Raw genomic sequence first — 68,974 nt, 5'->3', positions numbered from 1 at the left:
TGGTTTGTGAGTTTCAAAGATGTTTAAAGTTGCATCTGGACGTTGGAACATCAAAGTCAACCCCAAACGGAATTTCGCTGGGTGACCTCTCTCCCTGTTCCTGGAAAAGTCAGTGCTGTTCGGTATAAAGGCTAAAACAGGGTGACAGCCTTTCTTGTGTCTGTTTTAAGTAGTTCTGGTTTTGCCAAAAAAAAAAAAAAAAAAAAAAAAAAAAATTGAAAAATGGATCCCTTACAAGAGGAGCAAAGAGTAAGTGATCTATGGGATTCTTTTCCCTTCCTTCAGTATTTTTTTCTGAGTAATTACTTTCAACTAAAATGCACATGTAAGAAAAACCTCTAAATAATGCAACAGGGACACACATGCGTGGGCGTAGCAAAAAAGATGAAAATGTTTCTTGAAATAACATGTCCTTTTGCCTAAAATGCGCCAGAGACCGGCCGACGTCTCCAGATGAGCGGCCCTGTTCTCCACTTGGCTTTGCATGTGTCCGTGACAGTGGAAGAATTTATACCAAGAAGCTGTGGTGATCTGCTTCGATACCCCTCCCCCCCAAAAAAACCAGTTACCTGGCTCCCTGGCAATTCTCCCGGACACTCGTGAGGGAGGCACCCGGCGTCACTCCCTGATCGCAAGTCAGAGGCACCCAGCGCCCACGGCGGCAGCCTCCACAGCGACCGCTGTTCTTTTCATGCTTAGAAATTCGCTGGACCCGCGGCCCGAGCCCCTCGTCTGCGGCTGCCCCACCGTGTGCGGATGCGGGTGCCAAGGGCGCCTCCGGTCGGCACGGGGCGCTCGGGCGAGGGCCAGCCTCGCGCTCACACCGCCGCATCTGCACTGGCTTTGGAGTCTGAGGCAAAGGGAAGTGACCTGGACAGCTGTTTGGACCGTGGCGGAGCGTCTGTTGTTCCTGCCTGACGCCTCCTTCCGGCTGCTCTTCCTCCGTCAGCCTCGGAGGGGCCGGAGCTGCCGCACCGGGTCACTTGGAAGCGCGCACAGGAGCTGGCACACACGCCCTCCTGCCCCTCGCCCTCAGCCCCGCCGTGGCCCGGCGGGCGCGTCGTCTTATGCGTGAGGTTTGCTTCCTTCTGGCACATTCTACAACAGAGGCGCTGTCAAAGCAGGTTTGCCTTTCTCCCTAAGTGGATCTAAATTATGTATTAGTATTGATATTTCACATTAGACCCCTGTGGGTTCCTCTTCCCTCAGCTATCAGTCTGCCTCGTTAGCCATGCAGTGCGCAGCCCCGTCCTCCTTGGCGGCACGTGCTCAGCCACTGTGCACATGTCACTCACGGCACCGCAGCATGCTGCCCCGGGGAGGTGGAGGGGACCCTGCCACGCCGCTGCCCAAAGGGCACGCTTGGCTTTTTAGTCCTAACAGTCCCGACGGGGTGACAGGCACAAGCCATCTGCCTGCCTCCTTGCTGCATCCTTCTTGCGAAGGATGGCAGGTGTTTGCTAGAGAGCAGGTTCGTTTTAGGGCCCTGGAACGGAGAGGGCCACCCGGCCGGCTGACCCCTAGGACTTGGTCTTCCGCCGGGCTGTGTTCCAGGCAGTCGCGCGCCCGACTTACTGGAAGGATGCTTCACGCACGGTTGCCACCACATTTCCTCCTCGCCATTTTCCCTTGTCCCGAGATTATCTAAATAAAGATGGACCCAAATCCGTTGGCCATACCACCCTGGACCGGGGTGCGGTCACTCAGAAGAGGGGCTGGACTAAAACCGACTCGCGTGCCAAGGAAATTGGAATGAACTCATTGGATATTTATTAACTCCCCCACCCACCTTGCAGAGTGATTCATCAGGACAAATTAATTGGTGCAAATAAAACTTGAAACGGAAATGTGTATAAACAGCTTAAACTAATACTCTCTTTTCAAATGTATGCAAGTCTGCCTGGTCCATCTTTTCTCTGCTTCGGGACGATCCCCTGGGGGCCAGCATCGGGCAGTGCTTTAGAAGACCAGTTCTAATGGTTTCATGAACTCGAAAGTACTAAAAAGGAATATCTTTCCTTAAAAGCACCATAATTCAGTCTTGTCACTAATTCAGACAGTGTGTCCCCCAATTAGGAAGGTTAAGCCATCTATCACAGACTGCATACAAACTGCCAGATAACACAGAGCTGTCTTAGTGGTTGGTGGCCAAAGGATGACATTATTTTCTTGAACTTGTTCAACCGAACGAAAGAGAAAATCCAGTCCAATTTAAAAGTAACAGCTGTAGGAAGATGTTTTTTTATTTCGTGACCAATAAAAAATGAAACGTCTTTCTTCTTTAGCCACCTAGCCCTTTGGGGAAGTCATGTTTTCTGAAAAATCTCAAAACCGAAAGGCAGAAAATGCTATTTCAGTAATCCGTGGATTTCCAGGGAGCCAGAGCCCGGTCGGAAATTGCTAATGGAGAGGGGTCCTTTCTGTGACGTCAGTCTGGGTTGAGAGTTTCGCGTCAAAGCCTAATTCCAAATCTCAACTCTCCAGATGCATCAGACGAAAACGTACTTCCATTATGCCAGTTTGCAAGGGAGAAATCCATTTTCTTGTGGGCTCCCGGCGTGGCTCGGGGGTGGGGGGCTGGCGAGCTGGCGGTGGAAGGATCAGCTTAATGTCCCTGTTCCAAGACCACTGGGGGCAGGTCGTGTCCACGCGCCCATGTGACCGCCGCTCACCGCCGTGCGGGCCCCGCGCGGCGTCCTCCCGGGCAGGCAGCCCCGCTCACGGCCGGTCGTCAGGCCTCCCGCGGCTCGCTGCAGGGCCGTTTCCTTCTGCTTTGCTCTGATCTTCTCCACCCTGGCAACCGAAGACAGACAGGGCCATTTTCTCCTCCCCCAGGCAAAATGCCTTTGCCCTAGGCCCGAGGCAGAGGAAGAGACACCCCCACTTCTGCTCCCGTGTTTCTCGTAGTTACGGGGGGCCCATCAGCACCCCATGCCTGGCAGCCAGCGGCTCGGGCACCATGTGGCCAGGGTCTTATTCTAGGCCCTGCACTAGGTCAGCGGTGAGAGGGCAGGGACAGCGACCCGCTCTGCGCCCTGCTGCCTGCTCTGGGAGACAGGGCACGCCTCCCCAGTGGGGCCGCTCAGTCACGTGACAGCAGAGGGGCTCGGGCAGCCTGGGGTCCAGACCTGACCTGGCAACAAGTAGCACTGCACAAACCCCGGTCACGTGCGTGCCACAATCTCACCAATATATTTGATTTTTTTAAAGTTCGTTAAAGTCAATTCACTTTTTAAATTTAGCCTCATCCTAAGCAGTAGCATTCTTGAAGTCATTCACTGGGTGGTCTGGATATTTCCCCCCTGTAAGTGCATTAAGATAAATAATGTCACCTTCAAGTGAAAAATGCAGTCACGTGTGCGCCACCTGACACTTTCCTGGGGACCCCGGGGTCTGTGCGTTCTATCATTGTGCTTCGAAGGATGGCGTACAGTCTTAGCTGACCAGAGCAGCGAGTGGCCCCTCCTAGCAAGGGGCCTTTCGGGGGACAGTGAGCTGAGCCAGAGCAGAGAGTCTGCGCCGTTGAGTCTAAAGCATCACCTCTGCCTGTAAGAATTACATTAGGTGATGGGCCATCCCAGGGGACACTCATGTTCCCGTCACACTCAAGTCACTGCCTTTGTTGTCCGAGTTGGAAGAATCAGCCTGCAGTTTCGGCCACTGATTGCCCCGCATTTGCAGCTCATTAGTGCACCACCAACTCAGACCTGTCCAGCCTCACTCAGGCTCTTCTTGGTGAAATTCAAAAATGAGAGAAACAAAGAAAAAGGGAGAAAGAAGTCTGCATCAAAGAAAAAAAATAAGCAACAAGAAGGCGGCAGATCCTACGCATCCAGGGTGAAAGACAAAAGCCACCAGTTTTGATTGTTCCATGGTGACCAGGTGGGACTTTTCCTCATCATCTTCACAGACTCCAGCAGCTCGCTTAGAGACAGCGCCGACAGCGCAGCACCCCGAGGTGTTCAGAAAATCAGTCTAAGGAGTCATCTTCGCCTAGGTAACATCTCTCTGCCGGCAAAACGTCACTCAGGTTTTGCACCAAAATTCACGATGAATTGTTTCAGTCGTTCATGTGACCAGAGAGCCCAAGCTGGCTGCTCGAAAGGAACCTTTTCCTCTCCCTCCCAAGGGCGTAAACCCCAAGAGCACGCCAACCGAGCTTAGCTCGGCAGGTGGAGGACAGAGCGCTCCACACCGTGTGGCAGTCACGCGGGGGCACGGGCGCTGCGGCGTGCCTGGGGACGCGGGGGGTGGGCGGAGAAGGCGCGCGGGGCGAGCGGCTGCTGGTTTGAGGGCACAGTCTGCCCAGTGGCACATCCGAGTTCTGGAATGTTAGTCTACATGGCCAGAATGGATGGTGCAATCCCCTTGAGACCAAACCCATCCCTTCCTTTTGGCACAGGTTGTTGGTCCCATGAGGAAGGAGCAGCCCCCGGGCTGTGAGGTGGCGGTTCTACCAGGGCGGGATCTGTCACGAGTAGGGGTCGTCAGTGGAGCTGGGCAAGCAGGCGTTTCCACAGGGACGGGGCCAAAGGCCACTGTTGGCGGGTCTGCCCAGAGGGGTCTCGAACCACTGGACTTGGGAGAGCCCAGCCGGCTCGGAGCAGGAGGTAGCCAGCCTCTCGTTCGACTCAGTGCTGAACTTGGCCCCTCACAGCCATGGGGTCACGGGCACAAAGTTGGCTCGCTTCTCTGCCTTCATGTCTCATGTGGAAAACTTAAGTCTCACCAGCCCGAGATGGGGGCAGGGAGGGGCACCAGACGATCTCGTGAGGCCCCGTCCAGCCTCCAGGCCGGATGCATCCACGTGGGACTGGACCGTGAAATACACCAGGCTCCTGGGGCGTGTTTGTCACCATGAGCAGCAAAGCCCAGGCTCACCGGGTCGTCAGCCTGGTCATAAAGCACGCTTTCTACTGTACTTCCTCCCCTTACCTCTCGATCCGCTTTAAGTTCCGAGCCCTCCAACATCACAAGCTGCTCCAGAAAGTCCGGCTGCGTCACGCATGCATGACATGCGGACGATCGTTTTACATTTTCCCACCTTTGGTAAACATGTCTTTGAAAAAGGCCTTTCAGGAACGACTGTTGGTTTTGGCAGTGCCTTTTTTAAGGCATTAAGACATTCAGGCTAGGAAAACAAGGAGCAGCCTTGAAAGGAGGATTGTCCCGTGCCGATAGGAAGGCCTTCACAGCCACCGCCAACACCGGGGGCCGGTCAGGTAGCCCCTGCGCGGAGGACGAGCCTCCTGGGCTCCGGGTGGAGGTGACTTCTGGGTAGCATGAAGTACCTGAGGCTTCCAGGTTCCTGACACCCACGACCTCGATCTGTGTCGCTCCCGCAAGAAACGCCAGGCAGAGCACGAACCAGGAATGACACCGAGAAACGGCTGCAGTGGCCGTGTCCAGATGGAGCCTGGAAGGCCGCGGAGTATGTGAAAAGCAGAGAAGGTGTCGCTGCACAGTCAGACGTAGACACAGCTCCCACGGGGCGTCTTCGAATGGGACCCATCAGGGGAGAGAGGCGCGCGGGGAGCGGCAGCCCCCCCGGGACGCATGGCAGTGCCCGCGGAGCGGGGAGCCGCCGAGGCCAGGGCGTTCGTGACGTCCGCCCCGCCGAGGCACAGCTCGTGCTCGGTACCAGCCCCCTGTCCAGGCACGAAGTCTCCGAGTTCGGGCAGAGGCGTGCAGCCCTGTGGCCACCGCGGTCAGGACCCAGAGCGTCTTCATCCTCCTCCCAGTGGCCCGCGTCCATCGCAGCCGGCCCCCTCGCCCGCCCCCAGGCACCCGATCCCCGTCCCTGGAGCTTCGCCCTTTCCAAAGCGCACGAAGGCGCCGGACAGCCTGTCACCTGTTCCGTCCGACACGATGCTCTGGAGAGGCGCGTACGCTGTCCCCCGCGTCGGCTTTTCACGCCTTTCCCTGCTCACTGACGTTCCACAGAGCGGACGTGCCGCGACTCAGTCACTCGCCTGTCGGCGGACGCGAGGGGTTTCGGTGCAGCGATCGTGAGTAACGCCGACGCACACGTTCGTGCACGGGTGTTCGGTGGGACCAGGTTTCCGTGTCACCCGGGTAATCACCCCGGAGCGGGCCGCTGGTCACGCGGTGAGCGTGCACGTGACATCATCGGACGCTGGCGTCCATCACGCCGTGCCGCGGTGCGTTCCCGCCGGCCGTGAGTGAGAGCTCCTGGGAGCCGCAGGGTCTGGGTGTCGTCGTTGTTGATCGTAGCCATTCTACTAAGTGCGGAATGGCATCTCGTTTTAATTTATGTTTCCCTAATGACTAGTGCTGTTGAGCATCCTTTCACAATGTGCTTATTATCTTTTTTGATTAAGTGTCTGTTTAAATCTTTTGCCCATTTAATTTGCATTGTTTTCTTACTGAGCTGTAAAAGTTTTTTATGTATCCTGGAGACATCTTTCATCAGACACGTGTTTGTAAATCTTTTCTTTCAGTCCGTAGCTTATTTTTTCATGATCTTAACAGTGTCTTCTGAAGAGCAGAAGGTTTCCTATTTTGATGAAGTTCAGCTTATCAACTTTTTCCTTGTGGTTCATGCTTTTTGTGTCCTATTTAAGAGCTCTTCTTCCACACCAAGGGCACAAAGAGTTTCTTCTATTTTTTTAATGGAAATTTCATAGTTTGGGGCTTCACGTTTAGGTCGGCAATCCATTTCAAGTCCCTTTTCATACATGATATAAAGTGTGTACGGATAAAGGTTTTCTTGTGCTTTGGGGTTTCAAGGGTTTTTGTTTTGTTTTGTTTTTGATATGGACATATCCAGAAACATTGCACCGCCAGTCGTAGAAGAGACTTCTTCCTGGACTCCCTGTTCCATCAATCTAGGTGTGTGTCCCTTCACCCAAAGCTCACACAACCCTGATGACTGTCACCTTGAAATTAGGTGACATTAGTCCTTCGACTCTATTTGTCTTTTTTCAAAATTATTTTGGACATTCTAGGCCCTATTCTTGTCTGTTTAAAATTTTCAGTTGAAAAAAACTTTTCAAGAAATTGCCCTCTTGGGATAAGAGCAAGGATCTTGCTTCCTGTTGCATTCCTGGTGCCGCGAACGGTGCCTGGCACAGAACAGGTGCTCAGCAAAGATTTTCTAAGGCACGAACGAGAGGGGAGCGCGGGGCGGGCACCCAGTCAGCATGCGGTGCGTGGCCTGGGAGAGGCATTCAGAAAAAGGCCCAGAAGACGGCATGACTGCTTTGCAAAGCTGTTTGGCAGTGTCTGCAAACACTAGATGTGCACTTACCCCACGACCCAGCAATTCCGTCCCTCGGTATTGATCCAGAGAAATGAAAATGTGTCCACAAAAACCCTGTGCAAAAACATTCATGGAAGCTTTATTGATGTTAGCTCCCAGCTGGAAATGACCCAGATGTTCATCAACACATTAATGGCAATCAGATGCGGAATATTCATTCAGTGGAATACTGCTCAGCAATGAAAAGGAAGGACATACTGAAATACGCTGCAAACTGGACGGATCTCAGAAGCATTTCAGCGAGCAAAGGATGCCAGACAGGCACGTGAAAGTATTTCCCACGTGGTTCCGTTTAGGTGAATTCTGAAGGGGGTGGAACAAACCCGTGGTGCAGAACCCCGGGCAGCGGCTGCCTCGGGGAAGAACTGAGTGCAGAGAGGAACGGGGAACATTTTGGGGAGGACGGAAGTGTCCTGTGTCTTGCTGCGCACTCCCGAAAACTGATTGTCATGATTAAGATCTGAATGTTGCACTGTATATAAATGGTATGTCCATTTAACTTTTTGATTAAAAGGAGAAAGTCATGTAGTTTTTTCTCTGAAGGAAGCAGCTCTTGGGCCCACAATGCCGAGAGGGAGTTAGGACTTCCCACAAGGGTGCCTGGGACCAGAATCTCGGTTCTCACCGGCAGGACACTAAGTTGAGCACAGGGCTGAGCGGGGCAGGGTCTCCGGCCTTAGCGCTCTGCTGACCTCCACGTTACTTGCCCACGCAGGGAGGCCGCAAGGAGAAGCAGGAGTCAACTGTGAAGGCACAAGGAGGGGGTCATGGCTCTTGGCAGTGACTGCCCACCAGGTGTCACGGTAACCCCACGAGCACCCCCAGCATGCGGAGCCAGCGTGTCGGAGGCCGAGTGCCTCCCCTCGCATCACCTGGGAGCCCCCCTTGCTGCCGGCTCCTTGGCAGGGGTGCAGGACAAGAACACGGTGTGGCTTTCTGGGAGTCACCAGGATCCGGTCGCAAAGATGGCCGTGCCTCCTCAAACCGCTCAGAGTGCGAGTCTAGAGGCACAGGTGGCGAGAGGTCGCCGCCCCGTGTGGGCCTGGGTGGGGCTCTGAACTCGAAGCGGGTGAAGGGCACGCAGTTCGGGCTCCGCAGCATCTGACAGGTGGGGGAACCGAACAGACGCGTGGATTTCGCGTGGGACAGAGTTCAGGGGGCGGGGGAGACGCAGACGAAGGTAGCGAGAGCTTCGCCTGTGCCCCCAGTTCACACCGTGTCTTCTCGCGCACGCCTCAGCCTGCTTTCAAGAAGGGGGATGCTTTCTCGTCTCACTGAGAAAGACAAACCCCACGTGGAACCCAGAGAGCCACGTTCGGATGGGTGGGCGCTGACGTAGCGAGTCCCAACCATGGACGCCTTTACGAGACAGCATGCGGAATCGTGGTTGCAAATCCAGTGTCCACTTTCTATTTAGTGTGTAACTGAACCTCAGGATTTTAAATCATCCGTTGAAAGTCCTGCTCCACCCCCACCCCATCAGAATAATGCTTATGAATTAAAATTCTCTGCGAGGCAAGCATTTTTTAATTAGATTGAGACCTTGGAACCTGGTAACTATATTTCTTCACTGAGTACTATCTGGGCGATTACAAGAAGATGAAATGGAGAAATATCGGAAAGGAGGTTGGCAAAGAAGGGAGACCGAGACGGCACTTGGCATGTCCTCAGTTCTGCAATGCCTGCCCAGCCGGGGCTCCCCAGGGGCAGGCGCAGAGCAGCACGTCGGCCTCCGGCCCCGGCAGGGTCTGGGCGGTACAGCTGCCTCCCGAGACGAGCACGTGCATCTGAACTTGCGGTTCTCCGCAGGTGATCTGTAAAGGAAAGAGCGGTCTTCTTTTTTGTCTTCATTATTTTTCCAAAGATCATCAAGTCTGTGTTCTATTAATGCTTCTTTCAGATCATATGGAATGACTAAGACGTTGGATATGGTTTCAGGGTCAAGAGAAGGACTGTTTCCAAGAAAGTTGAGAGGACGCTGGGGACTGCTTCAGAGCCCTGGCACCTGACGTGCCTGGGGAGCCAGGTGTCCGGGGTGCTTGTGACCTCCGCATGCACGGAACGACCGCCCGGCCTGTGCTCGGAACAGGGGCCGGGCAGCCGTCGTGACGTGCAGGTGGCAGGCCCAGGTGGACGCACTGGCGGAGTGGGGCGCACGGGGATGGGGCGTCACGCTGCTGCTCCCCGCTTTTCCCGCTCGCATTTGCTTTGTAGAGCAGAGTTGGACCAGCTGTTCCTCTCGAGGCAGGCCCAGGTTAGCTCAGGGCTCTGACTGCTCTCAGACGGGGTAAGTGGCGCTGGATCGACCCCTAGAACCAGGTGCCCCAGGGGTTGGGCCTCCCAGTCCCTCGATGCAGCACTGCCCCAAGGAACAGGACGCCCAGGGACCCTCGCTCCCCTGCCTGAGGACACGTCCAGGGCCAAGTCAGCTTTTGCCCGAGCCCCGCGTCGCCCCGGCAGAGCCCAGGGCGCGCAGGTGGTTTGGCTGCTTCCCTTCGCAGAGAGCGGGACACACAGGAAATACCGAAAGATCATAAGCTGACGAGAAAACCACGGTCCCTGGGCCAGACCTGAGCAGCGGCTCTTCTCTGCAGAGGATGCAGCAGATAAATCAGCCAGATGGCACAGATGCGGGAGAGAAACTACGCGCCGCCCCGTGACTGAGGGAGGCCCCAAGTGAAGCCGGGATGCGGGGGGAGGGGGGGGCACGGGACAGACGTCCGCAGACACGCGCGAGGGGAAGTCGGGCCGAGACTGGCCACCTCCGCCCCGGGGGCCAGGAGGCCTTGGGCTTCAGGGAGGGTGGGGAGTGGGCTTCGTCCTTTATTTTTGCTTGCGCACTTTCCGAAGGCCCCCCATAGCCCAGAAGCCCACTGCAGCCATTTGCTGTGTTGGCAAATCAGATAAATAACTCGACCCGATTCGTTAAAGACTGTCCAGAGAGACAGCGAAGCAGAACTCGTCCACCACAGGGCGGTGAGTGAGGCGGCTCCCTGGCCTCCCAGTGGGTCGGAAGGGAAGGCAAAGGGCAAGCCTGTTCATGAGGTCCCGGGCAGGGACAGCGCGGTCCCCACTGGCCCACGGTGTGGCCCTCTGAGCACCAACGGGCCACAGCTGCAGTGGCCGGAAACACGAGACCTCACCGGACACCTTGGCAGGGTCCTGCAGAACCCGCCCCCAGTTTTGAAAAATCAAACATTTTTCATGCTTTTCTTTCTATTTCTTTTTTTTAAATAAGGACTGCCTCTCTGGGAAATGGAAAGGTTGATGAGAGAATGTTCCTCTTCGTAGAAACCTCTTAGTTAATAAAGAGGACACAGGAGACTAGACTGTCACCCGTCGGAATAAAGCGGGGCGTGCAGTCAGCAGGACCCAGACAGTGAACACTACGGCGTTCGATCGGATTCCTTCAACCAGTAAATGGCAGGGACGGAGAACGTGTAGATGAAAAGCTCGGAAAACCGATGATAATGTGTGGACTTATTTGGATCCTGAACTAAACATTTTCTTTTAAAGCCAGGCGCTGATCAGGAAAATCTGGACACAGATTGGGTATTTGGAGGAATCGCTCCCTTCTCGGGGGGGTGAAAACGGTTTTATGTCTTTGCGGAGTCCGTATCTCTTAGAGAGACACGCGTAAGCGTCGCGGCGTTTGGCATTGCCTTCAGACTAAGCCGCAGGCGAGGGACGAGTGAGGGCGCAGGTGCAGGCGCGATTGGCCGAGAGCCGAGAACTGCCCGAAATGGCGAAGGAGGCACGGGGTCCATGCTAAGCAGTCTCTCTGCTTTTGATGCATTTGTTATTCTCCTTGTTTTAAAAACAAACAACGAGAAGGGAAGTGGGGCGTATGCAGGGATGTCACCTCAAGCCCAAACTTATAAAAGCCATAATCGATGCAGTGCCGCAGGGCGCTCCGGGGCCAGTTGTCAGGCGTGCCAGCCGGTGTCAGAGGGTCATCCTGACGGGCGGGGGGCTCTGGCAGCCGCTTCCGAAGCCGGTGGGATCTCTGGTGCCGGCTCACTGTCCCCTCCAAAGTCATGAGGGCCAGGACGGCGAAGTGGCTCTGCCAAGCAAAGCAAAGGAAATCAGTGCTGCCCGGACAGAAGCGTTTCTCAGGGCCGCCGGTCAGCAGACACCTGAAATCCTCGCCCGGACTCTCCATCCTCTCTTCTCCAGTGGAACTGTGGCTCAGATGGTCAAAAGCATTCACCATCCCAGCCACCTGCCCTCTCGCAAGAGGTGCCGGTTTCAGCATCGTCAGCCTGTAAGAAGAAGAGGGTCCGCTTCGGGACCCCGGCGGGCAGAAGGACTCGACCACACCCCACGCTTCCCAGACGTTCCACTGGTTCCTATCAGAGATGCTCTCCAAACGCCAAGCCATTGATTTTCCGATTGATCGAAGAGAATGCTTCCTACGGTTATGACTCTTGACAAGCAGGGAATGAAAAGCCGATCATAATGAGTTCATTTACTTTGCTTGATTACATTGCTTTATAACAATGTGTATACCAACACACCCTCCCAAGGACGTCTCCCCTCCTCAGCTGCCGGTTAACGCTAAAATCCATCTTGCCGCATGACGTGTGAATTTAAAAATCATCCTTAGTGGGCTTCTTCTTTTTTTTTCCTAATGCCATACTATGAAATCTTTTCTGCCACCGGGAAGACTTGATTGATGGAGTAAGAACCACTCAGATCCGGGGGTGGGGTTTATAGAGGGTGCTTGTCGATGAGCGATGGGGGAAAATCGCAGTGAAAGCCTAATTGTTGGCTATAAATATACTGCATTTTCCCTATTGATTATCTGACACTGAATGAAAAGGATTACCTTATTAGCTCATGTTTAGCCATAAGTATGCCCTGTGCACTTCAGCCCGGGCGCCTACAAGAGACCGACTCTCCGAGATGAAGAGCGAGGCCTGTTCGGCGCCCCAGACGGCCTGCGTGCCGCCCTTCCTCCCGCACACATGCCGCTGGGCCCTTGGCCGCCTTTCCCGGCCTCATAGAGATGCTCTGTTCTGACCAGCTTCCCGCGCTGCGCAGGGCCCTCCCGAGCATCCCCGCAGCAAACCAGGAGACGGAGGCTCAATGGCACTTCTGTCCGCGGGTTTGCACGGCTGGCTCGTCCTCTTCCGTAAGCTTCCGGGGCAAGGTCTGCAGCTGAGAGAGGTAATCAAGCGAAGCTGACGCTTAAAATAAAATGCCTTACCATGAAACCCTCACTCTTCAGGACTCCCAGGAAATGAATCATGGGGGGCCAGCCCCTGTGACTCAGAGGGGAGCAGAGCATCTGCCCCTGGGGCACCGTGGGGCCGGGCAGCCGTCGTGGCGTACAGGTGGCAGGCCCAGGTGGAAGCGCTGGCGGGCGGCGGGCGCAGAAGAAAAGCCAGACGAGGGGCGAGGTCCCCTCCCCGTGCCCTGCCCGGCCTCCCATTGCCTCCCCGGCAGCAGCCTCCACAGCCCCCCCACCGCCCCCACTTCCAGGGGCTCCGTGTGCTTATGCCTGGCCGTCTGTCTCTTTGGACTCTGCTTTGCGGGGGTCCCCCAGCGCCTGCCCTCGCATGGTGCCTGGCTCGGAGCCGGCCCTGGATCGATGTTTGTCGAATGGATGAATGGACGACCTGTGGATCTTAGACTGGTCCTTCACGCCCCTTCCGCCCAGGCCTCAGTCTTCTCATCCTCATAGTGGCAAAGATTGCACTAGATGGCACTTTCCAGATCCCCTGTGTTTGATGGTTCACTCGGCACCCGTCTTCAGAGGAGGCTCTGTGATGGCGGATGCTGGGGACGTGGGGCAGCGGTGCCAGCCTGTGCCCCGGGGGCTCCTGTCTGGCCGGGAGGAGCCCCAGCTCGCAGCGGAGCTTGCGTCTGCGCCGTCGGCAGCGAAGGTGGGGGTCGCGGCACGCTTGAGTTGGTACGTCTCCGCCGTCACACAGGACCCAGACGGGCCTCGGAGCGGGGCAGGGACACCACCCCGGTGTGCAAATCAGGGAGTTCATCGGAGGGACCCGAACGAGCAGCGTCGGGGTCTGTGGGCGCCTGAGCCTGGCCGCATTCCCCGCCTGATCACGGTGCTCACTTTAGGGGGGATGGGAGCTCAGGGTCCACCCGCAGGGCCTGTGAGACGAGGTCAGCACTGTGCAGGCAAAAGGGAAAGAGCTCTCACAACCTGCCTCTCAGTCTCCAAAACATGACGGTACCTGGGCCCCCGAAAGGCCACTGACCTCCTGCTGCATGGGCCAGGTGACCACAGGAGACACGAGCGTAATGAGGTGTCCACGACGCGCCTCAGAAACACTTGAGTTCCATTAACCATTTCCCGAAGCTTCGGAGAACCAGCGGTCAGCTCGTCCACTGCCGAGTCCCAATCACTCATTTCCTTCTCTGAGGAGAGGAGGGAGGCTTTAACTGGCCGCCCCGGCGAGTCCATGGGGTCTGGTTTCTTGTCAAAAACAACATGTATTTAGCAGGAGGCCAGAACAGAGCAGAGCAAACTAGAAAGCGATTGATTTTTTGTTTTAAAGAGGCCGTTTTCCAATACTACTAAGTACTTACAGCAGGGCCTGTCCGTCCCCATACCGACTCCCCCTCCTCTCTGCCCCAGGGTCGCCCGAATCGCCCGTCATAGCAGTTTTCCCATGTTCCAAATATGTGTGTTGTTATTCTCGTTCCCCGTTCCCCACCCCCCACTCCCCACCCCCGACCAGGGTTTGGCAAACAGTTTCCCTAAAGGACCACGTAGTCAGCGTTCGCAGGCCGTGTGGTCTGCTCCGCGGATCAGCTCTTCACCTGCAGCACAGACGCGCCCACAGCCGGCGCCGTGGGGCCGGCTCTGCCAAAGCAGGGGCCGGGCCGGGCCGGGCCCAGATGCCTCTGTTTGCTGTCCTTGCTCTAGACTGTGACTTCCTTGAGGGGAGGCACCGTCTCTCTCTCTCTTGCTGTCGTCAGTGCTTGGCGCAGCGCCTGCCACGGGAAGGATGCTCAGTAGGTGTTCAGTGACAGGTGCATGAATGGTCAAGACACAAGCTGCCTGCCCGGGACGAGCTTCCGTTTAACCACTGCCCAGGAGGAGTCATCCTGCAGTGCAGTCCGAATGTTTGAGAACGGTGGTTATTTGGTGAAATGAAAGAAACTAGCCTGTACTAAGCACTCGGAATGTGTCAGGGGTGTTCTGAGGGCCTGACATTTCCTAGTTCAATCCCGAGCACAGGCCGAATCAAGCACACGCATGGCCCCGAGTCACTTGGAAGCAGTTGGCTCCCCCAGTAAGCAAAACGGACTCCAGGAACCTCTGTTGCGCTCATTTGCAAACTGAGCTTTAATTGCAAGTGCAATAGCAGCCATCAGCCCCGCCGCTCCCAGAGTCGGCACAGGATGGTGGACCTGGGGTGCAGCCCATGAGGACAGGCTCCCCCCGCGGCACAGGAATGAGGGAGGAGCAGGCCAGTGGCTGGCGTGGGAGCGGTGTCCCGGCCATGCCGCCTCTGGGACAGTCCGCACGTCCCCAACGTAAACGTGAGGGGGGCGTGCTGAGGCCGTGTCGAATCAGGGAATTAAGCCAGCAACCTCGGTGGATTTTTTTTAAATGACTCAACCGTTTGCCTGAAAGCTGGGGTGTCTTGGCAGTACCAGAGAGCAGCCCCGACAGCGTCACGCGGGACTCCTTGGGGAGAGTGGCGTCTCCAGCCTGCCGGTGAGTCCCGCCCCAGCTCTCCGTCCTCCTCCAGGGCCCGCTCGTCCAGCACAGCGCTGCTCGCTCTGCCCACAGAGTCCCAAGTGGTCTCCTTACCCTGCTGGGTCCCGGCTAAACGCACTCCGAGGCGTTTAAACACTGTCCTGGTAAAGCCCGTGGGTAAACGGGTCCACGCCGCTAGGAGATCTGTTACGGCACCGAGCCAGGGGCTTGCAACTAGGAGAAGGTCTGTCCACCCTGGCCTGTCCCATGCCGGTGGGGATCACCGTCACGCTTTCTTCATACATCCGCAGGGCCCAGCTGACCCCAGAAATCAAGCTGGGAGAACGTGTTTTCTTCTATTATTCAGTTCTTACTTGTTTATAAAAGTACCCCTTTTCCATCGGATTTCTTTAAACAGTGAACTCTCTAGATTTTTAGTAGTGATTCATTTGTTGTATTGACTGGACGGTGCGTGCAGAGTTAAAAATAAAAGGTACTAGAGATACATGGCGAAAAGTAACTCTTTGCCTTCGAGGCAGGCACCGTTTCAGGTTTCTTGGGCACAGTCCTGCGCCAGAGCCGTGCCCGGTGTGCGCCCGGTGTGTGCGCGCGCCTTCTCCCTAGACACGAGGTCACAGCCGCGCACACAGCGCTGCGCGCCTCGCTGCTGCCCTCGGCGATCGGTCGTGATGCGTGTGCCCTGTCGGTGGACGTGGGGCCGCCTCGTTCTTTGTGACAGCTGGAGAGCATGGCGCCGTGGAGACATGCCATCATCTGTTTGGCCGGTCCCCTCGTGATGGGCATTCGTTCTCTGCCGCAGTTTTTCAGAGGATGAGGCGAACGCTCAGGAATAGGGCGCCCCAACAAGGCCGCAGGGCTGGTGCCCTCGAGGAAGAACCGCGCGGGAGGAGTTCGAAAGCAACGAGTTCTGACAGGAGACGCGCGTCACGGCTGGGGACGCAGATCGCAGGGCACCGACGCTAGACGTCCCGCAGGGCTGGCGCTCACGTTGTGTTTCCATGGCAACTCGACCCCCAGGCATGGTCAGCTGCCTCTGAGAACCTTCACCCCTCCCGCCATCCCAAGCTGACCCAGTGGGGCCCAGGAGGCCTCCAGAGGGGACGTTTCTGCCCAAGTTCTGTCCTCACTCTGCGCATCCGTGCGGAGCCACACGTAATTTAGATGCGTTCAGAGGACAGAATTCCAGGGGAAATGGCTCACTGCTCACGGGTGTGCCCCCCCCCCCCCAGTTCCCGAGGGACCTGGCGAGCGCCCCAGCACCTTCCCGTTGCCGTTAAGAGTCTCACATCCCACCTGGATGTGAGCGACGCTGGCTAGAAACCAAAACCAAACCGTGCAATATTGACAGAAAAGAGTATTTTACCGCCCCCGGGGAAGAAGGAGTCAAGTCGTGGTGTTTGGTGTAATTTTTCATAAAGCACGTTAGGAGTGTTGCAGTTTGATCTGAAAAACAGGTTGGGGCCTTGCGAAGATAGTCTCCCGCCTGATTCTTCTCAGTGAGAAAATGAATTGCTTTGGAAACATGCCACCTTCTTAAAATAATAATTCTGAGAACTATTCTAATGTATTAACGTATTAGTGACTCAGTTGAAAAATTAGGTAACTTTTAAAAGCCGAGCTTCACAGCTAGCATCTTAACTTGGGGTACAGAATGGTAAAAACTGAAATAAAGCGGACGCTCAGGCATATAGAACGTCGAACAAGGAGCAGCTCTGAGCGTGAGCCGCGCTCGGCTCGCATGCGGGGGTCCCGGCCAAAACAGGGCGCCAGCTCGACCGAGTCATGGCGCCCTTCCACAGCCAGGGGCACCGGGGCAGGACGACAGGCCCCCGTCCGGTCCCCTGACCCACAGAGACACACGCGGGTAACTTTCCCCACCAGTTTCAAAAGAATACCTACAAACAGAGGACGCGGCAGATGGAAAGTAAATCCCGCCTTCGGCCCCTGGGCGGAGCCTACCTTGGGTCTTCAGGATGTCCAGACGCTCCCCTGGGGGGAGTGGTACCTGTCAGAAGGGCACATTGTCGGGCTGGTGGTCGTCTTCGGAAGGCCTTCGCGAAAGTAACGAAGCTGAGGGACACGCGCCAGCCGGAAGGCAGCAGGCAGCAGAACCTTAGCACACAGCTCCGACGGGCGGGTGGCGCCAGGCCTTTGTCATTGTCACCTGGAGCGGTGGCAGGGAGAGCCTCGAAGCTTGCCAGGCAGGCCTTGACAAAGACACCACCCTTGGGGCCCCCGCGGCTCCTTCTGTAGGTAACCAGGGCTCAGCAAACTTACTGCAAAGCACCAGACAGTAAACACCTGCCTTAAACTAGCAGGAAGAACAGCCTATCCCTGTGTTAACCCAGCGGTCCCCAACCTCGGTGGCACCAGGGATGGCGCTCTCATAAGAATCTAACGCCTGGCAATCTGAGGCGGAGCTGAGGCGGTGATGCTGGCGCTGGGGGGCGGCTGCAGACGCAGATGGAGCTTCGCTCCCTAGCACGCTCCGGAGGACATTTTTCTAATGCTGCACAGTGGAGTCCGCACATTCGGCGTGATTTTTTCCTTTCCCGCTGCACCTGTCGGGGGCTTTGAGCGTGCGGCCGCCTCCCTCTCACGGAGCTGGCCACAGGTGTGGGGAAGAGCGGAGGCAGGAACGAAATGGCAAGAGGACCCCAGGGAACCCATCGTGTCTGAGTGAAACCGCTGAAGGAGAAAAGAGCGAGCTGAGTCTGGGGTGCCACGGGCCGCCCTGAGACCAGACTGAAGACGAGGGGAGTCGTGGGGACAGGTGTGCTGAAATGTCATCACGAGGGTCCAGGAGAATCAACCGTCAAGGTTTGACACTTACTGTTTCCAAGTGGTTTTTGGATTTTCCTTTTTTTTTTTTTTTTTTAAGGAAATAATTCTATAGATTCTTCTCTAAGTAGCCTGCCTTTGCAATTAACCATTTCTCTGGCATTTCCTCTGATTGGTATCACGTCCCACCTCAGTCATTCTGAAGTGCTATTGTGCCGGCTTGTTATTCGCTTAGCCACACACAATGTAACTTTGAAATGTGATGGGAAAAAAAATTAGCATTTCCAGCGAACTGGAAAGAATGCATCTGATTTCAAAACGTGTACTTAGAAAAAGCGCACCCAAATTGAGTCTACTAACTATAGGGCTTCTTCCACCAAGCCAAATCTGAAACGCATTTTTGCAAAGGGACAACTTTATTTGTGATTTTTTTAAGGGAAGGAAATATGAAGATCCAGGCACAGCGAAAGAAAAAAGCCTCTTGAGGATTTCGAAGAGCTCGGATTAATCAAAGCAGCTGCTTTTAAGCCATGTGCCCCTACCGAGGAGTGAATTAATGAGCAATTTATGCAATGAATATATTTTTTTCTTTAATTATCTAGGTATTTCTGACGAACGTGCTTCTTCTCACTTGAATTCTCCAGATAGTTCTCTGAAATTTTAGCTTCGCTTTGCGTGTATGATCACAGGCTCAGGTTGTTGGGAGTGCAAGTCCCAAGGTGGCGGGAACCTCACGCGCCCTCATGCGAATCAGACCGGCCGCTGCCCACTCACCCTCAACTCGCGCCTGAATCCTCTTGAATGAAGAATCCGTTCTGGAACTACGCTTAGGCCAGCATCTCTCAGGCTGGTTTGGGGAGGGGGATTTTAAGAACGTGGACCCTGGACCCCACTCTTGGAGACAGAATCAGCAGGTCTGGGGAGGGCCTGGGAACCTGTATTTTTAGCAGTTCCTGTTGCAGAGGAGCCAAGACCCTCCAGGCCCCCCACAGTGAGAAGAAAACACTTGGTGGTAAGCTGGCTAGTCTGCCACCTCGTCAGGGCCACCTGTAGCCCAGAGGCGACCCTGGGGGCTGGCGAGTGTGAGCAGTGAGCAGGTGGGGTTCCCTTTCGCTGCAGTTCAGATCCCAGGGAGGGTGTGGGGTCCTGGGAACAGCCTGAGCCTGCGGTCCGCATCGCTCCGTGGGTCCCTGACCACGCTGGGCCTAGTCCTTGGGCTCCGTTATTGTCCCGGCCTCCAGGAAACGGGGAGGGGTTGGGGCACGAGGTGGTGGAATTCCCAGGCTGGGGCCTAGAGTGTGTCAAGGTCAGTCTTATCTCCCCCTGCAGCTTTGTCAAAATGGACGGCCAGGTTGCAAGAAACAATAGTGGGGCCCGCCAAGGAGGCTGGAGCTATTGAAAGCCCTGGGCAGCAGATGTCGGCTGGTGGAATGTCCCTTCCTCTCTCGAGAACAATCGGGCAAGCTTACCTGGGAGCAGGGAGCAGCAGAAGCCTTCGCCTTGCTGGCCAGAGCCACCACCGCCCAGCCAACAGCCCTCGGGCTGTTTCAGGGGCAGGACCGGGGGCTTTGCAGCCGCCTCCCGCCTATCTCCTGGGCAGCCCCCTGAGCGAGCCCTTTTAAAAAGCCGGAGTAGGGGATGGAGGGGTGCTGGTCATCGTGGTCAGGAACAGCGTGAGCCGCACTCAGTCAGAGGGAACGTCCTCCTCCAGGACCTTCTCCCCGGGCCCAGCCAACTCCTGCCTATGGCGCCGGGGCCCCCTTCTCTCCACTTTGCCCCACTGAGGAGCAAAGGACGGGGCCCTGGTTCTGAGACAGCCTGCGATGGACCCCCCCACAAGACTCATCTCCCCGCCCGAGAGCTTTCGGGAACCGAACTTCACGTCAGGAGGGGGCTGCAGTGGCTGCTTCTTCCAGGCAGTCCCCTTTGCCACGTTCCCATTAGCACCAAGGTCGCCGCCTCCAGAGCCTGGCACTGCCCAGTGGGGACAACTGTCTCATCAGTTCCGTTCACACTTACCTGCGACCTTCATTAGACCTTGGGGTGTAGGATAGTTATCTCTGGGCACACAGGGCCAGCTGGACCCACGCCCCCCACGCCCACTCCCTCCAGCGTGGAGGGTGGGCGCCCAGCTCTGGTCTCTGGAGCGTGTCAGGACAAAGCCGTCCCCATAGGGTCCCGGGGAAGGTGGCCTTACACCCTCCTGGAACCCATCTTCTGTTGCCCGAAGGTCCCCCACCCCCCAGGCATGATCTGGGTGAAGAATCGCCAGCTCCTTGTGCCTGGGGACATGTGGGGGACCACAGGGTTGGGGTACAGCTGCTCCCACCACCCCGCAGGGGGATTCCGTCCAAAAGACATCTATCTATCCCTGATCCAGGCCCCCAGATGCCCACTGTCTCCACTCGACAGCAGGTGCCTGTGGCAGGCACAGCTCTACCTACGGGGTCTCAGCAGAGGTCTGCAGAAAGTCCCATCCCACAGAACTCAGGTGGCGACATGTGACGTTGCCAATGTTTGGCTGGCTGTGACCTACAAGACCAGTTCTGAGCCCGGGGCTGCCTAGCCTGGCTCATCCTCAGGGAGAACGGGGGAGCGCTGCCCTTCTCCGCCGGAACCCCTCCCCTGCGCTCCCGCACTGCAGTTTGGAGCTCACTTGCATTTAAGCGCCCCATAAAGCAGGACCGCCACCCGTCTGTCAACTAGGCTTCAGACTCCAGGTCTGTGGCGCGCTCCCTGGCACTGTGCGTCCTCCATCTCTGAGAGTGGGCTGCAGGCAAGGATTGATCTAGCCGAACCCTGCAGCTCAGTCGGCCTCCCTCATCAACTTGGGGTTTGTGGCACTTAAGGCATGAGGGACGTCAGGAATGGACGATGCGTTCTCAAGTGGCTCGGAAATGCATCCCGACGTGCAATGGGAGGTGAAGGTCACCACGTCTGCACGGAGGTGGACAGACCCAGCAGAGGAGCACGGTGACTTTGGGGAGCCTGCCCCTGCCCCCTAACGACAGGACACCTGCGTTCGCGGCTCGCAGGCATTGAAAGCTCCGTGCAGGTGTCCCCCGCTTTTTCCTCTTTTCTTGGCCGTGCTGAGCCGGGGAGCGGGAGGCCGGGCCCGCGGGGACACCGCGCCGAGCTGCGCGTGCGCCTCAGCGGCCGGCGTGGCAGCTGAGCGGTCCTGCAGGAGGCAGGCTCGCAGCCACGCAGTGGCGTTTTCCTCTTGCGTCGCTTCAGCAGCGATTTGAAGAGGAACTTCCACGCTCCCATAGCGAATGCAGAAATCTGGATCACGGGCCACGAATGGGAAATCTGCAAAAAGATACAAGTCCGTGCTTACCAGCTCACTAACCATCGCCTGTCAACCGAAAGCCTCCCCGTGTCGTTGGGGAGACGGGGGTGGAGGGGCCACGGGCTCTGGAGTGGGCTGTGGCCCCCCACGAGAGGGTACGAGGCGTGTTCTAGTTCGGCAGACACCGAATCGTCCCGGAAGCTCAGTGAAGCAAAGGCTCCTGGGAAAGCCAGTGCACAGTGGACAGTCCTGAGACCCCGGCCGGGCCTGGGTGTCCCCAAGGCCACGCGCTCGGGTTCGTTCCACCGCGGTTCTTCATCCATAGCCTCGGTGCGGTTTTCATAACAAATTAGCACCGTAGTGGGTGTTTTGTAGAGGAAACTTAATTTTATATATTTATTTCAAAGCGCTTATTTCTGGTTCAAAAATCAAAACATAACAAAGGGGATGGGGGGGAGGTGTCCTGCACCCCCCGCACCCCGCCTTTCTCTGGCCTTCCGCTCCCCTCCTGGGAGGCGGCCAGCCCGGGGCCGCGCGGGGTATATACAAGCCAGTGCATACGTGTGTGTTTTTTCCTTTTTTTTTATAAACACAGATGGCAGCATGCTATAAACATTGTTCCCCACCGGCCCCAACAATGCGATGACGCGTCTGCTCTCACAATGAGCCTCCTGCTTCTGTTTTTAGCGCCGCGTGGCAGCTCCACTGCCGGGGAGGCATGGGGTCATCCTCCCAGTTTCCAGCCCGGGGCCGTGCCCAGCCGCTGCCCAGGGAACAGACAGCCCGTCCTCGCGGGTCCGCGAGGGGACCGCACAGGCCGACGCCCTGGCAGTGCGGTTAGCACGCGCTTCGGAACGTTGTCCTGAATGTGTCTGTGGTGTTCTCGTCCCTATGGGAGGGAAATCTGGTCTGAGGAGGTCAAGTTCAGGGCACATGAGCTCCAAGAGTTGCTTTTCGTTTTCTGCATTTCAAGGACATGCCTCTCCCGGCCTCAGTCTTAGAAAAAAGGATAATTCCATTTGAGCTGCGTAGCCCCTGACTGTGTTACCTATGAATTATGGATTTTTTAAAAGATGGGAAGGGATGTGAGATACTGAATTTCCAAGCTGGCTTTATCGTCCTCAGTTTGAAGTTCACCTTCTGCTTCTGATCTGGGTGCTGGTCGCAAAGTGGCTGCAGCAGCCCCGCTCCGGGCCGCCCAGAGAATCGCTGCCCAGCGTGTGTCCCCAGGGAGCGCCGGCTTCCCAGCGGGAGCTCGGCTGATCTGTGGGAGAACCGAGTGGGACCTGTGTAAAGGACACGGGTAGACAGGGCCCCTCGAGGGGCTGCCTCGAATGGGGTAGCCACAGAGGGAAGACGGAGCACGTGCGTGGTGACTCAGAAATGCAGCAACTGGCTTCCCGCTTCAGGAGCCGTGCGTCTCTGTGGGGCCCTCTCGTTAGGAACACCTGGCGTGCCCGGCCGGTGGTTCCGCACCGGCCTTGACCCTGGCACTCTCCCACCAGGGCACGTGGCCTTGACTGCAGACATCTTGGGTTGTCGTGACTTGGGGGAGGAGGGCTGCTGTTGGCATCCTGTGGGCAGAGGCCAGGGGGTGCTGCTCAACATCCTGCAGCGCCGGGGCAGCCGCCCCCCAGCCGCGCCCCCACACCCCCAGTAGCGGAGAAGTGTCTCACCCAAAACGTTGACAGTGCCCTGGTTGACAACGTCAGCCCTAGCCCAGCCTCGAGATGAAATGAAAATGGTCTAGGGACTAAATGCCACCTCTGAAAGGTGGGAGCCCCCGGCCCACCACCCTGAGGGCGGGCGGCCTGCCAGCCCCACCCTGCTCGCCGGGCTCTGGGCACGAAGACCCTCATCGAGTGTGCATCTCCTCGGTTTCTGTGCTGCAGAAACGTGCACGTTACCTCAGAGGGGAAATATGTGAGAGAAGCAATATCTCAGCATCCTCGACAATTTTTCCCCTCTGAGCCGAGAGAGCTTTTCCAGGACAATATGGCTTTATATTCCTATAATATAGTGCAAGAATGATTGTTCTTCTCACTTTCCAAATAGACACAGCTTCCAGAGCATCCTTTCTGACAGCTGGTCGGTGAGGGAGCCGGATCGGAAGCGGTGATCCTGAATCCCTTTTTTACTTTTACAAAATGAAAACAGCTCTTTTTTTCCCTAATGATAAAAATGATACACGCGCATTGTTCTTCCAAAAATTCAAACAGTACAGAAAAACGTAAAGAAGAAAAATAAAAAAAAACGACCCAAATCCTTCCCCTGAAATAAACAAGCGCAGGCGTTTGGGCGCGCCCCTCTGCGGCCCTCCCGCTCCCTGCGGGCCGGCGCGCTCCCGCTGTCTGCGTCCGTCGGGCTCGTCACCCAGCACCGCTGGCTGCGTGCGGCACGTCATTCTCCGCCGTGGGCACCTCCTGGGCACTGCGCGATGTCTGGAAGCATCCTTGGCCTCTGTCCACAAGATGCTCGTAGCATCCCCTCACCCCTAAGTTGTGACAACCAAAAATGTCCCCTGGAAGGCAAAACTGCCCCTGGCCGAGAGCCACTGAGATAGATGCACGACTTACCTAACTGTCCCATATTTACCCGACACCGGAGTGACAGGAAAGAGCAAGGCTTTTGGCTTGTGTATCCTTTGGTTTCTAGTGTCAGGAGTCTGGGGTCAAGGCTCAGCTCTGACATTTACAAGGTGATAGCTTTAGGTAAATTACTTGACTTCATTGAGCCTCAGCGTCCTCGTCTGCAGACTGGGACACCGACTGGACATCTGTGCCAGGAACGGCCCCATGGGCCCACACAGAGGCTGCGCCTGGATGGGCTCGCTACGGGCCTAGCCCTGTGCTTCCTGCAGCGGGGCCCCCGGGGCCAGAGGGAGGCCGGCCCCTGCCAGGGAGGGGAGGCAGCTGCCAGGCACGAGGCCCGGAGCAGCAGGGCAGCTGGTGCAGACAGCTCCTGAAGCTGTTTGTGGGCTTTGTTTTTTAATTCGGTTCTTTTGGAAAACAGATAAGCCCAAGTCTACTTCAATTTGGTGTGCTAGGTTTTTTCTTTGAGTGTAAATTTTGGTTCTTTTGAGCTTCCAAGATCAGTTGGAGGTTTAAGCGAACTGGTTTATTCCATTGCTGAGCAAATTGGGGTGGATGAGTCAACGCTGGGCTCTTCAGAACTTTGCCAAGTAGCGTGTGGTTTTCAATGCTGGTGACAAAGAAGAGGGTCCGAAGCCTCTCATTCCTTGCTGTCCCCACCCCTCTCAGATCCTGCCTCCATTTCTGCGTGGACTCCCTCTCCACCCCCCACTCTGGGCCATGGGTGCATGAGGAAGGGCGTCCCCTTCACCGGACCCCTGTGGTCTCGACTGAGCCCGGGCTCCATAAAATGGTCCCCACACACAGGTCTGACTGTCCCATCCCCCTTCTTCACGCGTGTGCTCGCTGGGAGCGTCAAGATAACAAGCACAATTCCTTCTGTTCCGTCCCCTCATCCCCTGTCCCCTCGGTGGCCTGGCCTTGCTTGGCTCCCTCCTGTAGGGCCCTTGCACGTGACGCCTGCCGCGTGCTGGGTCGTGGCTCCGCCTCCTCAGACGTCAGCCCTGCGGCCTCCTCCGCAAGGGCCCAACACAGGCACGCGCGCGCAGCCCTTGGACGGGCGCTTCTGCGACGGGCACCCAGCTCTGCCTCCTGAGGCTGCAAGCCCCCGAGGGCCGGGTGTGTCTAATTGTGTTCACTGCTGTTTCCCCAGCGCCTCACACGGTGGGGGGACGGAGTGTGTGCGGGGGGGGGGGGGGGACCTCCACTTTGGAAGCGCGATTTCCTTTTACCTTCGGAGCCTGGCTGTTCACATTCGAGGGGCCCCTGGGTCGGGGGCTCCGGCCTCCCCCCTCCCCACCCCCCCTGGGCCGAGGCGAGCACCTCTCATCAGCGGCCCGGACGACGCATCCATCAGGCCACCTCCGCGGGCGTCCGCTGCCAGCCGCGCGTGGGCGAGGCGGTGACTCAGCGCTTCCTCAGCATGGGTGACCAAGTGGCCCGCTCCGGCCTTCCCCGGGAGCTGTGATAGGGGAATTATGTGGGGCGTAATTTATAGTGGAAATCAAATGGACGTTAATCCTGGTGAGTCACCCGTGCGGAGAGCGCGCCGGCAGCCCTGCCCGCGGGCCGCGGGCGCCCAGGGCGCCGTGTTCATCAGGCCGAGGGGGCCCGGCCGTGGTCCCGCAGTTAGCGCTGTGGGGCGGGCGTTGGCGTCAGCGCCTCAGCCCCCCTCGGTGGCTGCAGTCACGTGTCCGCACCGTCTGGGGGCTGCCAAGCTCAGGGGGGACTCGGTCTATTGCCCGCCAAGCTCCCTTGTTTTATAGATGGGGAGACACGGAACTCAACTCAGCGCCTGTCTCGCCCAGCGCAGCCCCTGCCGGGCCCTGTTCACGCCGCCCACGCCCTCCGCGCCCCGGCTCCCGGCCGGCACGCTCCTCCTGCTGCCACCCACTCCCTGGTCCAGTGCTGTCACCTCTCGAGGGGCGACTCCGACAGCCTCTTTGTCTCCCCACTTCCACCCTGGCCACGAGCAAGATTCCAGAAGGAACTTTCCAAAATGCAGTCTGGATTTTCACTTGTCTGTGAAATGCTTCCTGGCTGGCCCCTGCCCCCTTAGGAAAGTGTAAGCAGCTGCAGGGGTGGGGGTCGGCAGGGGCGAGGCCTTCCCCCACGGGCACACTTCCCTTCTGTGCAGTCACCTGGCTGCCTCCTGCCCATCCCATGTGTGTGCCACCTCCCTCGGGAAGCCCTCCCTGCTTCTCCCCTTGTTAGTCGTGTGGCTGGGGTCTCTCTCCGCCATGGACTCTAAGCTCCACAAGGACAGGCGCATGTCCACCTCGTGCTCCCGTGTCCCTGGCCCGCAGCACGTGCACTTAGGTCTCTTCCGACTGTCCACGGGGAGGGATGGGCAGTGACCGGCCCCAGAGGGCTGGCGATGGCGCTGGAGCACCCCTGCTGTTCATCCTCTTCGCTGGCCTTTCCAGGCCTCTTCCCAGAGGGAGCGGGGCCTCAGGAAAGCTCGGGGGGCCCTCACTCCAACCCACCTGCCCTCTGTGGAACCTCTCCAGCCCTCGGCAGCAGGCCGTGTCCTTCAGGCCCAGATCTCGCAGGTAGATGCGAAGGAACAGGCCACAGATGGCTTCCGCTTGCAGGAGGGTGCGAATGCCCGGCCACGGGCCCCTGCGTGACAGGATGGCTTCAGCCCAGCTCCCCTCGGGCGGTGAGAACATCCTGCCTCGTGAGGAAGGGGCGAGCGTCCGGGGTGTGAGGGGGGCTTAGGGCAGGCGGGGGCTCCCCGGATCTCTTCACTGAGGGTGTGCTCTGCGTTCGCTGCTGCTGTGGGAACCAGGGCCAGCGGCCGGGAGAGCCGAGCCCCACGGGGCCTCAGGGCGCGGGGCAGGCTCTGTCAGGCGCAGGCTGGCCACAGAGGCTCTGGGACTAGCGACTCCTGCCTGAGGAGGGCTGCGCCTTCCCCCCGAGATGGCCCTGGTGCACGCGGTCGCTTCCAGGGCGCAGAAGATCCGCCACCCCTTCCTGCGTCCTGACTCAGACCCTCCGCCCACCCCTCTGGCCATCTTCAGTGCCAGCCAAAAGCCCAGGCCCCTCATGGAGACCAACTTCCCCTCATAAGGGACAGCGCTCTCTCACATCTACCGGGATGCTGGCTGGGCACCAGCACACCTGGGCCCTGGGAGAGAGCCCCCGCCATGCAGCCTGCATTCCGCAGAAGGGGACCCCGAGGAGCTGGGATAGGGACAGTGGGATCCGGGGCCGTGTGGGGACGCACCAGGGTGCCGTTCCCGGCCAGCCTGGCTGCTGCAGCGCCGAGCCCTGCCCAGCAAGGCCCGTGCCTTCGTTTCTGTTTCTCTCAAGGCCGGGCCACCACTGGTGACGTGCGCGTGCACCTGTTTCAGACAGAGGTGTTTTGGAGTAGCTTCGGGTTTACAGGGAAGTCGTGTGTACCTGGCCGCCAGGTGGACGCGTTCTCACGCACCGAGCTCCGAGCGCCAGTCAGGTTCACCCCCCTCCCACCCCCCCGTTTCTCCCCAGTGCCCTTTTCCCGTCCCAGGACCCCATCCAGGACGCCACGTGACATTTACTCATTCCGGCTCCTTAGTCTCCTCCTGGCCGTTTCTCGCACTTTCCTTGGTTTTGATGGCCATCCTGAGTGCCGGTAGATACTTTGCCGAACGTCCTGGTAACTGTCGTCACATCCTACCAGAATCCACCCCTGTGGGGCGTGGCTCCCCCTTCCCCACGGTGATGTTCGCCCAAGGCCTGTTCTGACCGGTACCTCACGAGGGGACGGCCCGGGCCTGGCTGGCGTAACTGTGGAGGCAGGCAGCAGAGCAGCTGGTGGCTTCCTGCCCTGCCATCTCTCAGAGCTCAGCTCCCAAGCGTGTCCCAGTGACGGTCCCTCCCAGTGACAATCCCGCCTGCCCCCCGCACAATGCCCGGGGACCTGGTGCCTTTCCTGCAGGACAGGGACCCGGACGCGCCCCCCTCGGCTCTCTTCCCTGTTGAGCTGGGACAGACCCTGGCGGTCTGACTGTGCTCAGAGTGTCCCAGAGCCCCCCGTTCTCAGCTCTGCACGTGGCTGCTGCACTGGAGTGGAGGTGCCCGACCCTTGCTTTGCACCCCCACGCCGCCTGCGCATGCACGGAGCAGCCGGGAGTGTCAGGTGGCTGCTCTGCATGGTGGCACAGGCCTGCGTCGCCTTTGTCCGGTCCTCAGGGTCTGGATCTTTTCGCTCTGTCCATCCGGCAGCAATTAATTACCTAAGTGTCCGCGGTGTCTGACGTGTGTGAGAAAACCGGGCTCAGCCCCCCGGGGTGTCTGCTGGGGAGGCGGGCAGGGAAATGCACATGCCACTCACTCCCCGCCCTGCCGAGTGCGTGGAGAAAGCAGGCTGTGGTGAGAGCAAAGACGGTGGGGACCCGACTCGGCCCAGGGCGACAGTGGGTGTGTCAGACCTTTCAGGGGACCCCGGGGCAACCCCGTGTTAGAAGCCAGCGGAGGACAAGGGAGCACCGCACACACACCAGCTGCTGGGACTCACGCACACGCAGAATGAACAGGCATCTGCTCCTCGTCATACAACTTTATTAGGCACCTGCTGGGGGCCAGGCGCGGAGGCAGAGGCTGGAAAACCCGCGGCTGGCCAGGAGCTCTGGCCCGTGGCCTCGGAGCTCAGTCCAGGTGGGGAGGGCGGCAGACGGGCCACTGAGCACAGACAAACACGACGGGGGCCGGGCCGGGCCCAGGTGCAGGTCTGCAGGCCGCTGGGGGCTGGGACGTCAGGGCCCTCAGGAGCAGCAGGGACTGTCGTCCCGGTGGGTGGGAGCCATGCAAGGCCTGGCACACAGGGTCAGCGTGTCATCTCGCTGCCCAGGCCACGCCGGGGGACAGCCTGGGTGGGAGTGGAGCGGGCCACATGGGCCAGGCTGGGGCCGGCCGTCCTCTCGTCCCACCTGCCGACCGCACAGCCCGTGGGCGCAGCACCCTCAGAGCCTTCAGGAAAGCCTCCGCCCAACCCTCTGAACCAGCACAACAGGGTTGGGGGAGGCCCTCCGGAAGAGTCCGCCGTCAGGTCCCACACGGGCTGTGGCTCCGGTCCCCGCCCCTGCCCCCCCCCAGCCCCGCCCCACATGGGGTCCTCTGGCGGTCCCAGGTGGACACACACGTCACAGGACACTAGCAGTGCCCCTCTGCGCCCCCAGGTTGTGCATGATCATAAACCTTCCTCGGGGACCCCCGTTGGGACGCCACAGTGGAACCGTCCCCAGTCCAAAGGCAGCTCCGTTCTCTGCACAGGGCCCTGGCAGCGGCTCCCGCAGTGGGAGGAGCTGCGTCCAGCTCCGTTGTGGCCTTGGCACTGACTGCGGCCTTGACGTTTCGCCTTCCAGAGGCTTCTCGGGGACGTGGGGTTGTGCCCCACCCTGGTCTGGGGGGCAGGTGCGTGCCGGCGACATGCTGTGTGTGGGGCCCAGGGGAGCGTGTGTGAGCCACTGCCTACCCCGAGTGATGCAGCAGTGGGACCCTCCCGCCTAATTCTGAGGGAGGCCGCCTCACCGCCGGAGGCCCGAGCTCCCCGCACCCACCAGCCCCGACGGCCTCACCGCCGCTGGAGGTTCCTGGCTGACGGGCCTGGCCCATGACGAGTGTCAGCATGAGCTGGGCCAGCCTGCCTGGGAACGGTCACGGTGGCGAGGGAAGGAAAGCATGGGCGCAGCCGCTGCTGGACGGGGCGTCCGGGCCGTGACGGGGCAGCGAGGGGGCAGCGGGCCACGCATCTGAGCGGTGCAGTGCCCCGGACGAGCGGCCACTGCGTGGATGGGCCCAGGGCCGCCTCCCCCGGCTCTGCCTTCAGCGGGCACATTTGTCAGGCAGCAGCAGGTCACAGCAGCTGCTCTGTGGGCGGGGCATCAAATTTTTTCTTTTTCTTTTTTTTTTACAATTGATGGTCTGGTGTTTCCTGCTTATTTATCACCTGATAGGGCGTGGCAGTTACGTGGTACCGTAAACCCTCATTTCAGATGGGTTTGGTGGCACCGTGGTGAGCCCAGATAAAGCATTCTGAGGGGCCACCTTGCTGGGCCTCATTCAAAGCCAGACGTGACTCGGCTGTAACTGGCGTTTGCAGACCACGCAGTGGAGAAGCCCTGGAGACCAGGCCTTACCTCCCAAGACCGCTCCGGGGAGCAGGTCAGGCCGGCGCGGGGAGACTCCAGTGAAGGGGGCCGCACGAATAGGCCCCGGGGTGCCACACACACGAGTACCGAAGCGAAGGCGACGGGGCTGCCGCAGGTGCCAGGGACCCTTGAGAGCAGAAAGGCAAAAGGAGAAGGGGACGGGTTAACAGGACAAACAAAACCAGACAGACAGACACACTCCCAATGACACGCTCTGAGCACCCAAGGTCACTCCCCCGTGGCCCTTCAGCTTGGTGGCCAGCTTCCAACGGCCAGCGCGGCCTTCGCTGCGGCTCCTGCCTGTGTGCAGTGTTGGGCTGCGGGCTGTTGCTCAGAGAGAGGCTGCCATGGTTTTGAAAACGTGGCTCCTCTCCCGATGACGAGTGTTGAGGGGCGCCCTCCACAGCCTCCGAACCTGACCCTGGGCAGCTCACCTGCCCCGTCAGCTCCTTCCAGGCCCTCGGCCGGGGAAGGCGGGGCGAGAAGTCAAGCTTAGGGGACCCGTTTCTGAAGCCCTGCCAGCTGGGCAGAGGAAGGGGACAGAGCTGTGGCCCTCCTGCTCACTCTGTAGAGCAGGGACAGGGAGTGGGGACTAAAGGTGGTCGGGTCTGTGCCTTTGCTCGCGGAGAGCGATACGGCTGGTGGAAACCGAATCTCTACCCAACCAGCGTGACGGACGGAACTCTCACAGGCGACATCGCGGACCTGTGATCACACAGCCAGGTCCAAGAGCAGGTCCAAGAGCAGGTCCAACAGGTGTCTGCGGCTCAGGGGGCCTGGGAACCCCCGGCCACAGGGATTCAGAGAGAGGGGCCCTCGAAGCACCCTCGGCACGGTCACAGCAGCTGCACCACCTAGTGGCGAGGTGCTCGGGCACCGTGCCGCAGCTCACGTCCCCGGGGCATCGGTCACCCAGAGCCGGACCATGGGGCTAGCTCCAGGGGGGCCTGGGGACGTCCGGGACACCCCTTCACAGTGTACCTGCAGTGAGCGCCGCCACCCACTCGCCCACCTGGCTGACCCCACTGGCCTGCTGCTTCTGTCAGAGGCCTGGACGAGTGGCTTCAGGCACTGACCTCTTAAAACCTGAAAGTCCCCAACAGCCTGTCACTAGGATGAAGACAAGCCGCGTCCTTCAGAAGTGGCGGGTGGGCAGGGTGGCTCAGCTGGAGGTTGGGTCGCTGCCTGCCCAAGGCCCCGCGGTCTTCCCAGCTGTGACGGCCCCAAGGCCATGTGTCCTCCAGGCCAAAAGGAACCAGCTCCGATGACAGGCTGAGGTCCAAGGGCTGAGGAAGATTCCAGAGCCACCAGGAGCCCTCCTCTACACTGTCAAGAGGCCTCAGAAGGAAAGCCCCAGGCGGACCGCCTCAGGAAGCAGCCCCCAGGGTCTAGTCGGTCACTGTGAGCACCTCGAGCCGCCCTGGCAAGTGCCGGGGCCTCCACCATGCTGTCCGTGAGTGGGCCGCCTCGGGACGAGCCGGCCTCCCGCCAGGCAGCCCCCCCGCAACACGGGAGCGGGAGGAACACGAGGAAGCGGGGTCTCGGGGCGCTGCCCCGCTCCCCTCAGCCCTGCGGCCAGCCTGGCCCAAGCCCAGGGCCTTTCCGCTGGCTGCGAGGCAGGCTCCGGTTCAGCCCGTCGTCTCGCGGGCAGCATTTGGGGAAGGGACGGAGGTCGGAAGGTGCGTTCTGGAGCCTGGCCAGCCACCTGAGTTCAAATCCAGACGCCACCCCCTTTCAAGTCTGGCCTAGGGCAAGTTATTTGATTCTCTGTGCCTCAGTTTCCCTGTAAGGCTGCTGTGAAGATTAAACGAATTAACATATTCCCCTACGGCCTGGGACATGGCGGGCAGCACAAGACAGGCCAAATAAAGGCCCCTGGAGGAGCGGCTTCCCTGGGCCGCGGCCGCGGCGGGGTCAGCCTGTGAGGGACCCGCCAGCCCTAGCGTTTCTCTCCCGGGCTCCTCAGAAGAGGCGGGATCTCCTAGGCCTTGGAGCAGGGGGCCGGCAGCAGTCGCTGCCGCCATGGTTCCTCGCCAGGGGCCTGGACAACCAAGATGGAAGCCTGAGCTGCAGAGGACAAGGAGGAAGTTCCGCACAGGAACAGAATCAACTCGGGCTGCCTGCCGCCAGCCAAGGGCCCCCACGGCCCCAAGAGCACCCCCCAGGGCCCCCTCCCTTATGCCCGTGCTGAGAAGCCCCCTCGGGGCCTTCCAAACCCCACGCGGCAGTGGCAGGGGAGCCCTGAGATGCTTCTGGACCCCGCCTGTGTTTCTGTTCAGACCACCAGGGGCGAAAGGGAGGAAAAGGGTGGACTGTGCCAGCCGCGTGGGCCTGGCCACTGCCTTGCATGAGCTCAGTGCCCTGCACGGCCTCCTCCCCAGGCTGGGCCAGCCGGTGCTCTTCCACGAGCCCAGGCCTCCCAGACCAGTGTCACGGCGAAGGCAAGGAGGCCCCGGCCAGCAGCTCGCGCACGGCTCGGTGTGGCGGCCCTCCCTCCTTCTGAGATGGTAGCAGCCCCACCTGACTACAGGGGGAGCGAGTGCACAGGCCTGCAGAGGCCGGGCCGCAGAGATGGCTGAGTGACGAGGCCAGGTGGCTGCGGGCACGGTGGCGGGTTTGTGGCTGTCGACAGGGGGCGACCGGCCCTCGGCCACGGCGGCCTGTGGGCAGGATGCCCGCAAGCCCCAGAGAGTGGGAGGCTCCCAAGGGCAGAAGAGGAAACTTCAAAGCTTTTGGTAAAATCTGATAAGCCAATGTTGCGGCAACAGACTTCTAAAAACCCCTGTGCCGCTGATAAACAGCCTGTCTCTGGGTGGGGTCAGGCCGCTGCCCACGAATCGGTGTTTGCTGCCACCGGGCCTCTGTTCTGGGCATCGGGTTCCTTGTCCAGCTTAACGTCCAGGAGCCCTGGCCATTCCCGTGTTTCTCGGCAGGCCAGGGGGTGCCCTGGGGGCACAGCCTGGACTGCGGGGCGTTGCTGAGGGTGGTCCTCGGTGCTGGCTGGCACAGGCTCGGGGATGGGGCACGGTGACCTCTGAACTCTAGACCTGTCCTTGGTATCCACATGCGTCCATCAGCTCCTGCCCTCCTGGCTTGCCCGCAGGCATTCCCCCCGCCCCCCGCCTACTCGGGACCCCGACTCCGTCACAGGACTCTGCGAGCCCGGCCTCTCCCAGGCGCCCTCCGGCCCCCGGGCCCCTCCACCCTGCTGCCAGCTGAGCTTCCATCTGGCCTGTGACATTTAAAACTGTCTGTCCAGCCTTGGCACGCAGAGCCCGGCGCCCCAGCTGTTGACGTTCCGCTGCCTCATTTGGCCCGCACGTGTCCGTGCTGCCAGTAAAGGCGTAAGCTGACCCAGAACGTGGGGCCATCCGAACCCTCCGTTCCGATCACGCCAACCTTAATTTGGCTCCTTCGCCAAGTGTGCTGTCAGCTCGAGCCCGTTCCTGACCCTACAAGGCGAAGGCGGGCCTGGGGGGCTTTGAGCGGCAGGGCAAGGTGCGGGGCCATCTGTGTGCCCGTGATACGGGAGCACATGCCTGGAGCATGGTGTGATGTCTGCCACAGCTGCCCCTGTCCTCCCTGGCTCCCGCTCCCACTGGGCCCCACGGCCCTGCTATTAATACAGCGCAGGGAGGCCCAGCAGCTGGCCACGGCCAGATCTTTCCACACAGGTGGCGACAACTGCCATCATGCTGATTTGGGGTCTGCGCGTTCCAAAAGTGCGTTCTTTTGGACAGCAGCTGCCATGGGCCTGGCCGCTGAAAATATGTCCACTTCACGTTGGGAGATGGAGAGGTCTCCAGTGACCAACCCGGGCGCCGTTAGGAGGCCCGAAAGACGGGTGCTGGCTCTGGGAGACTCCTGGGGTTCAGTGGAGCAAGGGGAGGGTGCCAGGATCTGAGTGGTGACCTGAGGCTTTGTGGGAAGAGAGGGCAGGGTCGCCGACTGTGACATGCTGTCCTTGGGGGCAGAGGGCAGCCTCGACCGACCCCCAGAGGGACCGAGTGGGGCTGTGACGCTGCGATTTCTTTGAAAGACACCCAGAGAGAAGGCGGGGCTGGCAGAGGGCGCGCGAGCGGCGGGGCGGACGCCGTGGCGGCGGCGCAGGCCGGGCCTCGGCTCCACCGCGCTGCGCCTGGGCATGTCCGTGACGGGTTTAAAAATACACATGTGAAAAACATCCCCGACAAGTGTTTGACGAGGGCCTGGCATGTGCGGGGACCGCTTCTAGGCACGTCTCTGCTTCACCCGCAGAGGCCTGGCGGGCTGGTCAGGAACTGCTCGGCCTGGAAACAGCCTCCTCTGGCCACATTGCTCCGACCCGCCACGTACTTCTTAAGTTTAGGATTTGAGAATACTGCGCACCCCGAAACCCTCGCACCAGCCCGAGGAAGGACGCGGCCAGCTACCTCGTCTCTAGAATGCCCCTCCCATTCCCCTCGCCCGCCTCCTGCACCAGAGGTGACGCACACGTCGCCCTGGGTTCATCGCACGCTTGCTGTGCACTTTCGGGGTTCGCCACGTCCACACGTGCTTGGCTTTGCTTTTGAAGTTCGTGGAAAGGGCGCACACCACACGTCTGGACGTGTGTTCTTAGGCACAGGCTCTTTTCTAGCAGAGAACAAGATGGAGGAGAAGAACTCTCCCCTCCCAGCACGAAAGCCCCAAGCGACGGGAGAGGCTGCAGCAGCCAGGGGCGGGGGGCTGCGACATGCGCCGGCGGGACGCGAAGGTGCCTGAGCGATGTGGGACAAGGCCCTGCCGAGGCCAAGGGCACAGGCCCAGGCCTCGCTGATAAGCCCGCCGCTTGGCCGTGCCTGCAGACGAAAACGTCGAGTGACGGCAGATGTCATGGCAAAGTCAGGTCGAGATGACTGCATCTGTCGGTCTATCATTAGGAGGCAGATGTCACGGGAAGAAAACACGCCTGAGCGATTTCGTCCTGTTGAAACTCCGCCGGCTCCAGCTGGTCGGAACCGGAACCCGTCTCACCATCCCTGGCTGGGAGGCGGCTTGCTAGGTACCGTGTCAGAGTCGATAGACGATATCCGCTGGCACCTGCTACACGGTATGGGGGGCCCCTGTCATAACAGGGGGTCCCGAGCAGGGTGCCCCTGACCGTGACCCGGGGATGAGTGCCAGACCGAATGGACACGGTGCCCAAGGTGATTCCCGGGGGGCCAGGGCCAGCACTGTCCGTTTGCGCCCTGTGCCCCGACCGCCGCGTGTGCTTAACACAGTCAGCCAGAACCGGGCGCTGCCGGCGCAAGTTTCCTTTAAAGGTAATTTCGTTTACGTGAAGGAGGCGAGCCGGATCAAAGGAAACTATGAAGTGTAGTTGCGGCGCGGGAATGAGGGAGGTGTGACCAGAAGTGTCTCAGCATCTCTGACGGACCGTGAAGGTTTTCCGCATTTCTGAGACTTTCGCGTCCACAGGTCTCCCTTCTGCTGCTCCTCACACGTCCAGCTCACGCGTCCCACGCGTGCTTCAGCCTCAGAGTCTGCGCACTGCCTGGGAGCCGCGGCCGCCGCGTCACGGGCGTCCCGAGGGAAGTGCACGTCCCTCGCATTCGGGGGCCAGTGTTAAGCAGTAACTGGTGCTTCTGGAGTCGACTGGGTTGTCGAACGACCAGCAGGAGAGGAGTGTGTCCCGGAACCGCCTCAGCCTCAGCCGGGCCTCGCCCGCAGGCCCCCCTCGGAGCCTCGGCCTCCCCGCCCGCACTGTGCAGGGAGCCCAGGCTTGCTCCCCTGAGGCCGCCAGCTCAGGGGTGACTTCCACCCGCGACGCCTTTGGTGGGGAACACTCTGGGGGTCCCTCTCCCATGGTCTCATTACCACGAGGTTCCTTTTCCGCTTCCACAGCCCACCTCCTGAGCTCTAGGTCTCGAACATCTTTGTGCCTTGCTGACGCCCCACATGCCGGCCACAGGCACCTCCAAACCCGAGGCTGAGGCAAGCTCGTGGGTGCCTCCCACCCCACTCCACACGTCAAACTCAAGGTCTCCTGCCGCCCACACCTGGCCCCTTTCCACGCTTCTCCGGCACCCAGTGCCACCCGGGCGTCATCCTTCCCACCGCTGGCCCCCACATCCGCGCTGTCACCAAGCCTTGCTAGCTGACCTTCGGAATGACTAACTTGCAAAGCCGCTCTTTAACCACCACCATTTGTATGTCTTTCTAGAACCAACCACCTGCCTACGTCCAGCCACCATGATCTCTAGCTTCCCCTCAAATTCTGTCCCTGCTCTATGGCCAGAGAGATTTTTAAATAAGACGACTTGATCATGGCTCCTCCCAGCCATCAGGACAAGGCTTCCTATGGGTCCAAGGGTGTTCGAGACGGAAGGCTGCAGTGTGTCCCTCTGGGCCACGAGTCCCGCCATGGCCGCCCGCCCGCCCCTGCGCGGCCTCGCTCTGTGCCCAGATCCCACGGACCCTCCCTTCCAGCAGAGGGCTTGCGGTCACATGGGTCCCACACTGGAACTGCACTCACCACCTGTCGCCCGCAGCTCCCAGCGCAGTAGGCACGTGTCTCTTCCTCAGGGAGGCATTCTGCGGTGAGCCCAGGTCCGGAGCAGCCTCCTCCCCTGTGCGCTGACAAACACACGCCCCTCTGCCAGCATCCTGCCTCGGGCCGGAAGGGGACCCTCCTCAGCGCAGTGACTCGCTGTTTCCAGATGCTGCGCTCAACGCGCCGAGCGGAGAGATGGTCACATTCCTGGTGCCCAGCACGCTGTGATGTTTTGTCAATTAAACGACAACTTCTAAGGTCTTCCATCAAGAAGCCACTAACAGAGCTTGAAATTCTTCTACACCAGACCCAACATGACTGGCCTCCCCAACTTTACGTTAGGTGCTCTCTGCCTCGCTGGGCTCCTCCCTGTCCCCACCGTCACTCTCCTGCCCCCTGACCTTTACCGCTACGGCCGATATCACCTCCTCCACCGCCGACAGTTGCCATCAACTGAGCTGCTGGTGCAGCGGTTGCTTGTTATGACCGTTACTAGGGACTTTCTGTCTCCTTGCATGTTTCATCATCTCCCCAGCCGCGGAAGGCAGGGTGTTTGGGGCCCCAGAGGACCTTATTTTGCAACTGAGGGGACAGAGGCCAGACAGGGAACGCCGGCAGCCGGCTGCGAAGCAGGGGCAGACGAGGTGCGCAGCCGGCCCGTCTGGTCCCAGGTCTGGCTTTGCACTTCTCACCTCCAGCCTTTGGTACCTACCATCTTTTTCTTTTTTCAACCCCCCCTACGTACTGTCTGAGAGAAGACATCAGAAGACATCCCTTTGGGAAAAAGAAACAATGAGGGCGCCCCATTCCACCCCCCAGGCCAGCCTTTTCAGGTAGTACAGGGGTGACGAGGGATCTCTCTCGCACTCTTTCAGAGAACGTGGCGAGACCCAAAGGAAAGGTGAAGAAACTGGAGAAAGATGAAAGACGAAATTAAAACATCAATCTCAACGACGTGACTAACTAGAAGGATACAAAAGAATTAACCAAAAATTAAGAAAAGAAAGAAGTCCAGAGTTACCAACTATCACAAAATTGTATAGTCCAAGAGGAAACAAGTTTTAAGATCCTGATTTGGAGATTTCTGACTGTACCGAAATTTCAAAAGAAATGTGGGGTGCTGACCTGGGGTTGCCAACTGTGTTTTGTTTTGTTTTGTTTTTAATGCTACTAAGTAAAGTTGTTTTAAAAGACTAAAAACAAAGTTTTTAAAAACTCTTTTAAAAAGTCCTCTAAAATCTTAAAACAAAAAATCCCAAATTACTGCCTGTTGTCATTCAAAAATAAGTGACACCGAAATTCTAAAAGGTAGGAGCTTATGTCGCCTCCACGTCAAGCGCGGTCCCTTCCGTGGATAAATGCAGCCGCTGGGAAATACACCGCTGCGCCTTCTTTCTGCTCATCTCACTGCGGACCGGCCTTTGGCCGCCACTGGCGGAGATGTGCTGGAGCGGGCCTCTGGTTGCCTCATAAACCAGCCAAGTCTAAAAGTAGCAGAATATGAGGAAAATGCACACAAATCAACAGCATCCCTACAAACACATAACGAATAGCCTAAAACATAATGAAAATAGAGAACCTGCTCACAACAGCAACAAAAGTACCAAATACGTGGGAAATATGACTGACAATCACACACCGAACTCCGTGTGTGACATATGAGAATGGCAAAAAGAAGACACAAATCTTTAAGAGAGAAATAGAAATGCAAATAAATGGAGAGAGACATCATACTGTGGCTTGAGGCTAAATGCAGAAAAGACAGTATTTCCCAACTGAATTTACAGACTGCAGTTCCAATCAAAATATCGCCAAGGTCATTGCAGAACTTGATCAGAATGATTCTTAAATTCCATAGAAAAACGAATGGGCAAACTCTCAGGATTCTGAGGTGACGTGCAGTGGAGGCCACCGGCGGATCTTCACACACGGTATAAGACAATGACTGTCAGGGCTGTGAACCGGTCGCAGCGAAACGCTGGGGGAGATGTCACGCTCTAACACACGGCCGCACACAAGCCGCGTCAGGCCACGGCGGCGTGAGAACCGACAGATGCGTTTCAAAACCCTCTCTCAATTGTGAACAGGAATTTTGGGTTCTTTGTTTTAAAACAAGATTAAGCCAGAGATTTCAAAGCGACAAAGATGAAGATTTCTCAACAGTCTTAAAAAACCTTTTTAATTCCGACACGTTTTTCTAGGGTCACCGCCAGCCCGCCATTCATTCGTGCGAGGCCCAGTCTGGAACTCACTTGCCGCCTCTCCTCTCCACGTGCGGTGAGTGGGGCGATGCTGGCCCAGGCGGGCCCCACGGGACCTCTGGCCTGTCCTTGAGTCCTCACTGCCCGCACCGTCCTCGGGCGGTCACGACTGGGAGAAACAACAGGCTTCTCGACCTTCTGCTGGGACGGAATCGCTGTTTTATGAGGCGGTTTCTAAAACGGCAAAGAGAAAACTCCCATCTTAACATTGACTTTCAGCCAGAACAGCGGGTGGAGGAGGGAGGGGCCGGAAGTCATCACCGACCTTTAATGAGTTTTCATTTCTGACTTTAGGAAGACCTGCTCTTATTGTCCCGGTTTTGTGACGTTTTCCTCTAAGGTGTTGGGTGCGTGCCTAGCCATGGGCCCTGTTGGGATCCGAATCATTTGGGGACTGGAGGTGACCAGTCGGTCACGCGGCCCAACATCTCAGGACCCGTAAGGGCCAGGTAAGAAGAGGTGGGCAGAAAAGCCCTCAGTGGCTCTAGGCGCAGCCCAGGGAGGGGGTGGTGGGCCCAGCCTGGCCCAGGGGCTGCTGATGACAAACATCGCAGACCTGTCCCCACACACCTGACTGGTCAGCAGTGTCCCGCAGCCTGCGGGAGCCACACACCCTGACACCTGTGCGGGCAGAATGGGTCTCACCCGCCTGCCTTCTGGAAAAACAAAGCCAAGTGCAAAAAAGAAACACCTCAGAACACTCTAGCTCAGAGCCGCTCGGGCGAGCGGGCTGATTCCCGTTACCCGCTGGACTGATTACGGAGCCGGAGCCATTTGCCTGAAGATAATTGCCTCAATTCTCCACTTCACTCTGCACATATAGAAAGAGCCCCAGTCTGCCAGAGCCTCAGTGACTAGACATGTAAAATTGGTCTAATCATATTTTGAAGAGCCCGAGCTGAGAGGACGCGAGCGGGTGCGTGCCTGAACCCCGCCGCCGCCCGCGCCCCCCGAGTCTGCAGGGGTGAGTCATCCTTGGATGATGAGAAAAACAGCCCTGAGGCTCTGTCAGTGCTGGGGGCTGGAGGAAAAGGTGGGGTGACCAGGGGAGCTGGACAGAAGCTGCCCCCCGCAAGCCGGGGGGTGTTGCAAGAGTTGAGTCGCCCACCGCCCCCCCAGCTGTAGCACTCTGGGGGGCAGGGCTTCGGTGGTCGCTGCTGTCTCGGCTGGCCATGGGGTGACCTAGACAAGCTAAAGTGTAAGTTGGGACCAGGCAGATGGACAGAATCCAGCCCCAACCTCCAGACAGGACAAAGCCTGGCAAATAGCCAGGGTCCGGAGGGTAAACCAGGGGCCACACGACAGTGCCAGGGCCCAAGGGAGCAGGAGGCACCGCGCCCAGGGAGGACCTGTGTGCCCGAGCTTTGCCCGAGGGACCTTCCAGATGCTTCCTGTTGGATCGGGGGCCGGCGGAGGGCGGGCGGGAGGGAGGTGTTGGCCGGTGGGGGAACCTGCAGAGCACAATGAGGGGAAAGGCTGCTCCCGGGGAGCCGGCGCGCGGCCCGCACTCAGGGGCAGGCTCCACTCAGAGCCCCGGCTCGAAGGGCGCAGATGGAGCATTGTAATCCCAACAATGGCCTAGACGGGATCCAGTCATGGCAAAGAGGTGATTATTTCCCCCTATTGTTTGCTTTTGGCTCTAGGTGGCATTCCCCCAAAGTCACAAAATCAGGAGCCCAGGGCTGCCACCATCTCTCCTGATGAGATCAGTCCACACTGGTGCAGTCTGAATAAGGGCAAAGCAGCGCCCCAGGGAGCCAAGCCAAATGCTTTCCTGCGCCCAGACTCCTGGGGGGTGGGCTGCGGGGGCGACGCCAGGTTCTCGGCGGGGCAGAGCCTTTCTGGCTGATTGCCACGGTGGCGGGGGGGGCGGGGGGCAGCGCTTCAAACTCTCTAATTCGTTTCTACCCAAAGGGAAGTTTAAAAGCTCTCCATCTCCAGAAGCAGTCTTTTGCAATGTCTGTCCAGAAAACACGCCCGAGAAGGGCGACCATGCCTACTCGCCCGGCAGGGTGGAACCAATCTTTTATCTTGTGTTTCATCTTGGAAAATGTGTTGGCGTCTATGGGACCTATGGCAATAGCCTGGCCAGCCTTTTGGGATCTCATGTGATTCATCTCTGTCTCCCCAAGTGACCGGCACAGGGCTTTGCACACAGTAGGCACACAGGAGCAGGTGAATTGAAAGCAGTGTTCTCAGGGACTTTGGAAAGAAAAGAAAATCTCAAAGTCAGACCAGGTAGAAACCCTCCTCTTTCAGAAAAACACCAGAGGAACCACTGTGACTCAACTTCCCTCCCGGGTTTCTGTACCTGGTGCAGGATTCATTATGTGACACCTGCTAGCAACCCGCTTTTTAATATTTGGGGGCATTTCACTTCGATATCCACGTCATGCTGTTAGGCGGCTGGGGCTGTTCTCTCTCAATTACCTCCATCTCCCCACAAAGCCTGGAATAACGTGCTGGTTCTAGAAGTGACTCAACGCATAACTGCTAAGTATCCAATATCATTTTCAATTTCCGAGGCAGCTCCGGGAGCGGGGGCAGGGGACTGATGTGACAAACACAGATTTGACTAGTTTCTTTGCTTCAACAAGTGCGTGTGAGCAAGGAGGCTCGCAGCCCTGCCCTGGGTGGGGGAGTCCCACGGCAGGCTGCTGGTTCCCTCCACACACACCTGTTTGCTCATGTCCCGAAACTGCCACCCAAACATTCCTTCCTGTCACTGAGCCACCTGCACTTGCAAATGCTTCTGAAATAGAAGCAGAGTGGAAGAACGTGTCCATCAGCACGGCCCCCAGCCCCTCTCCCAGGGCCTCCGCATGCCTTTCATAGATTCAGAGTCTGAGCTGAAAAGAACTCCGGGGCATCAAGTTCAAACCCGGCCTGGCTCATGAGTCCTATGGAAAACATCTCCAATATGTGGTCATCTGTCCTTTGATTTAACACCGCTCCTGTCAAAGAGCCAACCACCCCCTGATAGCCATTCCATCTCAGAGCCCTAATTTTTAGAATATTTTCCTTGGGCTGAGCTGAAACCTGCCTGTTGCTAACTGCCACCCATGAGCTCTCATTCTGCCCCCAGGGCCACACAGAAAACATCTTGATGCCTCTCCCACAAGACGATCTTGAAGGGGCTGAAGACAACATTCTTCAAATTCATCCAAATAAGAACCTGACTGTACGTGACTGTCAGGAGATGGAAACTGTCCCACAGGTACCACCGCCCCCAGGCAGAGCCCGGCAGGTGACCCACGTCCACCCTCTGTGTACCAGCAACAGACACAGCCGTGTTCCTCAGCCTGGTAACAACCGAGGTCATTCATCACCTGCTCTTTCCCTTTTGAAATTCACTCTGCAGCAAGCACTCTTTAAACTCACGCACGCAATGCATTTTAAAGAGCATTTCTGTGCAGATCCGTTTCTTGACCTCGGCTCTGAGCATGATGGGACGGCCTCGCAGTGTGGTCCTGCTCTCCCGGAGCCTGAGTCAGAGGGATGCCAGGATGTACCTGTACATGTGCATGGCAGGTGCTCAATGACACAGTGTCTCGTTAAATGCTCATTTGCCGATGACAATGCATCTTGCAAAGAACGTGCATTACTAATGCGAAATCTAGTCCAGAAGTATGTATTAGGTCGCGCACATTGTTTTAATAACGCAGGCAATCTTAGTGTGTGTGTCCGTGGATCGGCTCCGAGCTGCCCCCTCCATCACAGGCACAAAGCACGCCTGGAAAATGAAGGGCTTCCTTACGCGCACTGGAGAATCCCAGTCCACCTCATTGCTGACAGCTGGCATTCGTCTCCGTTCAGAGGGCACTCACCAGCACCCACATGTTCCCAATTTTTTTCCCACCGTGCCCTGAAAACCACCTGGACAACATCTTTACGCCCCAAGCACTCTCGATAGGGCTGCGCTAACTTGAAAGCAAGCATGCAGGTGGGTCAATGCGGGTCAGTGCGGGCGGAACCTTTAGAAACATCTCAGGGCAGAGCGATCAGGATTTGAGATACCCAGCTCCCAAGTACCCTTATCCAGTGTCCCACGTACTACCCACACGGTGCCTGGAGCTGTCCAGGCACTTGTTGTGATGGCGCCCTTTCGGTTTCTCTGGACAATGTCACCGTGGGGCACACTAGGGCTCGGCATGGTCCTTTTAGCGGGTTTGCCAAATCAATCCCACTTTATCGGACCAACCAGTATTTTAATTCCACAAGCTAACTCGAAGAACACAAGATGAAAGGTAGACACAGCCGAGAAACCCAGTCAAGAACATTCCAGAATACCCACAGCCAAAACGTAGGAGCAAAACCTCAATACGTCAAAAGCAGTGGCTAGACTCTTCCCGAGGTCTTCAATCTGGGTGTGAGAGCCTGCACGCAGGCTCGGCGAAGGTCTGGGGACGAATCCCACCACGCTGAGAAACAGCTGTGGGTGGGCGACTTAAGCCACCGGGAGGGCCCGCCAGGCGGACGACCTCCGAAAGGAAAGCAGGATTCCAGGAGGTCGAGCCCCTTTGCATTTGAGCCACGTGGCCTCCAAGACAAACACACCACGTGTGTCAGCCGAAGCGGCCGGCTGGCCTTACCACGCATGCCGGGAGGGTGGCTGTGCTTTGTGTGACGCTGCCGTCAGACTTGTCACTACGGCAAAATGGCGCTCCGCGTTTACACGGGAGGGCAGCCAGGTACAGAGCTTCCAGACAACCATGCTTTCCTGAGCAAGCCCTCCGGGGGTCCCCTCCTGCAGTCCCGTGGAGAGCCTGCGATTTTCCAGGCCCGAGAAAGAACTACTAATCCATCCATCCTTTTAGCCTCTGGGGTTCAGCAATACGATCGAGGGGCGTCTAGCTGTCCCCTATCCCTAATGCTCTGCTCTAGTTGATCCAATAGTTTCCTCATGTAGAATTCAAACTGGAATAAACAATATAAGTGGGTAAAGAGGGATTCTAAGTGGTTTACCACTGACGGCAGATTAATCCGAAGCATCCTTTCCTTAATGTATATATTTTTTAATTCCACCACCTGCACCTAATACACAGTTTGGCGTGTATACTCAACAGATGTTTGAGTTAACTAATTCTGTTGAAAGTCCATCCAGCAAAGAGTTGTGAGGGGCAGCGCGAGCTTTCCTTGCCAGCTGACCACCCTGCAGCAGCCCCCGGGGCAGAGACCTGGCCAAACCCACTGGCCATCGGGCCGAACGCCTGCCCTGAGCAGGCGCTTCCGGCTCATTCACGCATCTTCTAGCCCCTGTTCCCAGCTAGAGGTCATGGCGGTCCACCCGCGGGTCTGCAGACACGCAGACCAGCACCCAGTGTGGAACTCGCTCAGGGATGATGCTTGTTTGTCCATGAGGTAGTGAGCTGATTGAGACTGCATGGATGGGGGGCAGGGGAGAGGCGGTTTAAAAATTTCTCAAATTAAAGTCACTATAACAGATCTGCCAAAGGTGGTTTTATGATGAATGACCGCCCGAGGTCACCATCCTCAAACCGCTAAGCCCTTGGAAACTGCCCGGGCCGGGTCGTTAATGCCCGCATACAAACCCTCGACTGCCCTGAGCCTCTGCCATTTTGCGGTCGGGTTTGAGCTGCTTCGGCTTTGCTCGTTTTCTCGATAACCCTGGAGAAGTCGGGGAGGGGGGTCGGACCCCATGGAGGACCCATGCCCAGGGCCCGAGTGCTCTAACCTGTGGCTCGCTGGCTCCTCGGCACCCGCCGGGTCCCCCGCCCCTCGCTTCGCCCGAACCCTCTCAAACAAGGTTCCGTCCTGCCACCTGCCGGCGCGCGGGCGTCTGCGCCGCGGCTCGGCGCGCGGGGCCCGCCGGGAGGCGCCCCCGCCTCCCTACTGCACATGCCCGGCAGAAGTCCGGGCGCGCAACTTTGCAGAACCTCTCCGCCCCGTCTCTGCGCGCTCAGTCTCCTGTCTCCTCTCCCAGGCGAGAGGACCCGCGGAGGCGCCTCTCCGAGTCTTGGACTGCGGAGTCTGAGACTTGGCGAGGGCAGCGGGGAGGAGACGGGCTTTCGGCCGGCCCCCTCCCTTTTTGCTCAGAGAGGCGAGCAGAGGCGTGGAGCTTTAGAAAGTTGAGTGGGCAGGAAGGTAGGTGCTCCTCTTTCTGCCCTTACACCGAGGTGGCGCTGGGACCTCCGGACCCAGCGTCTCGCCTCGTATAAGGTGCAGCTTCCTCCGGCTCCCGCAGCCGATGCGCATCGGAGCCGCTCTCTGCAGAGCCAGGGGGCGGACCGGCTGCTCGGCGTGTGCCTAAGAGCATGGATCGCAGGTCGCGGGCTCCGCAGTGGCGCCGAGCTCGCCACCATCACCACGACCTGTGCCCACCCATCGGCCGCCGGGCAGCCACCGCGCTCCTCTGGCTCTCCTGCTCCATCGCGCTCCTCCGCGCCCTGGCCACCTCCAACGGCCGCGCCCAGCCGCGCCGGAGCTTCCTTAACGCCCACCACCGCTCCGCCGCGCAGGTGTTCCCCCAGCCCCCCGAGTCTGACCCCGAGCTGGAGGAGGCTGAGCCCGAGCCGGCCCTCCCGGAGTGCCTAGAGTTCGAGGACGCCTTCGACTACCAGTCCGAGACCGAGTCTGAGATCGAGACCGACTTCGACACCGAGCCCGGGACCGCCCCCACCACCGAGGCCGAGACCGAGCCCGAGGACGAGCGCGGCCCCGCGGTGCCCAAGCACAGCAGCGCCGGCCAGTCCCTCAGCGAGCGCCTGCGCGCTCTGGGGCTGCGGAGCCCCGACGCCTCCCCCAGGCGCGCGCAGCCCGCCGCCCGGGAGCCCCAGCGCCCCAGAGAACGCGAGGTGCCCCGGAACGAGAATCCAAGGAACCCCGAGAAGCCGAAGGAGAAGCAGCAGCAGCGCCGCTGCAAGCCCAAGAAGCCCGCGCGCCGCGACCCCTCCCCGGAGTCCCCCGCCAGAAGGGGACCCATCCCCATCCGGCGCCACTGATGGAGGACGCCGTCCAGATTCTCCTTGTTTTCTTTGATTCAGGTTAGTTGCCCGCTGCGAACCTGGGACGTGGGGCCGGTGTGGGAGCCGCGGGAGGAAGGGAGGAGGACGAGGGCAGGTTAGGGAAAGCGGGGAGACAGCGGGGCCAGCTGGCCGGCTGGGCGGTGGTGGTCGGGACGAGCTGGGAAGAGCTCCTCGAATCTTCCCAGGGTGGGGGGGTACGCTGGGAGAGCACCCGGAGGGCGCAGGGGGCGCCTCGGTGGCCGAGGGCGTGTTGGACAGTGGGCGCGCTTTGCGCCCCGCTAGAGACAGCCTGAGGTGTCCAGGACGCACGACTGAATCCCGGGAGCACCCCAGCTTTCGAGCTACACACCCGAAAGCACGGGTAAGTCACTTGTTTTCTGTGTCTTTCTCCTTCCTAGAGACTAGTCTCAAAGCAGGCGGCTTTGGCGGGCGCCCGAACGCGGTTCGGAGGTGCGCCCGCCAACTCTCACCAAGCAGAGAGGCCGCGCTCGGGACGCTGTTGTATGTAACGCGTGAAAAGTAACCCGACCGGGGTTGGCCGGGAACTCCGGGGACAGCGGGCTCCGGGACACTCGGAGCCCGGAGCCCGAGTCCCGGTGCGGCCAATTTGGAGGCTCAGGATCCTGGGTACCAGTGCCCCTGCGGCCACGCGCCGGTCCTGGCCGCCACCGCCAGCCTCCGGGCGCTCGCGGGGCCAGAGACCGCGGCAAAGAGCGTGCGCACCTGCCCACGCGCCCTGGGGCCACCTCTCAGAGAGGCGGGCAGGTCCCCCAAGTACCACACTTGGAGGGCAGGCAGAGGAGGTCCAAGGGGTCTCCACGGGTACCTCTACGGGCCACCAAGGCTGGTTCTGCCGGCTTGGTCACGTCCGGGTATCTCCATCCTTTTGGCGCAGCCGGTCTGGTGGTGGAGCTGGGTGCCGCCTGGCTGGAGCGGTCCCGGTCGTGTGCGCAAGGCCCTGGGGGTGGAGAAGGGCGGAGAGGGAGAGGCATTCGTGAGCGGAAGGCTAAAGCAGAGAGGGGCGAGCTGTAAGGGGGCCGCGGCCATCACGGGGTCACCCTACAGTGCGCCCCAAAGACATTGGGACGCCCTACAGTGCTCCCGCAAAGAGCGCGGCACCTGCAGAGCAGGGGAAAGGTGTTGGACCCGACGCAAGTCTTTGGGCACCAAGTCGAGAGGAGCCCGAGCCGGTGGCTTCCGCAGCCCTGGGCAGTGGCGGGGAGGAGGCGGGCACCGGCCATTTTCGGCTCCGGTGGAGCTAAGGGCGGAGGTGGGAACTGCCCCGCTGTCGGAGCGCAAACCCTCCTCGACCCAGGAGCGCGCCTTGGGTGGGGGAAGCGTGCCCTTCTCGCCAGTCGGGGTGGGGGGGAAGCCGAGACGTGGCACGGGTCCCCAAAACCTCTACCGATCTGTAAACTGATCTTGTCCTGGGGCGCGCGTCTCGGCTTTGCGCCGGGTGAACGATCGTGATGAGAGTGCCTGGGGGAAGGTGAGGCGTTTCGCGGCATTCGTGGCAGTCGGGTTCTCAGACTCCCGGGTGAGGGAGCAGCCCCAAGGCACGCACTGTCAACGGTTTCCTTGCCGGGTCCCCTCCGGGGAGGGCGCAGGGCGCCCCGCGCTTCGCTGTGCGCGCGGCCACCAGCAAACACCGGCCCCGGCGAGGCAGCCGGGCGCGTCCCGCGTGCCCTGCTGCCGGCTTGCAGGTGTGAGAAACCGGGTGAAACGGGCTCCCGGAGTTGACGTCCCCACTTCACGTGAACGCGGCGACGTGTTCTGTCTTTCCTCTGGCAGCGCCTTAGCAGCCTCAGTTCACCAAGGCAGAGGTGTGCTTGGTGTCTGGGGCGCGCGCCTCAGGGTGGGGGCCGCTTTCAGAGCAGGTCACCTGGGCGCCTGTCTTCCTGCAGGGTCGGGGTTTTCAGTAGAGGAGTCAGCATGGTGCCTCGTTGCAGGGTGAATCCAGGAAGTTTTAAAAAGGTCCTCAGTGCCTCGCCCACACCCCCCTCCCCGCTCGGTCTGGGGCGCGCGTGTGCGTGTGTGTTTAACGATACACGATATAGAAACAGGCTTATTATTGGGGGTCCCATCTGAGATCCCACGGAGAGTTGGCATCCTTCAGACACTTTCATAAACTGACAGTGAAAACCTGTTACCCACCCACACACCCCCTCCCCCACTCGCTTCCCTTCCCCCAACATCCCTCCTTCCATCTTGGCTCAGGCTGGAAAGGCGGCAGCGCCACACAAAACAACTAAGGAACACCCCACCCCACCCCACCCCACCCCGGAAAGCGCCCAGGACCCGCCCGCAAAGGGGGATTTTGCTTCACGGACGCTTCGGACCCTCTCTACCTGGGGCACTGGTGTTCAGCTGCCTTTCTTTGCCAGAGACTTTCTGGCACGTTCTGCAGCCATTCCCAGCTCACTCAGTCTCCCACTGGCCCTTTGTCTCCCCCGCTGAACTGGAGTTAGCATTTGAATGGGCTGCCTGGCCCTTTCAGCTTGGGTGGGGTCTGTCTGGTGAGGAAGTTCTCAACAACAGCCGACTTTAGGGTTGACCACATAGGTGAATTACCAGCCAGTCATAATATTTCAGATGGAGAGAGGAGGAGGAGGAGAACAAAGCGAGCTGAAAGTGATGGTATGCGCCCATGTTTAGGATTTTTCCTCTTACTACATTAATCATCTGCTTAATGGAAACTTGCTTTTTCTTGGACAAAGGTGCTCTTATAACAACGTTTTCAGTTGGAGAATCATGTAGCAATATTCAAATATCACGTGGTGTCAGCCTGTGGCAGGTTTACTTCTAAAGTCTGGCAAGCAAACTTTTAATCTGTTTATCTGAATTCAAGAACTGGGGATTTGAAAGTTTGGAATTGTTTCAATGTTTCTTAAATGGGCTAGCCGCTTTCCACCCCCACCCCCACCCCAGGAGGTGCTTACAGCCCTTTGCTCTTTAGCCCTCAATTTTAGCAGCTGTGACAGAGGTTTAAAGAGGAAGAAAGCTGAAATTTAAGTGTTAGTAAGAATGAGGTCTTTTTAAAAATAATCTGCATGGACTGTACTTAATTTATCGGTATTATCACTATTTTTCATGCAGAGGGAAGCTACTGAGGAAACTGAGCAGAAACCATGGTGTTGGGGAAAGTAGGTCTCTTGGCGGAAAGGTGATCTATAACAAAAAACAAGTCATTAAAACCAAATGCAGCTTCCAGAGGCAGGTGATGTCACACACCAGCTCTGAGTGCTGCCCTTTTCTTAAGCAAAGGGGATGAGATTCTCAAATTACGTCTCCAATCCCACATACCAGGAGGAGGAGTGGAATTCTTTGTCCTACTCTGCAGGGTTTTGACTTTAATGATTGTTTCCTGAATCCTGATGCCCCTGAGATGGGGGGCAGGACCTCTTCTAGTCCCGGTCCTGCTCAGTGGCCTTGGGTCAGACCCAGCACCCCTCTGCCTCAGTTTCTTCACATGGAAAATGAAGGAGCTGAGTGAGATGTTCCCAGCATCCCTTTCAGCCCCAGGTGCATGCAGGTTGATTCATTGAAGCCCAGAGTTGCCCAGTTTGACTATCAATAATTTTAACGCTAATGGGGCCAACCTTTTTCAAAGGTTGGCCGAATCAGAAGCGCCAGTTGTGAAGAAATCTATTCTGTGTTGATCTAATTTGATTTTGCCAAATCTGGTTTTGGACGGGTGGCCAAAAATGGTTTAAAGAGGCAAGCTAAATACAGACGTCCACCGAGCCCCGTTCCCAACGTGGGGAAACCCTGGCTGCCTCTGGCGGCAGACACGTTGGTCTCGTGCGCCTGCGTCCCCAAGCTGCCCTCCCTGGTCTTAGCGTCCGCGAGTGAGCACGTCAGAGGGGCCAGCGGTGTGCTGAGCACTGCAGCCTGGAGGAGCTGACCGCTCCGGGGGCAGCGGGCGTGAACGGACCGCGAGCATGGAAGGCGTTATCCAGCAACGCTTTTCCGTGTCCTGATGGGGCTGGACCTGGAGACCCGGCTGGGAAGCTGCAGCTCGTTCCTTAGGGCCAGCCGGCGTCCTCAGCCTCTTCATCGTCACTCCCTCCCAGGAGCTCTCCCGGACAGCTTTTTCTTAATTGCTCCTCTCCCACGAGATTTGAATACCACAGGTACACGCGTGTACCGTGTTATCTGTTTCTGTGCTGCAGCACCTGGTGACAACTAAGACTTCTTGGCACTCGCCCGCCCCAAACCAGTTTTGCTCCTGTTGCAAATGCGTGGATAAGCAGAGCAAATGGTTAAAAACAAACCTGGTCTGTGTCAAATGACGTGATTTAACATCTCACTTTTGTTTTATGTTTCACCTTTTTTTTCTGCCACATAATACCAGGCTATGTAGAAGGTGAATTTTACTGATGTTTGCTTTCCCTTTTCTAAATCTCAGGTGTGTGCGTGCGTGTGTGTGTGTGTGTGTGTGTGTGTGTGTGTTTCCCCAAAGCCGCTGGTGCGGGTGCCTGGTTAGTCCATGAGGCAGAGAAGCCGGCGCAAACAGCCTAGTGACTTAGCTCTCCCAAGGCCAGGGATCCGCAGTGCAGGGCCATCACCTGTTGATAGCACTCAGCCAGCAAAGGCAGGGCCTCGGAGAAGGAGCCATGGCACCCCGCACGCCCGCCAGCTCCCCCCCCCCCCCGGCTGTGTGTGGACAGCCTGCTTTTATTCCATGGGCTTGTTTTAGGGTGAGCGCATTCCTAGTTAACAGGCAGGCATGGCTGTCAGGAAGGCCACAGTGAGATTAGGCTGCCGTGAGGTGGGGGAAGAGTTGAGGGTGACAGAAAGGAAAAGAGGGTTTGGGGGTCACAGAAAAAACTGCAGGATGCAAGGAGACGAGAACACTGGGGAAGGAAGGGAAGACGTGGAGCCGGGCGTCACTGAGCCCGTAAATGTCAGGGTTGTAAAGAGTGGCTGAAGTACATTTGGGGGAAGAAAAGGTTCAGGGGAGAGTCCGGCAGTTTTCACAAATCTGGGCAGCAGCGGCAACGGCGGCTCAGCATTAGAGCGTTTTTAACATGGCACTGGAGGGCCACTAATGAGGGGGGGCGTCTCAGATTAGCCCCCCTCAGTGCCGCTCTCCCTCTGAGAGTCCCTTCCAGCCCTGGCCCAGAAATATCTATTTCACAGGTACAGCGGAGTTTTCACACATTTACCTGAGCTGCTTCAACCAAACAGAAAGATGTTAAAACCCAGGGAATCTTGCTTTAAGTTCAAACCCTAAGTCCTGGGTTTGGGTTCAGGGAGGGGCTTGAGGGGCGCAGGGCCAAGAACTGCCAGCCAGGGAGGACGACAGGCTTCTCCTCGCCCCTCCCGCCCCCCAGGCGCGGGCTGGTTGCTGAGTGTCCTGGCTTCTGTAGCTGTCTCGTTAGATTTCATTAGGAAAATTCGCTCTGGGCAATGGAGGTTGTACAGGAAAGTGAAACATACCATTCCCCTTAAATGCAAATTATGTTGCCCAGAAGCCCCCGGGGTGCCTGGATTTCCACCTGAATTCCGGACATTTTAAACAGACCTTCCACTAAAGCCGAATTTATCTTCCGGGATTCCCCCTCTCTCTCCCAGCCCCCACTTCCGGCCCTCTTAGTCCCCTTCCTGCTCATCTTTTCTGGAATGGCACTTCTCCCCTAGAAATTCTCTGCGGCGTCACCTGGAGAAGGAATGCAGAGCCCAGGTCAGGTGATTGTGGAGGCCTTCAGGACCAGCCTGCAAGCACGGTGGCCACAGGGGGGCTGTCCCCTGCCCGCCCCCACGCTGAGGGCTGACTACAGCTAGGGAGGCCGGTGAAGGCACTGAATCCATGTCGGGGGGACCCCTGGCCTCTGGGCCCCAGCTGGCGCTCTTCGGTCTGAGCACATCAGTGTTTCCCTACGTCTGGGTTCCGCCGTCTTCACATCAGCCCTGCACCTGCTCCTACCCTCACCCAACTGAGGCATTTTCCTTTCCTTTGGCATTTGTCTCAAACAGCCTGGTCACGCGGCCCCTTCAGCAGACAGCAGCAAGCTGCTGCTGCCTCCGCCGGCCAAGGCTGGCAGAGAAGATGCTGGAAGGTAAAGGATGGGCGCCCCGAGTCGTAACTGAACAGGAGGAATTAATCGAACAGCTTCAAAGTCTTACTGCCACTCAGTCAGCACTCAGAAAACATTTGTCACTGGGAGGCTGAGAAACGTGACAGGTGTCTCAATTTTCTCCCATGTTCTCTCCCTTTGCCTCAGTGGGAAAAGAGTTCCTCCTTTTCCTCATCTGAAACAAACCCAGTGACAAGGAACGACAGTGGTGGGCCGCAGGGGAGGCTCTTCTGCCAACGCCCCTCCCCCAATGCCACTGCCCAACGAAGAGGGTTTTCCCGGGGTCCTGCCCCTTCCCTCTTGCCCACCTCCCCTCCCTCTCCAAGGACTCGCTTCTACTTTGCTTTGTCTTTCCTGCAGACAGGGATGAACTAAGACAGACGGCTGACAGGCAGCTACTTATAACGGGCATGCGCCTCGTGCGCTGGCGGTGAGCACTCCTAAGCGCGTATACTGGCAACTGCTTGTTGATTACGAGGCGCCGGCGTGGGGGCATCACGCAGTGGTGAAGACTGGGTTTGGGAAGCCCCGGGCGTCACATGGGGCCACAGAGAAGGGGGCTGCATCCCCGCGGGTGGCAGCGGTGCCGTTCAGAGAGTCGGCGGTAAAGAGCGCCTTCTTCCCACCCGGGTTCCTCACGTGCTACCCACGTGCTACCGACGGCGTCTGGCCCTTCGGCGTCTAACTGAGGCAGCCTCTCCCGCTCCTTCTTAATTCAGCGAGTGTGGAAACCCGCTGCTTCTGCTTATCTGGACCTTGACCTCCAGGCCTCCCTTCCTCTGGGGCGTGCAGCGCCTCCCTGGAGCCCTCCGCTCCCACACACCTGCGGGGACAGGGCCCGGACGCAGCCTTTGTCCCTCGCCCCAGCTCAGCCTTCTCCAGGCTCCCTGACCCGCTGCTCTTCTCCTCTTCCTGAACTGTGTGGCCTCATTAACTGACTTCGCTTCCTTATTCCTTCTCGTTCCTATCAATATTCACCTCTTTCCCTCATAGAAAAACAACCAGAATTGGAAATCGATGCTTAAGATACTTCGCTCTTATAAAATTACAACAGACCCTAAAAACGACGGTCCTGGTGGGTGGGCCAGGCACAGACTAGGCTGCCCGCTACCGTCTCTCAGCAGCCAGGTCCGGCCTGGCATGGCCACGTGTCTGTCCTAAGCCAACAAGATCGCCAGCCCTGAGCGGCCTTGCCAGTCAGCGCCATCAGTCAGAGCGGCCCCCACTCAGCCCAGCGGCTGTTCGCCCCAGCTCTTACCTGACCAGGTTCCTCTGGCCCCAGTGGCCTGGCCGCCCAGCCGCCTTAGGGACAGTCAGCTCCTCAGACGTCTGGCCGCTCATGGGGTCTCCCGAGTCCCACCGCTGATCTGTGACGGAGTTTCAGCTCTGAACTCCATGCGCCCAAGCGGTTTGGGGTTTTCAGATTCTGATGGCCAGTCACTACAGAAAAATAAACGGGGGAACATCAGACTTAAACACTGAAGTGTTTCCTTCCTGGTTCTAATTTACCTTTAAATTAAGGTGACCTCTACTCAAGTCTCAGGGTTCCCTCTCACCCTATAGCAGTGTCTTCAACCAGGGGGCGATTTTGCCCCCCAGAGGATACTTGGCAAAGTCTAGAGACATTTTTGGTTGCTACGAATAAGGGGATGCTACTGGCATCTAGTGGGTAGAAGCTAGGGAAAACGACTAAGCATCCTACAGTGCGCAGGACAGCCCCACAACAAAGAAGCGCCTGGCCCCTAACATCAGCAGTGCAGAGGCTGGGCGGACTCCATCCCACGCGCTGAGCAGCGCTGGGCTCCTGCACGCGCCCCGCCGGCCCCTCCCGGCCTCGCCGCTCCCTCCCGCAGCGTCCCCCTCTCCCCTCTCCAGGACTCAAGTGTTCAAGATTCCGTCACGACATCAATTTCTCCCCTTGAAGGTATTTCCGATCTAGCAATTCTGTATCATCATAATAAGGATGACTGTCACTTTGAAGTCTTAACTCTTTTTTTCTAAACTCGGATGACTAATCCTCCTAAATAACTGGCTGAAAATCTCCAACTAGACTACTCATCCTTTCACAACTCTGCCGTGCCTAAAACCCAACTGGCTCCTCCACCGTGCCGCCTCCTCCCCAGGTCCTCCCCAGCTTCCCTTTCCCACATGTGTCCCATCATGCAGGTACCAGACTTTGGCTCCTCCACCTTTTGTGCCATTTTAGCACAGAAGCTGCTTGAGGGTCCTTTGGGATCCCTCAAGTCCCTCCCTCTGGCCTTCCCGCTTCCTCTCCCATGTGTGGTCCTCCCTCCCCAAAAGGTCGGGACAGTTCTCCACACTGCCTTAACCTCTTCTGAAACTCACCTCGAATCCTCACCTGCAGGACAGAAAAACCATCAACACCTCCACTGCATGCCCAGATGGCCTCAAAACTGCTGGCCCTGACATGCTGCGGTCCCCTTGGAGACATCCTATCCAACTCTTCCTGCCTTTCTCTCCCATTCATCTTCCAAGACCCCACATAGTGGCCTATCATCTTTACCCAGCCCTGGGCCACGTGCCCTGCCATCTTCCTTCCTGGTAAGCGGACACCTCCCAGCCCCCACCTTCTATTCACAGCCAAGCCCTCCACCACTCCATGGAGGCCCATGTGAAATGCCATTTTCTCCATCAAGACTTCCAAGGTCCCTCCAATTAGAAGTCTTTTCTTTCATTTCTATGTTGTTTACCCTTTCGAATGGAGGATGGGTATTCGTGTAGACTTGACTTTACTCCCTCAGTCCACGTGCTTTCCTGGCTAACAACCAAGGTACTAGAGTGTTGAACAAAGGGGTCCCACAGGCCCAAGAGGACGTCGAACAAAGAGGCCAAGGATCCATTCCTTGATGAATGCTTTGGGCAAGAGCCCTAGCGGAATGGGCCGTGCACGAGGCCTGGCGAGAGCAAACCGTCCCTTTGGGGTCCCCATCGCTACGTCCCTGGGGCTCTAACCCCAACGTCTACTGACCTTCCACTCGGCAGAGCTCAGCATCCCTGGGGCCTCAACTCCTTATCCATTTGGGGCTGCTGGGTCTGCATCGGGGCAGTGAGCCCTCTCCTCCTACGCCCTGGAAATCCTCCTCCTCGCCCCAGCGGCGGTCCCCCGTATTGGGTGTTTGCCCACCGCCATCGGTGAGACCAAGGGCTTGCCCCTGAGCGCCCCCGACCATCCCTTCCAGCCTTCGTGAGTTTTAGAGTCAGGAAGAGTGGTTCCACGGCGCCAGCCGGCCTCGTGGTGTCCCAGGCTTGGCCGCCATACGCCCGCCCACCAACCGCTTCCAACCACCCCAGCAGCACAACCTCTTAGGGCGTTCCAACGCGGCGCCCCCTGTTGGACCTCCCACTCATATCCGGTTTCCGGTCCAACGCCCCCTGTTCATTCGCCAGGCAGCCTTGATTGGCGTGACCCCAGCCCAATGGCTGACCCAGCGCTGGGGTCGGAGGGGAAGAAGTTGACTGATGCGACCCAGTTGGCCCATTCAGTGGATGCCCAAGTCGCTGAAGTGTTGTGCGTGGGTGTAGTTGGCCAAAGTTTGAACCAAAGTTCAGTGTTGGCTTTTGGAAGTGTGTAGACCCGCAGAGCTGAGATGTTGCGCCTTCGGGGGGCCCCCACACGTTACCTAGGGTCGGACTCTTTCAGCTTTACTGCGCGCAGCGCGGCAACGCGGACGGCAGATGTGGGGGCCACACTTGCTGCATTGTGGACGTTGGTCTCCTCGTTCTAAAAGAGATGCGTTAGACTTAATGAGGGTGCATCGCGCGTGGTTCGCCCGCCTGCGGCTCGTGGCGACAGCGATCCAGGCGGTGCGCCTCGCTTGCCGCAGCCCACCCCCCGCGTCGCACGTCCCGCCATACCGCCCCTGCCCGCAGGCCAGGTAGCCACCTGCGCCGCCGCCCTGCCCCCCGTCCCCGCCTAGCTGCCTCGCACTGAAAGGTGGTTTGCAGGTTCTCACCCGCTGGCGAGACAGACCTGATGGCCGTGTCCCGGGTTTTACGTGATCCGCAAGCAGCAAAATTTTTCCGGGGCTCGAATCTCACTGCAGACCCCAGGGCAGCAGCAGTGCGCGCACACGCGCCGAGCCCACCCAGTCAGCGTGGGTGTTTACCCCCGCCGACTCTGAGCCCAACACGAGCGACAGTGATTCGGTTTAGTGTCGCCTCGGAAAAGTAAAGCGGCTGCCCCGGGAGACCCATAGCGAGAGAAGAGGGGCTGGAATGGGGCTGGAGAGGAGCTGGAGGAAGGAGCTGACAGACCCACCCTGCAGCCAGCGCCCGAGGCGGGGAGCGCCGCACCGCGACTGCGGTCGCCCGCGCGGCTCGGCGCGGCACGGCGCGGCACGATGTACGTCTCTGGGCTCAGTGCGCACAGGCTTGACCAGTCTCTGCGACCACCCTGAACTGGCCATGAATCCCAACTGAGATCCCCTTTAACCCTTCCCCAGAGCAGTAGGACCCCCAGAACTCCGAGGCCTGCACTCTGTGGGGTCCCCATGCGCATCCTGCGGCCGCCCCCCCCCCCACTCCCGTTGCGTGCCGCGGCGGCTACTGCCCAGAGGGTCTCCATGATACATTCCCGAGACTCTCTTATTCCCTGAATCACCGTCCACGTAAAAGGGGAGAACTCGGCCTGCGCCACCCCAAGCTACCGCGAAGACCCCCGGAGCTCGGTGGGGATGGGAGAGACATTGAAGTGCTTTGCGGGGACCAGCCTCCGCAAGCCGGCAAACACGAGCTGCAGAAGCGCTGGGAAGTACCCCAAGGCGTTTTGAAAACAAACTGTGTGCGCACACCTCGCTCCGGCCTCCTGTCCTCCCCGCCAGTGGGCTCGCGACCACCTGTCGCATCCTCGCGCGCGCGCCGGCGCCCCCTTCTCATGCTACTAAAGCCTTGCGCTCCGGACTTGGGGCTCAGGATCCAAGGCTGCCCAGGGCTGGGGGCCGGGGCTCAGGGGTTCAGGGTATTTGGGGGTTATGAAACACTCATGCAGTCCCTCCTCCCCCTTCTCACCCCCCCATTTGGGTCTGGGAGGGAGGGGTTCAGCTCCTGCGTTCAAGCAGCCCAGGGCCCACGTCTTGCGTCACGTGTCCGCAACGCAGGAGAGCTCTCTGGCCAGGGGAGAAGAGAGGAGAAAGACTCCAAATCAGTCAGGGAGAGGAGGGGAAGGAGCCAAAACGTCCCTGCGAGGCCTGCGCTCATCAGCCCCCTTACTCAAAGTCGGGGCTCCCAGAGCCGCCTGGGCACTGGGCCGGCGTCCCCTGGCGGCGGAGAAAGAGCACTGCGAGCGACTTTCGGACCGAATCGACACGCTCCTCAGATCCAAGCAGAAGTGACTGGCCTGGAGCACAGAAAGGAGAGAGGAGGGGACAAGGGCAGGCCAAGAGGGGGGGCTAGGGGCAGCCTGAGGGGATGAAAAGTGGCCAGGAAGGAGCCAGCACTCCATCAGCAACAATAGAGTTGCTTCTGCTGCAGTCTCGGGTTTGAGGCCCTGAACCCCCAGACCTCGCGAGGGTTGGCAAGTGAGGTCGGAGAACTTTCCGGCTGGTTCTTTGATTTTTTTTTAAGATATTTTTTTCACCCTAGTTTGGTTGGGTGCTCCGTATTACGGGGCCCCAAGTTTATTTTAAGAGTTCGCCACCGTGTTATGGGCGTGCGCAACTGCCTCGACGGCAATAATATGTCAGGACAACGCAATAGCCCCCCTGAACTCGGGGAACAGCCCGAGCAACCACCCTTGGAGGCCTCAGGGGCAGCTGCCCCCAGTGCTGGGCCTGGCGCAGCCGAAGAGATGGAGACCCAACCGCCTGACAGCGAGTCCATCCCCATCAAGACAGAAGGCGAGGCCCAGGGACCCCCAGAGGTCCCCAAGCCCAACTTCCAGGGCCTCAGCCAAGCCCTGGAGGAAGCTGGAGCCCATGGAGGTTACAGCCCACCTCCTGAGGAAGCCATGCCCTTCGAGGTCAAGCAGCCCAGCGTGGGAGGCTTCTGGCCGGCCCTGGAGCAACCTGGAGGCACCAGTGGAGCCCATGCAAACCTCGAGGGCCTCAGCCCAGCACTGGAGGAGCCTGGATCCTTCCATGAGGCCAGACCAAGCCTGGGAAGCTACAGCCCTCCACCAGAAGAAGCCATGCCCTTTGAGCATGAGCAGCCTGCCGGGGGAGACTGCAGCCAGTCTCTCCTGCAGGGCTCAGACCTCACTCCAGGAGGTCCGGGAGCAGGGGTCCTCAGCACTCCTTCCGAGGAGCTGGGAGCCCCCAGTCCTGCAAAGGCAGGCTTCAGAGGAAGCTGCAGCCCTGCCCCTGAGGAGACTATGCCATTTGAATTTGATGGAGCAGCCTTTGGAGAAGACAGCCCAGCCTCTGGGCTCCCCAGAGCTATCCCACGAATCGACGGCGGTGGCGGCAGCCAGGTCGCGGCAGTCACGGTGCCGAGTGCGGTCCTTCTCGCTCCCGCCGCGGACGAGCCCCCCCACCGAGTCCCAGACGCCATCGGCAGCCCATCCCGAGAGGCTGTCCGACCTTCTCCACGCTTCGCAGGCGGCAGCCCCCCGATGGAGATCTCCGGATCCCCGCTCAAGATTGGCAGCACCCCCGTTGGGGTCGACGACGCTCCCATCAACATGGACAGCCCCCCAATCGCGCTCGATGACCCGCCCATCGAGGTCTCCCGAGCCCCAGTTAAGAGAGCCGGAGCAGAAGGAGAGAGACCCCCAGCCGGAGGAGAAGCAGCCGAGATGGAAAGACGCTCAGCCGCAGCTGCCGGGGAGGGAGGCCAGGTCCCCTCCGCCGGAGACGGGGCTCCTGCCGCCCCTGCCGCCCCAGCCGCCCCAGCCGCCGGGGCCGCCCGAGCTGCCCGAGCCGCTCCAGCCGCCGCCGCTGACGCGCCAGCCGCGGGCGCTGCCCCGGCCGCTCCTGCCGCCCGAGCAGCCCCTGCTGCCCCTGCCTCCGGAGCCCGCCCCAAGATCCGTTTCCTCAGGCCCCCCAGCCCCGAGATTCAGGCTGCCGATCCGCCTACTCCGCAGCCTGCTCGTGCGCACGCCTGGCGGGGAAGGGCCGAGCGCGGCCGGCGCCGCGACGGCGACCGCGGGTCGGTCAGCAGCGACGGCGACCGCAGCAGCGATGGGTCCGACGATGGCACCTTCGGGTGCCAGCGCTGCGTGCCGCGCCCGCGAAGCCGCCGCCGCCGAAAGCCCCGGCGCCACTCGCTCCGCAACTTCTTCCTGCAAGCCTTCGGGGGCTGCTTCGGCCGAGCCGAGAGCGCCGAGCCCAGCGCTCCGCGCAGCGCCAAGGTCAAGAAGATTCCAGTGGCGGAGAAGCGCAGACAGATGCGCAAGGAGGCCCTGGAGCAGCGCGCGCAGAGGCGCGCCGAGAAGAAGCGCAGCAAGCTCATCGACAAGCAGCTGCAGAACGAAAAGATGGGTTACATGTGTACGCATCGCCTGCTGCTTCTAGGTAATGCGGCGGGCGCTGCCCGCGGGCGGCAGGGCCGCCGGGGCCCCGGGAGCGGGCGGCCGGGCTGCCGGTGGGGCCCGGGGCCTGGCGGCGGGAGGAGGGTGTCCGGGCAAAGGCGGGAAGAGCCTGCTAGAAAGTTCCAGCGAGGGGCCCTAACTTTGTCCCGGGAGCGGGAGGGGGCTCGGGGGGGCTCGGGTGGCCGAAGTATGTGCCCTCCAGGGAGAAAAGTGGTGCCGGACAACACCGAGGGTCGTTTCCGGCTGGACAAACCAGCGCCCACGCCCGTAAGACGCCCCCGAACCCTGGGGTGGGGGCCGGCACGAAAGGCGGGGGCTTCAGGTGAGCCAGCAGCTGCCGGGGAGGGGCCTCGCGGTTCTGCGGGCTCGGCTGGCTGGGGCCGCGGCGGGCTGGGGTCGCTGGGGCAGGCGCGTCCCGCCTCGCCTGGCTGCTTGGACTCGGACGGCTTGTCGTTGGTGTGTGTGGGTGTCCATATTGTGTCCGCCTGTGCATGACGTGCTCAAGTGTCCCCCAGTTCCCACCCCTGGCACCCCCAAATCACCCGCCGACTGTGTACACGTACGGGGGCAGGGGCTGTCTTGTGTTGTGCGCCATGGCGCGGGCAGAAACTTTCCGCGTTCGCATACTCTGGTGGTACCCGTGAGCTGGCGCTCTGCAGCGGGCGGCGCGCGTATGCGGAGAGAAGGCGGCGGGACCCCTCGGGTCATCTGTTGGGGGCCTCTGGCTGGAGGGAGGGGCCGCCTCCCTCCGGCCTCCATAACCTTTTTTTCCTGTGTGTCTTTCTCTCTTTTTTCCCTTTGCGCTAAGCGTTTCCTCACTTCTCATTCGTTCGCCAAACCCTCCCGCCTTTACGGTTGAAAAACCAGACACTCAGGTATCTGGGGCGTCCCGGGCCGCACACGCGAGTCCGGTATCTGCACACACTCGGCTCACCTGCTGGGAGGGGTGGAGGGATGAGGGGGAAAAACGACGCTTAACGTGCCGGAGGCGAGTCCGGGTCCCAAACCGCGGGGCTGGTTCCAAGGGGGTGGGCGTGGCTATGTCTTAAAAACATGAAATAATCTTTTTCCTAGGGAAGAGCCGAGGTAAGCCAATCATTTACACTCATTTTACACGTTTACGCTAGTGCGGTAGGAGGGGCTTGGTTTAAAAGGGGGCTGTGCGTTGGGAGTGGGTTGCCGTCTCGTGTTTGAAATGCAATTAAAATAAAACTGGAAAAAAACGCTTCGAGTGTATTTTCAGCGTGTGAACAAAATGGTACAACTGTGACTATGACTTATGAAATATGTAAATATCTGCCTGTGAATCTTTTCAAACAGCTTTAGCTGGGGGCAGAGAGGCTCAAAGGTAAGATCCTCTGCAAATGGGCTTGGGGTAAAAAAAATTCAAAAGGCCTTCTGTTAACAATCATATTAGAAGGGTACAGTTGGGGGTCCCCACCCCCTCCCCCCACAAGACCCTCTCCCCTATCTACAGTCCTTCCCTGGCCCTTCCCAGTTCCCATCCCCCCTTGGCCTCCTCAAGGCTCCTTAGCTGAAATCTGGGGTCACCGGCTGGGAGGAGGGGCCTCAATTAATCAAAGCAGCAATTAGCAATGGTCTGAATGTGTGGCTTAAATAATTTCCAAAGCGAAGCTCTGCAGTCTTAATTTCTTTCTTTTATTCTCTAAGACCTTCCAAGGGATTTGAAGATCACCATTTCTAAGGCTTTGCTACATTTGTTTGCTAAATAGTCTGTCGTGTGCAATGGTTTTACTTAATGACATTATGGCCATAACTGTCTGCTGTTGTGATGTGCGTCTCTCACAAATCACAGTGTCAAACGCGATGGTCATTTATACCCACCCAGGGAGATGATGACATCATCATTTTTCCAAACACATACAGAAGGAAGGTAGTTTTAAAAATTGGATGTCCCAGATGTGCTAAAGCCACAGAGCCTTAAATGACAATGCTTTATTTTCCTGCAAACAAGCAATTTTGCCATAACAGTCCCAGTTTAATATTCCAAGCATAGCTCTGGCAAGCAAACCTGTGATGGGGAAGGGGGTGAAGACAGGGGAGCCCAGTGACAGGGTGCGCTCGGCCCCTCGCGGGCAGTGTCCCTGGCATGCTGGAGCCTCAGCCGCCTCCTTTGTGAACTGAAGCTTCCCCAGCAGATCTCTGAAGTCTCCTTTGCTCCATATTTTGAGTCGTTTATTCTGAGGGTTTAGGGTGGGGAGGAGGAGGGAGCACAGTCCACTTAAATCAGCACTAGAGGCTCAAACCTTAGATGCTGCAAATGTCGACCCTGCAGCAAACTGTCGTGTCTGGGGCAGAGTCTTAAGAATATTTGACATTTCCCTTCTTTTGTATGGGGGACATTTGCTGGGGTCACCCCGCCATCATCCTGGCTCTGTCCCCGGCTGGTGGCGGTCAGCATGTTCAGAAGCAGTGTAGTCCGGGGCACCAGACCTGGGGCCATGTGTGGCAAGGACCTGGACTCAGCCAGCGTCACCTGCTTGCCAGGGCAGTCGTGGAACCAGGCTACCACTGACCAGGTTTCATTTTGCCAGAGTGACAAGAGAGGTACCCCAGCCAGGTCTGAGCTATAATTCCAGGATGAGGAATTATACTTAGGACAAGAATTTTCGCTAGTATTCTAACCCTAATGTATAAAACAAGACATCCTATCTTCCTACCACTGAAAATGCAGGCCAAATGACCATCCTTTGATTTGGTTCCTAATTTGTGACATGCAGATTCATCTGTTGCTTTAAAAATGTGTGTGTGTGTGTGTGTGTGTGTGTGTGTGTGTGTACACCCACTCTGTTTTTATTGCCCAAACAGCTTAACTACATGACAGGGATTTTTTTTTTCAGCAGTTGGCATGCAATATTATATAAATTTCAGGTGTGCAACATAGTGATTAGACATTTATACACCTTATAAAGTGATCACTCCGGTAAGCCTAGTGCCCATCTGTCACCATAGTTATTATGATATTACTGACTGTATTCCTTCTACCGTATTCAGGGAATCTTAAAAGGGAAAAAGATATAATCAATAACATGACCAAAAGTCTAGAATATTTAAAGAGTTGAAGCCTTTTTCTTACTCAACACTATCTAATTATAGACTTTCCATGTTTCTCTTGCCCCTTCAAATAATTTTGGTGGCTTAAACATATTTTCGGAAACCTAATTTGGGTGTGATTCCCTCATTGTTTAGCAATCGGAGGGACTGCTAGATTAGAATTTCTTGGCCACCGCTGCGTTTATTAAAATTGCGCAGGTGAATGTTACACATCATGATGGCTGTTCTGCCACGACACGTGCTTTATACAGTGAATCTCAATTAATCGTGTGATTCATTTGTGCCACCAGATGCAACAGTGATACATCGCATTCCGTCGTGCACGAGGAGTCTCCCTGCCCCCCCAATACAGCCATTTTTCCATATTCAAAATGCCTTCACTGAGCTGTGCAGTGAAAGAGTATGGCTTGTCAGGCCACAGAATTCTCGGAATTAAGAGACTTTTCTTATTTTCCCTTCTCTGTTTCTCTGTACTATTTCATACTTCTCAAAGGCCAACATTCTTCCCTGCTTTTAAAAGTCCAATCGCCCATAGATTCTCTTAAAAAACATTTTTTTTTTGTATCCGAGTAAGTTAAATTGTTTAATCTGCCCACATTATGTATACCATGAAAAAACTGGTATTAAGCAAAGAAAAGTAGGGTTTGTCACCATATTGTATACCCACCCCCAACCTGAAAGAAAGGGGTTTACAAACTGCTCTCAGAGTTATTAATAACCGGCAGTAGTAATGATTTCATATAATGATGGCACATCCTGATTGTACTTTTAAAAGCCTTTCATCGAGTCACATTTGTCTTTTGAAACAGCCTTGGGCAATAAAAATGTGAGAGGACCCTATTTCCTAGGCAAATAAACCCAAAGCCCAGATATTAAATGTCAGGGACTTTTGTTCAGAGATTGCCAGGTAAGTGAAAGAGTCCGCGCTTGTCCCCGAATGTGGTGGCAATAGGCCGTGGCGCATTGTCTGAACGTGAAGCGTGGTCGTCACAAGTGTGCTGTGTGCTCTTGGAATCCCTCGTCGGATGACAGGTGCCCAGCGGTCTTCTGCTGTCTGGATTCCAGCCGAAGCCCAGCAGACCCCCGGCTATAAATGTCTGTGGAGTGTCCGTGAAATGTGAGCGCCCCCCCAGTTCGGGGCCGCCTCCCCTTGCTGGGGTGAGATTCGGTTTCCACCATTTGCTCCAACTCATCTGCCAACACTGCAGCCCTGGCTTGTTTGTCAGGCTTCTTGTCTTTCCCTTGAATGCAGGTTTTCTCTAAAGTCTGTTTTAAATCCCCGTAGTTTTCTTCAGCAGGGTCTAAAGTTTTCCTCCTGACTCAGGTTTCCATAATAATAATAATAATAATAATAATAATAGTAATAATAATTTTAAAATGCAGCTGCTTTTCTGTCTAGCTTCCCTACATTTTTAGTGTTCAAAAGCCGGCCCTGAATCTAAGGAACCTATTAAAAGGACTCGCTCAGTATTCTAAATTTTTTTTTTTTTTTAAGTATTTCTTACTTTTAGTTGGGGCTGATTCCTACTTAGTGAGAATCAGTGACTAATCTTAGAAACCACCTTCGACTTCCATGTGGGAAGGTTGTTATTAAGCAAAAAAATAAATTTCCGAGGAGGTAACCTAATTGAGTAGATTTTAAATTCCCCACACTGGCCATGGGTCTTTTTTGTAGTCAGGTTTCCTAGTGGATAAAGTGTCCCTCTCGCCCCAGCAAAACTGCGGTTCTTCAGATGCCTCAGCATAAATAAGGTCACTTTTCAGAGGCACAGGGGGACAGCCCATGAAAATCGCTCTCCATGCTTCCTGGCCTCTTTCACCTGTGGCAGAGGTGGGCTGCTTCCCAGAGCCACCTTGTGCGCCTGGCTTTCCCCAGGGGAGTGAAATTAGCATGCCTGTCGTCCATTTGAAAGTCAAATCAAAACAAAGGACAGGGCCGATTGATATGACAGGATCCCCATCACCAATGAAAACAGGTGGCCGAGGAGGGAACCAAAAGCATTGGTCGGTCTAATTAACCCTTCCAGCCCCGGCGGCCCCCCAGTAATAGGACTCCGAGACTTTGGCCCTGCCGACAGCCACCTTAATGGACTTCATTGCATGAGATTAAAAGGGCCTTGGTCCCGTCAGAGTCCTGTTCTGGCCTGTGGTCACCCTGGGCGCAAGATCGCGGTCTCCCGAGGGAGTGAGAGGGATGTGGCCCACGTCTGGCGCCCCTGGGTCTGTCCTGCGGAAGACTCAGCCCGCAAGTCCTAAGTGGCCTTTATAAAAGTGAGGAAGACGTTAGGCCCAGCTGCAGACTGGCCAATGAGCCTTTGGACAAGGAGGGAGGTTTTGAGAAGAATCAGGAGGGGATGCCATTTTCCTTAATTGCTCTAAAAAGGCGGCGGGGTGACAGAAGCAAAGTTCCCTTCTAGAGACGGAGAACTCGGCCAAGGGCATTCCCGGGCCGCGGTAGCCGGGGCCTGCAGACGCCAAGTCTCTCAGACTCTTCCCCAGGGGGGTTTTGCGCTTCGCCTTCCGGATGCCCCGTGAGGCTTCGCTTACGAGGTCTGAGTGGCCGGCGCCCGCGCTCCCTGTGTCCCCGCTGCAGAGGACATTCTTTTGTACACTCTGCAAACGGAGGTCAAGCCGCGGGCACGTGACGCCTTGCAAACCGGCGACTGCGCGAAGTCACTCTCAGGTGAGGGGCGGAGAGGAGATGACGCCCTGGAACAGCGTCACCTGTGCCCGCGCCCCCGCCACCTTTCGGCTAGCCCCCGTCTGTAAACCAACACCGCGGGCGAGGTCGTTCTGCGGTCGTCACACACGTGTGAACAACGACGATGACGAGCTTGTCTGCAGTCTCCTTCCTGACGGCCGGGCGGCCAAGGCGGCGCAGACGGCGCAGACGGCGGCCACTGCGGATGGAGGACGAGGCCTCCGAGGACAAGGTAGGGAGCGGCACGGAAACGGTGCGGGGCCTCTCGGTGTCGTGGGTCGCCACCCGCGTGCTCGGGGCGCGCTGGCCCGGTCCCGGCAGGCCGCGGCACAGGGCGGCGCACCACCCCAGCGGGCATTGCCGGCTGCCCCTGGGGCCGTCACGAGGGGACAGGGGAGGGGAGCGGGGCCCCCCGGGCCCGCCGGGGGGCGCACCCCCGGCCGCCTGGCGGACAGATGAGTTAAACCTCGGGAGGCTCCCTGGGCGTCAGGACGCGGCTTCTGCCCACGGGACGTGGACGTGGGATCTTACCAGGTGCCGCTTTAATGGTTCGGGTCGGGGCGAGGAGAAGAGGTGAAAAGGTACCAGTTACCTGATCCCGAAGTTACGATGAGTCAGTCGGCCAGCGTTTCCGACATCGTCACACACGTTTCGTGTGTGGGACACAGTCAGTTCCCCATGCTTCCCTTCGTGAGCTGAGGGTGAGAGGGGAGTCCCTGGTACCCACTCGCTGAGGGGTGCGGCCGCCGCAGACCCCGTGTCCCCACGGAGCGCGGGTTCCCAGAAGGAAGCGACAGGCGTGGCCCGCAGGAGCGCGGAGGGTTCCCCCAGGCCCCGCCCCGCCCGCCAGAGGCCACGCTTCCTCTCTGCTCCTTCACATGTGGACCGTTTTGCTTTTTTCGCACTGATTGCTACAGTGCAAATGACCGTGAAGGTATTTTTTTTTTTACAGGGAGCCCACATTCCGGTAAGTTTGCAGCTAGATGACTTTTGAAAAGAAAGAACAGGCTTAGGATGCCAGGCGTCATGGTGCAGCCGGGGCCGAGAAGGGCCACTTGCCAGGCCTCTGCTCCCCCGGCCCCTGGGACCGCAGGCCTGCGCCTCAGTTTCCCCAGCTGACCAGCCCCATTGAAAAAGGAAGCAGATTCTAAAAAGCAGCCTGACAGGAACAGACAGGGTTCCGTAGGCACCCTGACAGGAACAGACGGGGTTCCTTAGGGCGCACGCAGGTGCTTACGTGGCCAAGATCACTGGAACACGCGCTCTTAAGTCGGTGCCGTTTTCTTATCAGTGGTTAAGCGTGGTGACTCCTAAGGGTCCAGAGGACGCAAGCTGGAGCCCCGTGGGGTCCGTCCACATGAATGAAAAATCCAACCTGATTTGTCATCAGCATGTTGACTCTTTTGCCTTCGCGGGCATCTGAAATCCTAGAAAGTGTCCATCTTAATCCCTAATAGCCGCTCTCTGTCTAGGGCTCTAGGCCGACAGGAGGCTTGATTAACTTCCTCGTTAAATCATACACGCCATTCAGGGGTCTTTCAGCCCAGATGTGAATGTTTTAATGACTAACTCTAGAAGGGCCCGGAATTGGTGAAGATAGGTCGATAATCCAGGTGGCCACTAGATGGTGAGACAGCATAAGGCAGAATAAAGGGGTCCCAGCAGTAGTGGGGACAGGAGGGAAGCGGGGAGAGCCAGCACAGCGGGGAAGGTGGCCCCTCCCTGCCGCCCCTGCCGCCCCCGCCGCCCCAGGACGAACCCCAGATTCGGTAGGCCCCAAGGCTTCAGTCGAACCCGGCCTTGTATTTTTAAGGAGTGACTTCTCTCTGCTGTCTGTGCTCGGATACTTAGGAGCATTTGGGGGGCTCTGTGTCTAACAAAGGGGCCCCCCACTGATATTTTATCACAAGCGCCATCCTCGACACTGTAGGATACTTAGCAGCATCCTTGACGTCTACCCACTAGATGCCAGCGCCCCACACACAGCACACACACACACACACACACACACACACACACACAGCCTACCACTTCCACACACGGCGTGACACCCAAACTGTCCCTAGTCATTGCCAAATGTCCCGGGGCAAAATCATCCGCAGTTGAGAAGCACTGTCCTGACACTATGTCACATTCTGGGGAAGGTAGACATCGGATGTGTATCCCTCAAACACCTTGAAAAGCACAGTTCTCTGCAGAGAAAAGGTTTCGACCTCCGTTATGATAACCAGTAAGCAACGTGTGCTCCAGAGTCGGTGGTCCTGCCGGGTTCCTGGGGAGAGGTGACTTCCAGAAATCTCAGAAAGGTGACCCAGATGACCCTAAATAGAATGATAGGGAAGCAAGTAATAAATTGGTCTAAAACTCTGATTAATCAAGTCAGTCCCATAGCTAATCAATGGGCCAGGATCAATCTGGGCTGACATGAGTTTTAACCCTTAAACGGTCACATCGCCCACTTGGGGCTGCCTCAGAGGCCGTCATGTGCGGCAGGCTGGGGATTCCCACGCTGTCCAACGCGCACTGGGCTAATGCTCCGCACTGCAGAGGAGGATGCTGAGCTGATGCGGGCTGGTCCTGAGGCGGCTGCTGATCACGGACCAGCTCTGGCATGCCTGGGCCCCATTCCACACGTGTCCCACGGAACAGTAACGGAGCCTTCAATTGGCAGGATGTGCACACCCTAACGGGGGGGGGGCATCAGCTGGGTCACCTTAGTCCCAGGCCCACCAGGAGCCAGCCCACCGCCTGGAGGTGACCCTTAACCTTTAGCAACTGGTGTTTCAAGGCAGGAAGCTACATGGCAGAGGTGGGCTAGGGAGCGGTAGTGGAGGGCGGGGCGGGGGGGGGCAATACCTCTGGATGGCTGTACCGAGGAAGATAAAATAAAGTCTTTTAGGATAAAACTCAGTCGTGCCAATCGAAGTGAGAGCCCAAGGACATTTCCTGGTCAAGGATCTTGCACTTGGTCTTCAATGAGATGATTGACACTCCTCTCCCATCCTAGGGCTGATTCTGGAACCAATACACCTTGGAATAGGCAGAACAGGACTAAATCACGATTTCAAGTTTAAACAGTGGCCTAACCCCCCAACTTCCACCTGGCCAGCCTCTCTCCTAAGTAACCGTCATGGAAGAAGCCTTTATTGCTTCTTTATTATATTTTGAGCCTGAAACCTTCTATTTTTGCCTTATCTAGTCTTCAGGAGAGCTTTCCGATTCATCAGAGATTTAATTTTTTTAAATTAAAGTTTTGTTTAATTGGAAAATTTGGAATTTGTGACCTTTAAGTTAATTGCAAAGTCTAGGGGGTAAAAACTACACTCCAGACTTCTCTATGAATGTAAAGACTTTTGCTTTTACTATTAGGGTTACTTTAAGGTGAGGGGTGGAAACCGATTGGTTGTTTGATAAATTACATACTGGACATGTAAAATTAAAAATATTTTTCCTACGTTCCAAGTTTAGCTAAACGAAGTTCCCTCTAACCGATGCTTCCTTATTGCAGAATTCTCCAAGTTTCCCAAGGCGTGTTTTCTGAATGTCAATTTTGACATTTTGCCTGAGGCCAAGTGTAACATCCTTCCAAGGAAATGCTTCGAAGGCTCCGGGCTGAACCCCAAAACAGACGCCAGGCATAGGGGGAGATTTTAAAAGCTGGATTGACAAAAAACTAATAGCTCTTTGTAATTAAACATTTATGTGACTTCATTCCTTCCTTTTTTAGCTTCTAAAAGGGAAGCATATTAGATGAGTTTTGCTTTGCACACAAAAGGCCATGGCTGGTTTTAAGATGGACACTTGAAAGAGGGCCCCCCTTTCCAGGTGGGAGTCTTTGGATAGTTTCCTGATAGGATCCAGTCATTCTGGAACGTTCTTAGGATATCATCTATCCCAGGGCCATCTGGCATGGGGTGGGCTTATGGTGACCGTTTCTTGCCATTTTCCCATGTTGCCTGATGGGGGGGGGGCGGAGGAGCCCCGACTTTTCTGGAGGATCCTAGGGTAGTCGGAAGAGAGCACTGGCTTAGATATTGGGGCATCTCATTCCTGGGACCACAGTTAATTTTATCATTCTATTCGAGGGTTCCATGAACT

General features: G+C 57.9%; 3 protein-coding genes across 3 annotated transcripts; 2 read left to right on the top strand and 1 right to left on the bottom strand.

Annotated features, from left to right (window-relative positions):
- Positions 1-28,743: 28,743 nt before the first annotated feature.
- Positions 28,744-46,615, bottom strand: LOC107500069. Its single transcript, XM_036229689.1, has 5 exons — positions 46,598-46,615; positions 46,258-46,362; positions 38,540-38,722; positions 36,270-36,509; positions 28,744-29,900 (listed from the first exon to the last, which is right to left on the bottom strand). The coding sequence occupies exons 1-5, from the start codon at positions 46,613-46,615 to the stop codon at positions 29,685-29,687; spliced, it is 762 nt and encodes a 253-aa protein (XP_036085582.1). The 3' UTR covers positions 28,744-29,684.
- On the top strand, positions 44,490-45,548 carry LOC107500068 (neuroendocrine secretory protein 55-like). Its single transcript, XM_016124896.2, has one exon. The coding sequence runs from the start codon at positions 44,824-44,826 to the stop codon at positions 45,508-45,510; it is 687 nt and encodes a 228-aa protein (XP_015980382.1). The 5' UTR covers positions 44,490-44,823; the 3' UTR covers positions 45,511-45,548.
- Positions 46,616-55,975: 9,360 nt separating the features above from the next.
- On the top strand, positions 55,976-59,401 carry LOC118610007 (protein ALEX-like). Its single transcript, XM_036229687.1, has 3 exons — positions 55,976-55,994; positions 57,261-59,083; positions 59,303-59,401. Exons 1-2 carry the CDS (start codon positions 55,976-55,978, stop codon positions 59,081-59,083), a joined length of 1,842 nt encoding a protein of 613 aa, XP_036085580.1. The 3' UTR covers positions 59,303-59,401.
- Positions 59,402-68,974: the final 9,573 nt, after the last annotated feature.

This window comes from Rousettus aegyptiacus, unplaced genomic scaffold (genome assembly GCF_014176215.1).
Source record: "Rousettus aegyptiacus isolate mRouAeg1 unplaced genomic scaffold, mRouAeg1.p scaffold_m13_p_12, whole genome shotgun sequence".
In the NCBI taxonomy this organism is placed as follows: Eukaryota; Metazoa; Chordata; class Mammalia; order Chiroptera; family Pteropodidae; genus Rousettus; species Rousettus aegyptiacus.
Note: the sequence above shows the minus strand (reverse complement) of the source record. Positions and strands in the feature narration are given on the sequence as shown.

Coding starts and splice junctions, on each gene's coding strand:
- LOC107500069 (XM_036229689.1), bottom strand. Junction 36,510..38,539: donor GTGGAGAGGAGAGGCGGCAA/GTGAGTTCCAGA, acceptor AAAACATCACAG/CGTGCTGGGCACCAGGAATG. Junction 29,901..36,269: donor GGAGCTGCGGGCGACAGGTG/GTGAGTGCAGTT, acceptor TCTGCTCTCAAG/GGTCCCTGGCACCTGCGGCA.
- LOC107500068 (XM_016124896.2), top strand. CDS start 44,824: ATGGATCGCAGGTCGCGGGCTCCGCAGTGGCGCCGAGCTCGCCACCAT.